At 42.5% G+C, this 60,683-nt stretch overlaps 1 protein-coding gene and 1 non-coding gene across 2 annotated transcripts in view; both read left to right on the top strand.

Annotated features, from left to right (window-relative positions):
- Positions 1-13,946: 13,946 nt before the first annotated feature.
- esyt3 (extended synaptotagmin-like protein 3) lies at positions 13,947-52,290 on the top strand. The gene is made up of 23 exons (XM_029667572.2): positions 13,947-14,665; positions 19,118-19,159; positions 19,478-19,612; positions 20,921-20,997; positions 21,241-21,310; positions 25,601-25,690; positions 26,011-26,066; positions 26,237-26,357; positions 26,786-26,962; positions 27,147-27,229; positions 27,519-27,567; positions 28,113-28,202; positions 28,416-28,478; positions 33,470-33,529; positions 35,737-35,808; positions 37,692-37,778; positions 43,262-43,411; positions 44,118-44,455; positions 45,064-45,162; positions 46,068-46,199; positions 46,436-46,541; positions 48,204-48,253; positions 51,705-52,290. Exons 1-23 carry the CDS (start codon positions 14,270-14,272, stop codon positions 51,742-51,744), a joined length of 2,583 nt encoding a protein of 860 aa, XP_029523432.1. The 5' UTR covers positions 13,947-14,269; the 3' UTR covers positions 51,745-52,290.
- An 8,345-nt stretch (positions 52,291-60,635) lies between these two features.
- LOC115131380 (5.8S ribosomal RNA) overlaps positions 60,636-60,683 on the top strand; it is a 154-nt gene continuing 106 nt past the window's right edge. The window contains exon 1 of the ribosomal RNA XR_003863951.2: positions 60,636-60,683. This exon is cut by the window's right edge and continues 106 nt beyond it. This is a non-coding gene — a ribosomal RNA (5.8S ribosomal RNA).

Genomic DNA, 60,683 nt, shown 5'->3' with positions numbered 1-60,683 from the left:
AATGCGCAAGGAATGAGCCTACACATTCTGTCGTTTCCCCAAGGTGTCTGCAGCATTGTGACGTATTTGTAGGCATATTATTGGAAGATTGACCATAAGAGACTACATTTACCAGGTGCTCGCTTGGTGTGCTCGCTTGGTGTCCTCCGTTGCAATTATTGCGTAATCTCCAGCTGCGTAATTTGGAAAAAAGTTTGGCGTTGTAATGACTGAATTTTCGGGGGGTTTTCTTAGCCAAACGTGATGAACAAAACGGAGCGATTTCTCCTACACAAATATACATTTACATTTACATTTACATTTAAGTCATTTAGCAGACGCTCTTATCCAGAGCGACTTACAAATTGGTGCATTCACCTTATGACATCCAGTGGAACAGTAGTGCATCTAAATCTTTTAAGGGGGGGGGTGAGAGGGATTACTTTATCCTATCCTAGGTATTCCTTAAAGAGGTGGGGTTTCAGGTGTCTCCGGAAGGTGGTGATTGACTCCGCTGTCCTGGCGTCGTGAGGGAGTTTGTTCCACCATTGGGGGGCCAGAGCAGCGAACAGTTTTGACTGGGCTGAGCGGGAACTGTACTTCCTCAGTGGTAGGGAGGCGAGCAGGCCAGAGGTGGATGAACGCAGTGCCCTTGTTTGGGTGTAGGGCCTGATCAGAGCCTGGAGGTACTGAGGTGCCGTTCCCCTCACAGCTCCGTAGGCAAGCACCATGGTCTTGTAGCGGATGCGAGCTTCAACTGGAAGCCAGTGGAGAGAGCGGAGGAGCGGGGTGACGTGAGAGAACATGGGAAGGTTGAACACCAGATGGGCTGCGGCGTTCTGGATGAGTTGTAGGGGTTTAATGGCACAGGCAGGGAGCCCAGCCAACAGCGAGTTGCAGTAATCCAGACGGGAGATGACGAGTGCCTGGATTAGGACCTGCGCTGCTTCCTGTGTGAGGCAGGGTCGTACTCTGCGGATGTTGTAGAGCATGAACCTACAGGAACGGGCCACCGCCTTGATGTTAGTTGAGAACGACAGGGTGTTGTCCAGGATCACGCCAAGGTTCTTAGCGCTCTGGGAGGAGGACACAATGGAGTTGTCAACCGTGATGGCGAGATCATGGAACGGGCAGTCCTTCCAAGGGAGGAAGAGCAGCTCCGTCTTGCCGAGGTTCAGCTTGAGGTGGTGATCCGTCATCCACACTGATATGTCTGCCAGACATGCAGAGATGCGATTCGCCACCTGGTCATCAGAAGGGGGAAAGGAGAAGATTAATTGTGTGTCGTCTGCATAGCAATGATAGGAGAGACCATGTGAGGTTATGACAGAGCCAAGTGACTTGGTGTATAGCGAGAATAGGAGAGGGCCTAGAACAGAGCCCTGGGGGACACCAGTGGTGAGAGCACGATTCTCGCCACGCCACCTGGTAGGAGCGACCTGTCAGGTAGGACGCAATCCAAGCGTGGGCCGCGCCGGAGATGCCCAACTCGGAGAGGGTGGAGAGGAGGATCTGATGGTTCCCAGTGTCGAAGGCAGCCGATAGGTCTAGAAGGATGAGAGCAGAGGAGAGAGAGTTAGCTTTAGCAGTGCGGAGCGCCTCCGTGATACAGAGAAGAGCAGTCTCAGTTGAATGACTAGTCTTGAAACCTGACTGATTTGGATCAAGAAGGTCATTCTGAGAGAGATAGCGGGAGAGCTGGCCAAGGACGGCACGTTCAAGAGTTTTGGAGAGAAAAGAAAGAAGGGATACTGGTCTGTAGTTGTTGACATCGGAAGGATCGAGTGTAGGTTTTTTCAGAAGGGGTGCAACTCTCGCTCTCTTGAAGACGGAAGGGACGTAGCCAGCGGTCAGGGATGAGTTGATGAGCGAGGTGAGGTAAGGGAGAAGGTCTCCGGAAATGGTCTGGAGAAGAGAGGAGGGGATAGGGTCAAGCGGGCAGGTTGTTGGGCGGCCGGCCGTCACAAGACGCGAGATTTCATCTGGAGAGAGAGGGGAGAAAGAGGTCAGAGCACAGGGTAGGGCAGTGAGCAGAACAGTGTCGTTTGACTTAGCAAACGAGGATCGGATGTCGTCGACCTTCTTTTCAAAATGGTTGACGAAGTCATCTGCAGAGAGGGAGGAGGATTCAGGAGGGAGGAGAAGGTTGCAAAGAGCTTCCTAGGGTTAGAGGCAGATGCTTGGAATTTAGAGTGGTAGAAAGTGGCTTTAGCAGCAGAGAGAGAAGAGGAAAATGTAGAGAGGAGGGAGTGAAAGGATGTCAGGTCCGCAGGGAGCGAAGTTTTCCTCCATTTCCGCTCGGCTGCCCGGAGCCCTGTTCTGTGAGCTCGCAATGAGTCGTCGAGCCACGGAGCGGGAGGGGAGGACCGAGCCGGCCTGGAGGATAGGGGACATAGAGAGTCAAAGGATGCAGAAAGGGAGGAGAGGAGGGTTGAGGAGGCAGAATCAGGAGATAGGTTGGAGAAGGTTTGAGCAGAGGGAAGAGATGATAGGATGGAAGAGGAGAGAGTAGCGGGGAGAGAGAGAGCGAAGGTTGGGACGGCGCGATACCATCCGAGTAGGGGCAGTGTGGGAAGTGTTGGATGAGAGCGAGAGGGAAAAGGATACAAGGTAGTGGTCGGAGACTTGGAGGGGAGTTGCAATGAGGTTAGTGGAAGAACAGCATCTAGTAAAGATGAGGTCGGCGTATTTCCTGCCTTGTGAGTAGGGGGAAGGTGAGAGGGTGAGGTCAAAAGAGGAGAGGAGTGGAAAGAAGGAGGCAGAGAGGAATGAGTCAAAGGTAGACGTGGGGAGGTTAAAGTCGCCCAGAACTGTGAGAGGTGAGCCGTCCTCAGGAAAGGATCTTATCAAGGAATCAAGCTCATTGATGAACTCTCTGAGGGAACCTGGAGGGCGATAAATGATAAGGATGTTAAGCTTGAAAGGGCTGGTAACTGTGACAGCATGGAATTCAAATGAGGCGATAGACAGATGGGTAAGGAGAAAGAGAGAATGACCACTTGGGAGAGATGAGGATCCCGGTGCCACCACCCCGCTGACCAGAAGCTCTCGGGGTGTGCGAGAACACGTGGGCAGACGAAGAGAGAGCAGTAGGAGTAGCAGTGTTGTCTGTGGTGATCCATGTTTCCGTCAGTGCCAAGAAGTCGAGGGACTGGAGGGAGGCATAGGCTGAGATGAACTCTGCCTTGTTGGCCGCAGATCGGCAGTTCCAGAGGCTACCGGAGACCTGGAACTCCACGTGGGTCGTGCGCGCTGGGACCACCAGATTAGGGTGGCCGCGGCCACGCGGTGTGGAAGCGTTTGTATGGTCTGTGCAGAGAGGTGAGAACAGGGATAGACAGACACATAGTTGACAGGCTACACAAGAGGCTACGCTAATGCAAAGGAGATTGGAATGACAAGTGGACTACACGTCTCGAGTGTTCAGAAAGTTAAGCTTACGTAGCAAGAATCTTATTGACTAAAATGATTAAAATGATACAGTACTGCTGAAGTAGGCTAGCTGGCAGAGGCTGCGTTGTTGACTATGTAGGCTAGCTGGCAGTGTCTGCGTTGTTGACACTACACTAATCAAGTCGTTCCGTTGAGTGTAATAGTTTCTACTGTGCTACTGTGCTGCTATTCGGGGCTAGCTGGCTAGCTAGCAGTGTTGATTACGTTACGTTGCGTTAAAAGAACGACAATAGCTGGCTAGCTAACCTAGGAAATCGCTCAAGACTACACAATTATCTTTGATACAAAGACGGTTATGTAGCTAGCTACGATCAAACAAATCAAGCCGTTGTACTGTAATGAAATGAAATGAAAAATGTGATACTACCTGTGGAGCGAAGCGAAATGCGACTGGATTGTTGAGTGCGGAAGTTCTGTTCGGAAGACGTTGGCTAGCTGTTGGCTAGCTAGCAGTGTCTCCTACGTTAAGGACGACAAATAGCTGGCTAGCTAACCTCGGTAAATTAAGATAATCACTCTAAAACTACACACTCTAAACTACACAATTATCTTGGATACGAAGACAGCAAAGACAACTATGTAGCTAGCTAACACTACACTAATCAAGTCGTTCAGTTGAGTGTAATAGTTGTGCTGCTAATTGGTAGACGGTGGACTAGCTAACGGTGGACGTTAGCTAGCTGGCTAGCTGCAGGGCAGTGTAGACTGCGTTAGGACGACGAAATACGATAATTACGCAATTATCTATGATACAAAGACGGCTATGTAGCTAGCTAAGAAGAAATTGCTAAGATTAGACAAATCAAACCGTTGTACTATAATGAAATGTAATGAAATGTAATACTACCTGCGGACCGAGTGCAGATGCGACCGCTCGCTCCAACCCGGAAGAGTACCATTTGCTAAAATAATATTTTTGGAAAAACTGAACATTTGCTATCTAACTGAGTCTCCTCATTGAAAACATCCGAAGTTCTTCAAAGGTAAATGATTTTATTTGAATGCTTTTCTTGTTTTTGTGAAAATATTGCCTGCTGAATGCTAGGCTTAATGCTATGCTAGCTATCAATACTCTTACACAAATGCTTGTGTAGCTATGGTTGAAAAGCATATTTTGAAAATCTGAGATGACAGTGTTGTTAACAAAAGGCTAAGCTTGTGAGCCAATATATTTATTTCATTTCATTTGCGATTTTCATGAATAGTTAACATTGCGTTATGCTAATGAGCTTGAGGCTATGATTACGCTCCCGGATACGGGATTGCTCGACGCAAGAAGTTAACCAGCATGGCTGCCACATCATTCTGCAGTGATACGCCATCCCATCTGGTTTGCGCTTAGTGGGACTATCATTTGTTTTTCAACAGGACAATGACCCAACACACGTCCAGGCTGTGTAAGGGCTATTTGACCAAGAAGGAGAGTGATGCATCAGATGACCTGGTCTCCACAATCACCCGACTTCAACCCAATTGAGATGGTTTGGGATGAGTTGGACCGCAGAGTAAAGGAAAAGCAGCCAACAAGTGTTCAGCATATGCGGGAACTCCTTCAGGACTGTTGGAAAAACATTCCAAGTAAAGCTGCCAAGTCAGGAATTCGGGCAAAGCTGTCATCAAGGCAAAGTGTGGCGACTTTGAAGAATCTAAAATCTAAAATATATTTTATTGTATTATTTATTTTATTATAACACTTTTTTGGTTACTACATGATTCCATATGTGTTATTTTGTTAATAGTTTTGATGTCTTTACTATTATTCTATAATATAGAAAACAGTAAAAATAAAGAAAACCCCTTGAATGAGTAGGTATGTCCTTTGACTGGTACTGCACAGTGGTGAATGCATCATACGTAGTGCATTAATGGATATGCTTTTTGTGCTCCTCTGCTCTCCGCAGACTGTCATTACACTAATGTAACAATGTCCCTAATCGGTTTTGCACATTCAATTTGTATATTTTCAGATCAGCACCATGGGCATTTCTGCAGGGAAAACGCTAGCCGACTCCATCCTTGGAAAAAGAGCATGCAGACAGCGTTCTCTCTCATCAGCAAACAGGGAAACGCTCATCCAGAGGTGGTGCTCCTAGTGGCCGGGGACTTTAACACAGGGAAACTTAAATCCGTTTTACCAAATTTCCACCAGCATCTTAAATGTGCAACCAGCGGGAAAAAAAACTCTAGACCACCTTTACTCCACACATAGAGATGCGTACAAAGGTTTCCCTCGCCCTCCATTTTGCAAATCTGACCATAATTCTATCCTCCTGATTCCTGCATACAAGCAAAAATGATAGCAGGAAGCACCAGTCAATAAAAAAGTGGTCAGGTGAAGCAGATGCTAAGCTACAGGACTGTTTTGCTAGTACAAACTGGAATATGTTCCGGGATTCTTCCGATGGCATTGAAAAGTACACGACTTCAGTCACTGGCTTCTTCAATAAGTGCATCGATGACGTCATCCCCACAGTGACTGTACGTACATACCCCAACCAGAGGCCATGGATTACAGGCAACATCCGCACTGAGCTAATAGGTAGAGCTGCAGCTTTCAAGGAACCATCAAAAATGCAAAGCGTCTTTACAGGATTAAGATCGAATCGTACTAAACTGGTTCCGATGCTCGTCGGATGTGGCAGGGCTTGCAAACTATTACAGACTACAAAAGGAAACACGGCCAAGAGCTGCCCAGTGACACGGGCCTACCAGACGAGCAAAATTACTTCTATGCTCGCTTCAAGGCAAGTAACACTGAAACATGCATAAGAGCATCAGCTGTTCTGGACGACTGTGTAATCACACCCTCCGCAGCCGTTTTGAGTAAGACCATTAAACAGTTCAACATTCACAAGGCCCGAATGGCCAGACGGATTACCATGACGTGTACTCCGAGCATGCGCTGACCAACTGGCAAGTATTTTCAATGACATGTTCAACCTCTCCCTGTCTGAGTCTATAATACCAACGTAGGCATGAAGTGCTTTGAAAGGCTGGTCATGGCTCATATCAACATCATTATCCCAGAAACCCTAAACCTACTCCAATATGCATTGGAGTGGGTCCCCAAGAGATCCACAGATGATGCCATCTCTATTGCACTCCACACTGCCCTTTCACACATGGACAAAAGGAACACCTATGTGAGAATGCTATTCATTGACTACAGCTCAGAGTTCCACACCATAGTGCACTCAAAACTCATCACTAAGCTAAGGAGCCTGGGCCTAAACACCTCCCTCTGCAACTGGATCCTGGACATCCTGATGGGTTGCCCCTAGGTGGTAAGGGTAGATAACAACACATTCTCCACGCTGATCCTCAACATCACCAGCAAACTAACATGGTCCAAGTACACCAAGACAGTCGTCAAGAGGGCACGACAAAACCTATTCCCCCTCAGGAGACTGGAAAGATTTGGCATGGGTCCTCAGACCCTCAAAAGGTTCTACAGCTGGTTGCATCACTGCCTGGTATGGCAACTACTCGTCCTCCGACCGCAAAGCATTACAGAGGGTAATGCGTACGGCCCAGTACATCACTGGGGCCAGGCTTCCTGCCATCCAGGACCTCTATACCAGGCGGTGTCAGAGGAAGGCCCTAAAAAGACTCCAGCCTTCCCTGGTCTTAGACTGTTCTCTCTGCTACCACATGGCAAGCGGAACCGGAGCACCAAGTCTGGGTCCAAGAGGCTTATAAAATAGCTTCTACCCCCAAGCCATAAGACTCCTGAACATCTAATCAAATGGCTACCCAGACTATTTGCATTGCCTCCCCCCTCTTTTACACTGCTGCTACTCTCTGTTATTATCTATACATAGTAACTTTAATAACTCTACCTTCATGTACATATTACCTCAATTACCTCGACTAACCGCTGCCCCAGCACATTGACTCTGTACCGGTACCCCCTATAGCCTCATTATTGTTTTTATTATATTATATTTTCTTTCTTTTTTTTATTGTGAAGCCCGCTCAACAACTACATCATACCAGTCATCCATCAGATTCCCATTCAGAGCGACACACAGAAGCATCCAAGGTCAATGCCCTGCTCAAGGGCATGTTGACTGATCTACCACCAGGCCAAAAAACTTGAACCCGAACCCTCCAAGATCCCCCCACAGTTCCCCAATAGCTGTCGCTCAACCATTCGAGACCCCTCCCACAGTCCCCCCAGGAAGAAAAAAAAAATACAATTAATTCCATTCCCCACCCCCAAGAACCTTCCAATACACCAACAACCAAGAGTAAATAATGGCTACTTCTAACAATGGAGCTTTTAGTATATCAAAAAATACTTGAAATACCTCTACCGGTATATCATCACGCCCTGTGGTTTTTCCAGACTGAAAGGATTTAATAGCCTCAAAAAGTTCTTCGAATTTGGCCTTCACACTGATCTTTCTGTACATTTGTTAATTTTTTAATTTTTTATATTATTTGGAAAGAATTCTTTACCATAATCTTCATTCTGTGAGAAATGATGTGACGGAAAAGAGAACATCTGCCTAAAATAATTAGCTCTTTTAAAATATAATTCAGAGAATCATAGATGACTACACCTTCAGTAACGAGTTTCTGCAAATTATTTTTGTTAGCGTTCCTGTATTGGAGATTCAGGAAGAATCTTATGTATTTTCTCCATATTCCATCCAGTTTGCTTTATTTTTGTAATAGATTACATTAGATCATTCTTCAATAAGTTCAAGTTCTTTTTGTTTTTTCTCTCATTTATTTTGTATCTCTGTAGTATCATTTTTTTATTGCTATCTACCTGTACTATTAGTTCATGGATTTTGTTTGTTAGTCTTATATCTTTAGCCAGAAACTGCTTTTTTATTATTGATGAATATTGAATTGAATGGTATCCCTAACAATAAGGGGATTTTCTGAACCTTTTTATTATACTGGAAAAATTCAGTTACAAATAATTTTGTCTTCGTTAAAAATAAGTTGTCCTCCAGTAAACTTTGATTAAATTTCCAATATCCCCGTCCAAGTGGAAAATCTCTAGGAGTTATGTGAATGCCAATTAGATGATGATCCGATCGCATTCTGTCTCCTATTAAAAGTTTTTTAACCTTTGATGCAAGAGAGAAAGAGACAAGAAAATAGTCAGGACGACTAGCTTTTGAAGTCTCCATGTATATCTCACTAAGTCGGGTTTTTTTAGTCTCCAAATATCCACTATTTCTAATGTGTCCATAATATTTGTGATTTCCTTAAGGGCATGGTGATGATAGTTTGTAGAGTGATTACCTTTACGGTCCATTGAGGTACTTAACACTGTGTTAGTCTCCTACCATAATGATTAGATCATTTGTTGCCTGTAAGTTCAATAAATTAGTTTAAATGTTTTCGAAGAAGTGTGGATCATCCTGATTTGGACCATATAGATTATTGATCCAAATCTCTTTTTTGTCCAGGTGTATATTCAAAAGGATCCACATTCCTTGCGAATCATTCCTGACTATTTGCACATTCAGATTGACATTTTTGTTAATTAATATCATCACACCTTCTGAGTTCCTTTGTCCACAACAGAAAATTATTTCACCACCCCATTCCTTTTACCACGCAACTTCATCTAAGGGTGTAGAGTGAGTTTCCTGTAAACAATATGTGTTATATTCCTTTTCTTTTAGCCATGTAAATACTGATCTTTTTTTATAATCTGCTAAACCATTACAAATATAACTGGCTATACTTATTTCACCCCTTACCATAACTAGATATCATTCTCAGTCTAAATTGACCATAATTAGTGCTTGTAAAGTTACTGCCAGAGGTATTATGAAGGTCAAAACTAGAGTTTTCAAATGCCTGATATTTAGAATTCAAGAAATAGGTTATAGCAATATTTGTTTTATTCCCTTGCCTGTTTGCATGTGAGCCAATGCCACAGATGTTAGAAAATTGAGACAAGATATTATGTGTGTAGCAAATCTGAGTAGGTTGATGTGTATGATATTGGATGTGATGTAGTGAGAGTGTGTACGATGTCTGTATAAAGGTAAGATGATGATGTTCAAATAAATAATAACTCTGCCAATTTGCATGGTTGAGTGTCTGTGTGTAACATGTAGTGATATTGTAGCCTTAATATTCATTATGATAATTGTAATCCATATCGTATCACCATCAGAGTGGCATCCTAATTACCTTTAACATAATTGAAAAACACATCCCAGCATTTCCATAGCAATTGACATTTCACATGATCATGAAAGAGACCTTGCATTACTCTAGAGATGGCTTCACTACAATACAAATGTATTCCGTACAATATGTTACTATTCACCAATGCCCCTATTCTGATATCTTCCCCTTGCTTGTTGTAAACATATATAAACTTGTAGACCAATACATAAAAAAAGATAGACAAACAATAAACACATTCAATTATAACAGTTCTCGACAATAGAGTGTCACAGGCCAGCTCATAGCCTGTGGCAAAAATGAGGGGACACGAACAACAGGTATAGGCCAATTAAAAAATGTTCTTTATTGTAAACAAAACTATTAACTTTAAACTAAGAAAAATGAATGAGGTGTGGAAGTATCATGATGTAAGGTGTATGTAAAGTGCATGGATGCGTGAATCTGTGTGTGTGAATGACTGAGTGAAAACTATGCAAAACTACAAAAGAACAAACAAAACAGGTTCATACCTGGAGGAGCGGAGAGAGAAGTGATTAGTGACACAGTTTAAATACTTAGAGCCCAGGTGACTCCAATCACTAACGACCCTCCTCTGCCTGCAGGAGGAACCGCCCCTGCACTGCAGAGGAGGAGCCGTGACAAGAGAGAGAGGGAGAGAAGAGAAAATAGAGAAAGAGCGAGTGAGAGAAGAGAGCAAGATCAGATGTGTGTGTATGTACGTATAAGTCCGTATGTGTAAGCAAGCATGTAATTGAGGATGTGTGTGTTCATATCCACTTCCTAATGTTCAGATGTTTTTACAGTTCCCATACCTTCTTTATTTTCATAACCTAAAGACCCTGTAGAATTTACTACAGCCACAGTGTTATGGAGATGTCTGGGAATAGCTGTCCATCTATAAAGAGGTTGTCCATAAGGATAAAGGGCATGCTTACCATTCTCCCTTTGTTGTCTTTGTACCGGATACAGTCTCTTACGACTTTTATCTCCCTTGGAAATGGGTCATTGAGACCGAATTTGGTCCCTTTAAGCTCCCTTCCCCTGCTTTTGATCAGCTCCTTTTGTAGGTAGTGTTCAAATTTTGCAATGATCGGTCGGGGCCCCTTGGTCTTGTCGCTCCGAGCTCCAAGTCTGTGTACTCGGTAGAAAGCCACCTTGTTTACAGTCTCTATATGAAGTTTCAAGGCATGAATCCTCTGGTTTATTGGATGCGTCCTCAGTAATCCCAGTAATCAAAGATTTTCAAACATGCTACAGCTTTGTATGTCTAGTAGAAACTCCTTCATCACCCTGTTTTCCCTGAGTAGACAATCCATGTTGGAATCGTGGATTTTTACCTTGGCTGTGAGTGTCTTGTTTTCTCTTTGGAGTATGATAATTTAATTCTGGCTGAACTCCAAACTCCCCTCTCAGCCCTGCTACCTCCTCACATAACTTTTCCAGTGTTGCATGGATTCCAGCCAGAGCCCTAGCATCTACCTCAATGGTAAGTAAATTGTCCGTGTCTGTAGATTCATCTGTTTTTCTTTTTTTTGTCTGGTTAAAGTTATTTTGTGAGGTGGTCGGATCTTTCCATGATGGAGTATGTTGTTCCTCCATAGCGTAAAGCTGTTGGTACTCATCGATTTCCCTCAGGATCTCCTTAGCTCTTTACTGCAACCAGTTGTCTCACGAAAAGATAACAATGAGTCTTTCCCACGATGATGACAGGTGTCTGTAGTACAGCCAGCTAGCACTTGAGGAATCCACGCAAAAAAAGGAACACAAACTTGCAGTCCCAGCCGTAAAGGCTAACCGCGTTGTGAAATCCTTAGCAACAAAACTTTAGTTCAGATTAAAATGTATTTAATGAAAAGGTTTTTATATAAACAACAAACCGTGTGTAGACAGTACAATGTTCTGTTGCGCGCTCTGGTGGCATATCTGATGACTATTGTTATTTTACAGCTGCTCTTTAATTATTTCTTACTTTTATTTCTTATTCTTATTTTTGGTTAGGGCTTGTAAATAAGCATTTCACTGTAAGGTATTTGGTGCTTGTGACAAATAACATTTGATTTGATTCGAAATGCCACTACAGGGCTACCAGTTAAGGGCAACAGACCATGCATACTGTATGCGTTAACCAATCAAGAGCAGTTACACCTGAAATATATGTCTGTGTCTATGTCACAGTCACATGCGATTGAAGGAGCCACAAGAAGTCCAAGTGAAATGCCTGAGTGGCACTCCTTGAGGAGTGACTGCTTCTACTTTTAGGGAAGTCAGCCATGTGAGAGTGCAAAGCACAGCTGAAAACATAGCTGAGAGGAACTAGTCAAATGGCACAGATAAAGAGAATACTGTAAATGGAGACAGGGGTGTTGAGGGACTATTCAACTATGAACAACCTGAACTACAGGAAGTGTGGACTGTTTATCCACCCAAATGCACCATGGCTAGGTGCATCTGTTATATTACCCACTTGAGAGACCTTCATTCGGGCTTATAGAAGAAAAAGGCCCAAATGCAACAAGCTACATTGACTGTAGATACCTCAAAGTTGAGCATGGCACACACAAGTTGAAGGAGCGCCATTAATATTATTGAGTTCAGGAGCAGTTGATTGTCACAGGTATTGAATGGTTGGATTGTGTTGTCCTGTGCCCATGATGACATGTTTGTGGAGCGCATTTACAAAGATACAACTCTCTTCAATAAACTAAAGCAAAAATGTGATACCTTCTTTTACACATATTAAATCTGATTAACATATTACATTTGATTAAATAGCAGTGCACTCTTTCACTACACAGCATGTATGATTATTTTGAAATAAGAATACAAACGGTTAGAAGGCTGGCTAGAGTGACATTAAAATGGCAGAAGCATGGTATATACTCAATGGCGCTGCCCATGCTAAAATTGCCTTTTGGTCACTAGAGAACTCTATCATTCTCTATGGCTAGTACACACTAGCTATCTAGCTTGTAAACACATGCTACCTAGCTACTACACCCTATCTATCTAGTACAACTCTGGCTAACTAGCTAGTACACACCAACAAGGGGTTACGCCTAGATCACACCAACAGCTTGATTGCGCAAAATTGAACACAGCATTGTCTGGATATATGTGCAACAAAGGTTCAACATTCCCCTTCTGCTGCCATTTCTGTCAAGCCATCTACACATACAGTTTGATGCATACTATCGATAAATCCAATATATGTGTAACCGATGTGAAATGGCTGGCTAGTTAAGCTAATAGCTTTTCAATTGGTGACATCACTTGCTCGGAGACCTTGAAGTAGTTGTTTCCCTTGCTCTACAAGGGCAGTGGCTTCTGTGGAGTGATGGGTAATGATGCTTCGAGGGGGGCTGTTGTTGATGTGTGCAGAGGGTCCCTGGTACAAGCCCAGGTAGGGTAGAGGGATGGAAGCTAAACTGTTACATTGATGCTGTTGACCTTGATCACTGGTTGCTGTGGAAAAGGGGGGTGAGTGTAACTGGTGTGAAATGGTTAGTGGGGTGTGTGCTAATAGTGTTTCAATCAGTGATGTCACTCGCTCTGAGACCTTGAAGTAGTTGTTTCCCTTGCTCACCAAGGGCTGTGGCTTTTGTGGAGCGATGGGTACCAATGCTTCGAGAGTCACTGTTGTTGATGTGTGCAGAGGGTCCCTGGTTACGGAAGCTAAACTGTTACATATAGAACACACTGCAACTGCCTCTGCAACGCTGCAAGGCGAACACAGTGTTGCATTGAAATGAATGTACTTCTGGTATACCAAAATGGAATAAGTCTGTTGGTGTGATCGAGGCATTAGGCTGTAATGACAGACTACATTTGTGTAGAAATTGCGGGTATTGCAAGTGTGTGCTTGCATGCTTGTAGCAGGTTTTGTACCACTCTTTTTTGGGGTAGTGGGTCAAAAGGTTTGAACCCCACTGGAATACATGATAGTGGAAACAAATGTTAGGTTGGATATATTAATGGTAGGCCACAATATTTTTTATACATGTTTTAGCACATGGGTCTATGCACAGCCCTAGTGTGACATGTTGCCAAGGCATAGTTACCTAGATTAGATATGGCAGAAAAGAGAGGTCTCTTGAAATGGAAAACCAGTTTTACTACATTCTTTGTTAAGTGAAATCTAAGCGCTATGTTTTTAGACAGGGGCTAGTTTTAATGACTGGCTGCAGGGGCATCAGCTGGATTGCATTCAGTACGTTGGTACGTTTTGAAACGTTCAATTTAACGGAAATGATGGCGTACTGATCGACCAGTTGAAATTTGGGGAGGGGTTGGGGAACGCTGTCAGCATGGCCACCGCCCTTTAAATACGTCACTTGTTGCTTCAAGACACACCCACCAAACACGCAAAGTATTTTCAATAACTTTTGGTGAAAACGTGTCATTCAGTACAAACTGTTCAGCAACGTAGCAAACTTTCAAGCGAACTGAACGCACCATAGGATGCCTCGAGGTGTCAGGTTAGGAGAGGTTTTTGGGCGTAGCCACCTGTGCAGGTACACATACGGAAGTTCCCAACTACTAGATTTGACTCAGATATCAGTCAACAGCCAATGCTACCAAATCAATAGATTTGATTTGACTTCAACAGTCAGGACATTGCAATGCAGCGTAACACATTTTTTTAGGAGCGCGAAAGTACTTCAGTAGGGCCCATATGGCCAAACAGCTACCCGTACCGACTACTACACCCAGAGCTTCACCTACTGACAAAATGTATTCAGGCGATTCAAAAGGAACCGTCCAGGGAGGAGGATTCGGCGAGCGCACTGTCCCGGGAAGCACGGGGACGTTGAGCCCGAGCGTGGTCAACCAACTCTTGATGGAATTTCTGATGTACTTCGGGAGAGCGCTATTGGTCTTTTATCCTGTGTATTTGACAGGGTACCTCGGCCTCAGCGTCATCTGGATCCTCTTGTGTATGATGCTGATCATTTGGTGGAAGAAAAACCGCAAGTGGAAAGATATCCGAATTGGAACGGCTATGAACTTTCTGGATAACGAAACACAAGTGATCCACAACGAGTTGAAAACATTGAATATGACAACTTGGGTATGTATTGGTGTTGATGTAGGCAGAGGTTGTTCCCCATATGTGGAAAGAAAGTTATGTTATGTGGTACTCTGGCTGACATAAGATGAAAAATATGCATATACACACACGCACTCAGTCACACACAAAATTAAATTTGTCCTGCTGGATCAGTAGGCGTTTCTACACCTTTTACATAATGAATGAACTCATCTAGGCTACAGCTGTTCATGTCCTTGGGGGAGTTCATGTCTGGAAGGTTTTGTTTGACTTAAAGCAAACACAGTTAAAGCAAAGCACTCTTAAGAATAGAGCCTACATAGGCCTATTTTAAATGTGTATATGAGCATACTAATTACCCACTAAGACCAGATGCTCAGCACTAGCCTACTTGTATGATTGTTATAGCAATATAGTGTTATGGTCAAACCTGTAGAAGAGTCATTTGTCATCATCTTCCAGCCACTTTCTGCCTCAATAATAGTAATACCTAACATTGCATTCCATTGTTGGGAAATAACAAAGTAGTGGCTGTATTGTTTGGGAGTGTAATATGCAGTGCAGAAACTTTCACCCCTGTATCCTTTCTTGCGTTTGAATCAAGCTGTGGTTTATTGCCAAATTGCAGTGAATGTTGGGCCTCTGTGTTTTGCCAAAGGCAGTCGTCAGTGCCACATTGACTACTGTGTCCCCAAATAACTGTAGGCTATAGAGCAGTGTTCTTAATCCATTCCTGTGGACACATTAATATTTAGAGACATCATGGGAATATGTTTGGTGATTTGAAGTGTTGACGTCATAGTTGTGTGATTATGTTGCAGGAGGTTTCATTCATCCATGCCTTACCACACCCATGCCTAATAGGAAACATTGACAAAGATAATAAAGTGCCACTGCTGAGGCTGTTGTACATTTAGAATAGTATTTTGTGAACATGTTGAGTGAAGTTGAAGCAGTAGTTGTCATTGTTAAAACGATATAGTGGATATTTTGTATTTCGCAATGTTCCTGTTTTGTTTTTGGGGTTGTGACCTTTATCTCCTGCTCTCCCACAAGGTTTGGGATTACAATCCCTTGATTAGTCATCAGGTCCTGCCTAACCAGTATTTTTCCTTTCAATATCAAACCCCACACCGTGGTAGATTAAGATGACGCAGTTCTATATTCAACCACTCTGACTGGTCCCAGATCTGTTTGTGTGGTCTTGCCAACTCATATTCTTTGTTTATCATTACAATAGCCATAAGAGTTGGCAATACGGCACAAACAGATCGGGTACTAGGCTACTCTGACACAAAAAAAGGCAATGGAAAGTAAAACACATATTAAAAAGGGAAGTTTACAGTGCCTTCAGAAAGTATTCACACAGTGTTTAACATGATTAAAAAAAAATTACTAACTCATCTCTTCACCCCAAACATACACTTATTTGTAAGGTGGATCACAGATTCTACCTCAAAGACCAATGAGGTTTTCCAATGCCTCGCAAGGGCCCCTATTAGTAGATGGATAAAAATAAAGCAGAGATTGAATATCCCTTTGAGCATGGTGACATTATTACACTTTGGATGATGTATTGATACACCTAGTCACTACAAAGATACAGGCGCCCTTCTTAGGAAGGCTCCCTTCTCAATTGCCAGAGTGGAAGGAAACTGCTCAGGGATTTGACCATGAGGCCAATGGTGACTAAATCAGTTACAGAGTTTATGAGAGGAGAAGACTGAGGATGGAGCAAAATAACCTAATTGAAAGGGTGAAAAGAAGGGACCCTGTACAGAATTTTTCTTTTCCAAAACATGCATCATGTTTGTAACAAGGCACTAAAGTAATACTGAAAAAAAGTGGCAAATCAATGAACACTTTTGCATTCAGGACAAAAAGTTATGTTTGGGGCAAATCTAATACAACACCTTAGTACCACTCTCCATATTTTCAAGCATAGTGGTGGCTGCATAATGTTTTTGGGTATGCCTGTAATCGTTAATGTCTGGGGAGTTTTTCAGGATAAAAAATAAATGGAATGGAATGGAGCTAAGCACAAGCAAAATTCTAGAGGAAAACCTGGTTCAGCCTGCTTTCCACCAGACACTGGGAGATGAATTTTCCACCAGACACTGGGAGATGAATTTTCCACCAGACACTGGGAGATGAATTTTCCACCAGACACTGGGAGATGAATTTTCCACCAGACACTGGGAGATGAATTTTCCACCAGACACTGGGAGATGAATTTTCCACCAGACACTGGGAAATGAATTTTCCACCAGACACTGGGAGATGAATTTTCCACCAGACACTGGGAGAGGAATTTACCTTTTCAGCAGGACAAGAACCAAAAACACAAGGTCAAATCTACCCTGGATTTCCTAACCAAGAAGACAGCGAATGTGGCTGAGTCTAAACACATTCGCTGAGTTATAATCTGCTTGAAAATGGTTGTCTAGCAATGATCAACAACCAATTTTGACTGAGCTTGAAGAATTTTGAAAATATGGAAATATTGCTCAATCTATCGTGTGCAAACATTTCTAAAAACATGTTTTCACTTTGTTTTTATAGGGTATTGTGTTTGGTAAGATGGGTAAGACAAAATATAATTAATGACTTTTGAATTCATGCTTTAGCACAACAACATTTAGAATAAGTCAAGGGGTATTAATACTTTCTGAAGGCACTATACAGTGGGGCAAAAAAGTATTTAGTCAGCCACCGATTGAGCAAGTTCTCCCACTTAAAAAGATGAGAGGCCTGTAATTTTCGTCATAGGTACACTTCAACTATGACCGACAAAATTTGAAAAAAATCCAGAAAATCACGTAGGATTTTTAATGAATTTATTTGCAAATTATGGTGGAAAATAAGTATTTGGTCAATAACAAAAGTTTATCTCAATACTTAGTTATATACCCTTTGTTGGCAATGACAGAGGCCAAACATTTTCTGTAAGTCTTCACAAGGTTTTCACACACTGTTGCTGGTATTTTGGCCCATTCCTCCATGCAGATCTCCTCTAGAGCAGTGATGTTTTGGGGCTGTTGCTGGGCAACACGGACTTTCAACTCCCTCCAAAGATTTTCTATGGGGTTGAGATCTGGAGACTGGCTAGGCCACTCCAGGACCTTGAAATGCTTCTTACGAAGCTACTCCTTCGTTGCCCGGGCGGTGTGTTTGGGATCATTGTCATGCTGAAAGACCCAGCCACGTTTCATCTTCAATGCCCTTGCTGATGGAAGGAGGTTTTCACTCAAAATCTCATGATACATGGGCCCCATTCATTCTTTCCTTTACACGGATCAGTCGTCCTGGTCCCTTTGCAGAAAAACAGCCCCAAAGCATGATGTTTCCACTCCAATGCTTCAAGTTAGGTATGGTGTTCTTTGGATGCAACTCAGCATTCTTTGTCCTCCAAACACGACGAGTTGAGTTTTTACCAAAAAGTTATATTTTGGTTTCATGTGACCATATGACATTCTCCCAATCTTCTTCTGGATCATCCAAATGCTCTCTAGCAAACTTCAGACGGGCTTGAACATGTACTGGCTTAAGCAGGGGGACAAGTCTGGCACTGCAAGATTTGAGTCCTTGGCGGCGTAGTGTGTTACTGATTGTAGGCTTTGTTACTTTGGTCCCAGCTCTCTGCAGGTCATTCACTAGGTCCCCCCGTGTGGTTCTGGGATTTTTGCTCACCGTTCTTGTGATCATTTTAACCCCCTCGATCTGGTGCGTGGAGCACCAGACCGAGGGAGATTATCAGTGGTCTTGTATGTCTTCCATTTCCTAATAATTGCTCCCACAGTTGATTTCTTCAAACCAAGCTGCTTACCTATTGCAGATTCAGTCTTCCCAGCCTGGTGCAGGTCTACAATTTTGTTTCTGGTGTCCTTTGACAGCTCTTTGGTCTTGGCCATAGTGGAGTTTGGAGTGTGACTGTTTGAGGTTGTGGACAGGTGTCTTTTATACTAATAACAAGTTCAAACAGGTGCCATTAATACAGGTAACGAGTGGAGGACATAGGAGCCTCTTAATGAAGTTTACACGTCTGTGAGAGCCAGAAATCTTGCTTGTTTGTAGGTGTCCAAATACTTATTTTCCACCATAATTTGCAAATAAATTCATTAAATATCCTGCAATGTGATTTTCTGTTTTTTTTCTTCTCATTTTCTCTGTCATAGTTGAAGTGTACCTATGAAAATTACAGGCCTCATCTTTTTAAGTGGGAGAACTTGCACAATTGGTGGCTGACTAAATACTTTTTTGCCCCACTGTATATGTCAAATCAAATGTGCCTCTGATTGGTTTCTTTGTCTAATATGTCCATCTCCCTGCATACAATGTAGACCTATTCAAAGTTCAAATGTAAGTCTTAAATGAGGATGGATCTTCATTATCTGGACTCCTGCCCACTCACAGAATCACAAGGGTTTGTGTCAACCAAACTCTCTTGTAAAGTTGTGTCTTCTCTTCCCAAAGGTACACTTTCCCGAAGTTGAGAAGGTTGACTGGCTCAACAAGGTAAAATAATGTTTTTTCCATTCATGCTGGTCACTCTTTGTCTGTTGTGCTGTTGTCACCTCAGCAATGGAGTTGGCCCGACGGCACAAACAGATCTGTTTAGTGTAGTCTTGGGGACGGTCTGGTCATGAACTGCTTTAAACAGTGACATGTTGCCCACAAAGCTTTCAAAACAACATTGTTTTCAATGACATATCACATACACAACCTCTCAATGTTATGTACTACATTTGTTTATCCACACAATGATTTGGTTATGCTGATCGCAACTAGTTCTCCTGTCATTCTTTGGTCATATGTCTGTCTGTATGTCTTTAGATTTTGCTGCAGGCATGGCCTTTCTTTGGCATGTTCATGGAGAAGCTCCTCAAAGAGAAGATCCAGCCATCCATCAGATTGTCCAGCCCATACCTCAAAACATTCACCTTCACAAAAGTCCACTTTGGTCATACAGTGAGAGAGCTTTTGTTGTGTTTGCATATCAGGTTTCACCTCGTGGTTCTAGGTTTGTATAAGTTCTAGTACCTGGGGCCTCATTTATCAACCGTGCATAATTCCTCACAAAATGTTGGCGTACGTGGAGATCATAGGATTTGTATTCTCAACACATTTTTCTGATCAAAGCCACATGTAGCAAATAAGCTGTTACATTTTTTTGTTAACCAAACTTGAAACTTTCTCATTGACCTCCATACAAAAACTCCTTGCTTGGTGAATACAAAACACTACCTGCTGGAGAAGACTGATTATGTGGCCTTTTGTCCCTCTCGTTTTGCCTCTTCCTCTCTGCTAAACTTCAAAACCATTCGATTTTGGGATTGGGGTAAAATCCATAATTGTGCTCTATATTCATTGGTATTGTCATGGCTAATTTGTAAGCGATAATTATTAATGCATTACAAGCTCAAACACTTAATCTGCAGAAATGACAAGTTAATTACTGGGCGATAGGGATTTTTTAGAACCTAAGTGCGGGGCCCACCCTAATCTGATAGTGGAAGTGGGGTGGTAGATGCCTAGTCTCCCTTATGGCTCAAATCAGGTGCCTACATAGTATACACCATAGGCATACATAATTTACACACACACAGTACATACCCCATATACATACATTATTCTCTCTCTCATACACACACACACCCAGAGAGATAAGTCTGCTCAGACAGATCCAGCTCAGAAAGGCCCAGCTCATGACCCTCCATCAGCAGCAGATTTTAATTTAGAATGGAAAATGAATGTGTTTATGCAACATGTTAGTGCATCGCATCGATTTGTTTCAAACTAAAACGTATTTTGTTCCTGTATCGTATCAGAGGCCATGCATGTATCTTGATATGTATCGAATCATCTTGAAAGGGAATGATGCACATCCCTAATGAATGGTAAGATTTGTTGTGTAGTAGCGGGAATAAACCAATCAGGAGATAATTAGAATATGAAATAAACATATTAGGCCTACGTGCCGCGCCCAGTTATGCAATCTCCTTGCTAACAGCAAATGCATATTTTTATCATATTTTTTTATTACCATTTATGTATTAAATGAATGTCAACAAACACCTCCATTTCCCCCAAAAAACTATATTTGCATGCAAAGCAATTCTTCAAATTCCCATACTATAAAACATATTTTTGCTACTATTTAGCACACAAGTATGATTATTCAGACACAGCCAGCATATATTTTTTGGTGCCTCATTAGATAAATGCTGCACCTGGTGATATATATATATATATATATATATATTCTCCTAATTTCAGCCCCTCCGAATCACTGGACTTAAAGTGTACACCCATGAAGTGGACAAGAGGCAGGTGGTTATGGACCTGCACATAAGGTAATAGTAGTAGTCAAAATCGAATCAATAACACACAGTACAGCACAATAAAGACACAATAGGCCTACAATGGCTAGTAGTACTGTAGTTAGTAGTACAGCAGAAGTAGTAGTTTTATTGTCCCAGAAAATCCATAACAAGGTACTGTAGTCCGTTCTATGACTCCCTGTAAACGATTAGGGCTTTGGATTTAGCTTGGTCCCAGATATGTTTGTGCTGTTGACAGTGCTTTTTGCTTCACAGTTACGACGGGGATGTGGACATCGACACAGAGGTGAAGCCGCCCATCACTGCTGGGGTCAAAAGTATTCGGGTAGGCATCCATTTCATTTCATTTCATTTAAGTCATTTAGCAGACGCTCTTATCCAGAGCGACTTACAAATTGGTGCTTTCACCTTATGACATCCAGTGGAACAGCCACTTTACAATAGTGCATCTAGGTCTTTTAAGGGGGTGAGGCGGGGGGGTGAGAAGGATTACTTTATCCTATCCTAGGTATTCCTTAAAGAGGTGGGGTTTCAGGTGTCTCCGGAAGGTGGTGATTGACTCCGCTGTCCTGGCGTCGTGAGGGAGTTTGTTCCACCATTGGGGGCCAGAGCAGCGAACAGTTTTGACTGGGCTGAGCGGGAACTGTACTTCCTCAGTGGTAGGGAGGCGAGCAGGCCAGAGGTGGATGAACGCAGTGCCCTTGTTTGGGTGTAGGGCCTGATCAGAGCCTGGAGGTACTGAGGTGCCGTTCCCCTCACAGCTCCGTAGGCAAGCACCATGGTCTTGTAGCGGATGCGAGCTTCAACTGGAAGCCAGTGGAGAGAGCGGAGGAGCGGGGTGACGTGAGAGAACTTGGGAAGGTTGAACACCAGACGGGCTGCGGCGTTCTGGATGAGTTGTAGGGTTTAATGGCACAGGCAGGGAGCCCAGCCAACAGCGAGTTGCAGTAATCCAGACGGGAGATGACAAGTGCCTGGATTAGGACCTGCGCCGCTTCCTGTGTGAGGCAGGGTCGTACTCTGCGGATGTTGTAGAGCATGAACCTACAGGAACGGGCCACCGCCTTGATGTTAGTTGAGAACGACAGGGTGTTGTCCAGGATCACGCCAAGGTTCTTAGCGCTCTGGGAGGAGGACACGATGGAGTTGTCAACCGTGATGGCGAGATCATGGAACGGGCAGTCCTTCCCGGGAGGAAGAGCAGCTCCGTCTTGCCGAGGTTCAGCTTGAGGTGGTGATCCGTCATCCACACTGATATGTCTGCCAGACATGCAGAGATGCGATTCGCCACCTGGTCATCAGAGGGGGGAAAGGAGAAGATTAATTGTGTGTCGTCTGCATAGCAATGATAGGAGAGACCATGTGAGGTTATGACAGAGCCAAGTGACTTGGTGTATAGCGAGAATAGGAGAGGGCCTAGAACAGAGCCCTGGGGGACACCAGTGGTGAGAGCGCGTGGTGAGGAGACAGATTCTCGCCACGCCACCTGGTAGGAGCGACCTGTCAGGTAGGACGCAATCCAAGCATGGGCCGCGCCGGAGATGCCCAACTCGGAGAGGGTGGAGAGGAGGATCTGATGGTTCACAGTATCGAAGGCAGCCGATAGGTCTAGAAGGATGAGAGCAGAGGAGAGAGAGTTAGCTTTAGCAGTGCGGAGTGCCTCCGTGATACAGAGAAGAGCAGTCTCAGTTGAATGACTAGTCTTGAAACCTGACTGATTTGGATCAAGAAGGTCATTCTGAGAGAGATAGCGGGAGAGCTGGCCAAGGACGGCACGTTCAAGAGTTTTGGAGAGAAAAGAAAGAAGGGATACTGGTCTGTAGTTGTTGACATCGGAGGGATCGAGTGTAGGTTTTTTCAGAAGGGTGCAACTCTCTCTCTTGAAGACGGGAGGGACGTAGCCAGCGGTCAGGGATGAGTTGATGAGCGAGGTGAGGTAAGGGAGAAGGTCACCGGAGATGGTCTGGAGAAGAGAGGAGGGGATAGGGTCAAGCGGGCAGGTTGTTGGGCGGCCGGCCGTCACAAGACGCGAGATGTCATCTGGAGAGAGAGGGGAGAAAGAGGTCAGAGCACAGGGTAGGGCAGTGTGAGCAGAACCAGCGGTGTCGTTTGACTTAGCAACGAGGATCGGATGTCGTCGACCTTCATTTCAAAATGGTTGACGAAGTCATCTGCAGAGAGGGAGGAGGGGGGAGGAGGATTCAAGAGGGAGGAGAAGGTGGCAAAGAGCTTCCTAGGGTTAGAGGCAGATGCTTGGAATTTAGAGTGGTAGAAAGTGGCTTTAGCAGCAGAGACAGAGGAGGTAAATGTAGAGAGGAGGGAGTGAAAGGATGCCAGGTCCGCAGGGAGGCGAGTTTTCCTCCATTTCCGCTCGGCTGCCCGGAGCCCTGTTCTGTGAGCTCGCAATGAGTCGTCGAGCCACGGAGCGGGAGGGGAGGACCGAGCCGGCCTGGAGGATAGGGGACATAGAGAGTCAAAGGATGCAGAAAGGGAGGAGAGGAGGGTTGAGGAGGCAGAATCAGGAGATAGGTTGGAGAAGGTTTGAGCAGAGGGAAGAGATGATAGGATGGAAGAGGAGAGAGTAGCGGGGGAGAGAGAGCGAAGGTTGGGACGGCGCGATACCATCCGAGTAGGGGCAGTGTGGGAAGTGTTGGATGAGAGCGAGAGGGAAAAGGATACAAGGTAGTGGTCGGAGACTTGGAGGGGAGTTGCAATGAGGTTAGTGGAAGAACAGCATCTAGTAAAGATGAGGTCGAGCGTATTGTCTGCCTTGTGAGTAGGGGGAAGGTGAGAGGGTGAGGTCAAAAGAGGAGAGGAGTGGAAAGAAGGAGGCAGAGAGGAATGAGTCAAAGGTAGACGTGGGGAGGTTAAAGTCGCCCAGAACTGTGAGAGGTGAGCCGTCCTCAGGAAAGGAGCTTATCAAGGCATCAAGCTCATTGATGAACTCTCCGAGGGAACCTGGAGGGCGATAAATGATAAGGATGTTAAGCTTGAAAGGGCTGGTAACTGTGACAGCATGGAATTCAAAGGAGGCGATAGACAGATGGGTAAGGGGAGAAAGAGAGAATGACCACTTGGGAGAGATGAGGATCCCGGTGCCACCACCCCGCTGACCAGAAGCTCTCGGGGTGTGCGAGAGCACGTGGGCGGACGAAGAGAGCGGTGTTGTCTGTGGTGATCCATGTTTCCGTCAGTGCCAAGAAGTCGAGGGACTGGAGGGAGGCATAGGCTGAGATGAACTCTGCCTTGTTGGCCGCAGATCGGCAGTTCCAGAGGCTACCGGAGACCTGGAACTCCACGTGGGTCGTGCGCGCTGGGACCACCAGATTAGGGTGGCCATGCGGTGTGGAGCGTTTGTATGGTCTGTGCAGAGAGGAGAGAACAGGGATAGACAGACACATAGTTGACAGGCTAGAGAAGAGGCTACGCTAATGCAGAGGAGATTGGAATGACAAGTGGACTACACGTCTCGAATGTTCAGAAAGTTAAGCTTACGTAGCAAGAATCTAATTGACTAAAATGATTAAAATGATACAGTACTGCTGAGGTAGGCTAGCTGCGTTGTTGACACTACCCTAATCAAGTCGTTCCGTTGAGTGTGAAGTTTCTACAATGCTGCTATTCGGGGGCTAGCTGGCTAGCTAGCAGTGTTGGTTACGTTACGTTGCGTTAGGAGAACGACAATAGCTGGCTAGCTAACCTAGAAAATCGCTCTAGACTACACAATTATCTTTGAAACAAAGACGGCTATGTAGCTAGCTATGTAGCTAGCTACGATCAAACAAATCACACCGTTGGGACTGTAATGAAATGAAATGAAAATGTGATACTACCTGTGGAGCGAAGCGGAATGCGACCGAATGCGAAAGTTCTATTCAGTAGACGTTGGCTGGCTGTTGGCTAGCTAGGAGTGTCTCCTACGTTAAGGACGACAAAATAGCTGGCTAGCTAACCTCGGTAAATTAAGATAATCACTCTAAGACTACACACTCTAAACTACACAATTATCTTGGATACGAAGACAGCAAAGACAACTATGTAGCTAGCTAATACTACACTAATCAAGTCGTTCAGTTGAGTGTGATAGTTACTACAGTGCTACGGTAGACGGTGAACGTGTTGGGCAGATAGGAGGACGACGAAATACGATAATTACGCAATTATCTTTGATACAACGACGGCTATGTAGCTAGCTAAGAAGAAATTGCTAAGATTAGACAAATCAGACCGTTGTACTATAATGAAATGTAATGAAAAAGTTATACAACCTGCAGACCGAAGCGCGGATGCGACCGGCTCGCTCCAACCCGGAGCGTCCGATGTTCTTGTGTGGGATCTAGCTTGGCTCCATGTCCTACTGGCACATGCAACCACCCTATGCTAGCCTAGGATGACTGTGGTTCAAAATTGAACATTGTTTATCATGACAAACAGGTTACGTCACATTATTCCTCTCACATCAAGCCGTGTGTTCAATTTGCATTGTGTGTAATTAGCTTTTTTGGTTTGAAGAGAAATTTCCCTCTTGAGGAACTGTTTTAAAACTGGTTTTGATCTTTAAATTGATCTATATCAGCCCTTTTCTAATCATGTCAGAATGTTTTTTATTTTTCAGCTTCAAGGCATGTTGCGTGTCATTCTGGAACCTCTGATTGGAAATGCCCCGTTGGTGGGAGGAGTCACTATGTTCTTCATTCGTCGGCCGGTGGGTTCTGAAAGATGGCTCTGTTTGTTATTTATACCTATGACACCCAGAGATAAAAATTTAAAAAAAAAAAAAAAAAAATTTAGCTACCTTCGTTCACCCTCTTTATTATTGTAATTTAACTAAATGTTATATATTTTTGTTTTCGGGAGGACCAAGGCTAGTAGTATAGGCTATAACTTTTTAAACCCTACCATGTCACTAATGAGTATGGGACCTGTTGTGCCCCCGTCAGGACATCGGCATCCTTGTGGTAGGATGCTAAGAGTGATGAAATGTTTCATTTAAAGTTATCAAATTCAAAATGGTTTAATTTTCAGACCCTACAAATCAACTGGACAGGGTTGACCAACCTCCTAGACACTCCAGGTCTAAGGTAATATTTTTTTTTTAATGTTTACATACAAGTACAAAATATATTTAGCGTTTTTTTTTCCTTGAAAAAGAGTTCTACAAATTCAGATTTTTTTAGGTCAGAATGTATCCGTTTCAAAATCACTATTTTAGATTGAAGTGACTTCTGCCCTTCAACCTTCACCTCCACAGTCACCTGTCTGAGCCAGCCATCATGGACATCATCGCTTCCCTTATGGTCCTGCCCAACCGCATGTGTATCCCCCTCATAGACCAGGTCAAAGTGGACCAGATGAGGTTCCCCCTGCCTCGTGTGAGTACAGTAAACTGATGCTCCACTGTGTTGAGACCTGTGTAAGTGCCAAAGGCCCAGTACAGTAGGTGTTCTGATCGGACAACACAGGAGGATGGATAGACACAATTTGAGTGTATGGCACATCTATGGCACAGTTCCAATGATTAGAAGTGGCTCCATTAAATTGTAATTTTCTATGAAATGTCAGAACAAGATTTGACACATCAAAAAATACTGTAGTTTAATGGGATCTTCAAATATTTCTATATCTCTAAAAATCTGTTAATCAAATCTGGGTCCTGTGTTGCTGGCTAACTTGTGTTCATATTTTGGGGGTCTAAAAATATTCTAGTTCTGTTAAATTTGTATTTCAGTGGGTGTGTTCAGTAAGATCTTGCTGTGTTTTATACTTTTTTTTGTAACTACAGTATTTTTTGATGTTTTAGGGAGTTGTGAGGGTACACTTGCTGGAGGCCCGGGATCTGATAGCGAAGGACACTTATATGATGGGAATGGTGAAGGGCAAGTCTGACCCCTACGCGGTGCTTAGGGTCGGCAATATCCACTTCCAAAGCAAGACCATCCAGGAGAACCTGCACCCACGCTGGAATGAAGTTTATGAGGTAGGGACTCCTGAAAATCCTCCTACTGTAAATGTAGTCCCACACACTCACGATCGTGCTGTCAACCCATTCTCTCTCCCCTTTGTCTATACAAACTTTGTTTTTATTTATTACCATATAATATATATTTGAATATATGATTTCTTACTCTGTTGTTTTTTATCCACTTTTTTGTCAACTGCAGTTTGTGGTACACGAGGCCCCTGGGCAGGAGTTAGAGGTGGAAGTGTTTGACGAGGACACTGACAAGGATGACATCCTGGGAAAGTGAGGAAACTACTTACTATGTGCACGAGAATAGACACAACCTCCCCATTCTGATTTCTTACACCCACTTGTCACTGACTGCTGACCCATGTCAAACATTCAGTAGTGCACAAGTAGGTTGTGGAATGTTCATATAGAAATATGTAATGTAGAACATATGCCTCTGACAATGTAGAGTAAGGAATCATTCCGGCTCTATTCATTTTCCACAACATTTGTGTGACAAAGCCTATTGAACATGGCCCTGGTTAGATATTTAACTATTTGAGGGCTTATTTATCCATCGCAGGTTTCGCTTGGACTTTGGAGAAGTGAAGAAGGAAAAAGAGATGGATAAGGTGAGAAGGTCATATTGAATGTTTAAGTTGTGGGATAGGCAACTCAGGTCCTGCAAGGCCAAAATACTTCTGGTTTTCTTTCTCTACCTCTAATTAACTGAGGTGAATGAACCTACAGCAGCTAAGGTGATAATGGCTGGGGTCATTTTTGCTGTTCTCCAAATAGAGTTTTAACATTTTTAATTGTGTAGAAATGCAGTAAATGAAATTCAACTTTCAAAAAATGTCCAGGGAGGACCTCACTAACTCAAACCCTGGTTATGGCCCTGCACACAACGGAACACATTTTTAAAATGTGGATACAAATAGAAATTGTTGTTATTAGCTAAGGTAGTCTCCCGGTTTCCGTGTGTTTTCTACCTTTTGGTATCTAAAGAATGGAATGAGAAGACTCTCTTGCCAATCAGTGATATAAATCAATACATCAACTATCAGGTAGAAAAGAGAACTAGCAGAACTTTTGGCCCTCCATGTCTGGAGTTGACTAGCCTTGTTTTGAGAGGTTCTGAGGGTGATAATAAACTCTTCCCATTTCGTTGTCATAGTGGTTCCCCCTGGATGATGTGACGAGTGGAGAGGTTCATCTCAAACTGCAGTGGCTCTCTCTACAAACTGACCCGGGACTCCTAGTGGAGGTAAGCGCTCTTAAGCAGTTTATAACCACTCTTAAGCAGTTTATAAGCATTCTTAAGCGGTTGAGCTGACTCACCCAAACCGTGTTGTGGAAGCTCTGATATGTCTTTTCATATTGTACAGCCCGGGGCGCTAAAGGAAAACAACAAATGTGCTTATTAACCGTATACAACCTTTGACGAATATTGTGTATTTCTTTTATTTTTCCGTTACAGAAATCTGATGGCTGTGCTTGTGCTATGCTTGCTGTGTACCTAGACAATGCCTCAAATCTACCAGTAAGTACCTCTGTCAAGCCTGTACAGCCACGGAGACTCACATGTTAACTAGCACAAACAGTCTGCGATGTGAATATAAGATGCGATAACCAAGTTTATTCGGTTATGAAAACATTAGTACACATTCGCTGAGCACTAACAAGACACTCTCCACTCAATCGGAATGCCCCAGGGTGCCTTAGCACATGCATATAACAAAGAGTTAGCAATTTTGCATAAACATCATGTGATAGGCCGATGACAATCAAATATAAATGTTACAATGTAATCCCCTTATTGAAGATTATCATCACCAGTACCATCATTCGTAACTCATCACAATTGACCCTTCGCAAAGATCTGCCTCAGAATTTTGGGCAACCATTCACATTGCTCCAATGGATAACAACTGTCGTCGAGTCCTCGGACAAGCTCACATTTAAATCGCATGAAAGCCAGTGAAGGCTATGGCAAATACTGAGAATTTTCTTCAAAAAATACATGTTCAATTATTTAGCCATTTAAACAGTGCACCAGGTGTATTTGCTACTGTGATTCCTGAAATGCAGAGCTTGTTGGAGTATTTTTCTAATCTGAAATTAAACCTTTGTTACATTGTTTGCTAGCTCAGCTGGTTATTAACTAGCTCTCAGTTTCTCAAAATGAATGTTAGCTACCTAAGTTAGCAATGTTATGAATACAACTCCCATCTGCTGTCGGCATTGGGATACGATTTGAGTGCACTAGTTATCTCTAAAAGTTGTTATAGCTTTGACTGCATGCTGACAGTGAATTCAGAGCCGTTCAGTGGCTAGCTACACTACAAACAGAGCTACACTACAAACAGAACATTACCAGATTCCTATGAAGCAATTGTAATGACAGTCAACAACATACCCCCTTGCTAATCAGGAAACTATTGGGTGTCTGTTTTAATTTCATTGTATATGAGAAACACAGTTTGAAATCATTTTGAGGGGATTTCGCCAGCGATGGAATGGGTAATTAGGCTTCCCTGGAAAATGTGACCCATTTCAGGAAGCTAGGTGTATATCACGCTCTTTTTTTTTATTTTTTATTTTTTATATATACAGTGGGGCAAAAAAGTATTTAGTCGGCCACCAATTGTGCAAGTTCTCCCACTTAAAAAGATGAGAGAGGCCTGTAATTTTCATCATAGGTACACTTCAACTGTGACAGAAAAAATCGTAGGATTTTTTATGAATTTATTTAGCAAAGTATGGTGTATAAGTATTTGGTCAATAACAAAAGTTTCTCAATACTTAGTTATATACCCTTTGTTGGCAATGACAGAGGCCAAACATTTTCTGTAAGTCTTCACAAGGTTTTCACACACTGTTGCTGGTATTTTGGCCCATTCCTCCATGCAGATCTCCTCTAGAGCAGTGATGTTTTGGGGCTGTTGCTGGGCAACACGGACTTTCAACTCCCTCCAAAGATTTTCTATGGGGTTGAGATCTGGAGACTGGCTAGGCCACTCCAGGACCTTGAAATGCTTCTTACGAAGCCACTCCTTCGTTGCCCGGGCGGTGTGTTTGGGATCATTGTCATGCTGAAAGACCCAGCCACGTTTCATCTTCAATGCCCTTGCTGATCGAAAGAGGTTTTCACTCAAAATCTCACGATACATGGCCCCATTCATTCTTTCCTTTACACGGATCAGTCGTCCTGGTCCCTTTGCAGAAAAACAGCCCCAAAGCATGATGTTTCCACCCCCATGATTCACAGTAGGTATGGTGTTCTTTGGATGCAACTTAGCATTTTTTGTCCTCCAAACACGACGAGTTGAGTTTTTACCAAAAAGTTATATTTTGGTTTCATCTGACCATATGACATTCTCCCAATCTTCTTCTGGATCATCCAAATGCTCTCTAGCATCAGACGGGCCTGGACATGTACTGGCTTAAGCAGGGGGACACGTCTGGCACTGCAGGATTTGAGTCCCTGGCGGCGTAGTGTGTTACTGATGGTAGGCTTTGTTAATTAATTTGGTCCCAGCTCTCTGCAGGTCATTCACTAGGTCCCCCCCGTGTGGTTCTGGGATTTTTGCTCACTGTTCTTGTGATCATTTTGACTCCACGGGGTGAGATCTTGCGTGGAGCCCCAGATCGAGATCCTAATAATTGCTCCCACAGTTGATTTCCTCAAACCAAGCTGCTTACCTATTGCAGATTCAGTCTTCCCAGCCTGGTGCAGGTCTACAATTTTGTTTCTGGTGTCCTTTGACAGCCCTTTGGTCTTGGCCATAGTGGAGTTTGGAGTGTGACTGTTTTGAGGTAGGAGCCTCTTAAAGAAGAAGTTACAGGTCTGTAAGAGCCAGAAATCTTGCTTGTTTGTAGGTGACCAAATACTTATTTTCCACCGTAATTTGAAAATCAATTTAATAAATAAATAATACATTTCTTCTCATTTTGTCTGTCATACTTAGTGTACCTATTATGAAAATTACAGGCTTCTCATCTTTTTAAGTGGGAGAATTTGCACAATTGGTGGCTGACTAAATGCTTTTTTGCTCCACTGTAACTACACAAGATGTCTTACTTAGTTAAAGTGGTTCCAGTCTGCCGTGAAACATTCATCCATGTAAGAGTCTAGCTACATTTTCAGAAATTATACATTTCTAATTTTGTCGGAAAGTCATTTTCATTTCAAGTCAAGCTAACAAACATTAGCTTGCTGGCTTGCTAGCTAACGTGTATGATCTGTGTAGTCATATTATTTCTATCTCAGAAACCCATTTGCATTGCCTAATGTTAGCTAGCTAGCAAACGTTGAACCTAGTTGGTTAGCTTTAGCTACCTGCAGATTCATACTACAGCATTTCATGCATGGTGGCTAACTATGACAATCAGTTTGTACTGTTTGGGGGTGATTTTACAGCCATCTATTGTATTTCATGAACATGTGTACATGTCTAGACAATAGTGACCCATCTACTTAGTTTGATGTGTCTGGGGGTTCTAGCATTTCTTTCAAATTTTACATGACCCATCAATTTAGACAAGTGTCTCGGGAAGCATCATCTAATAATTATAAAAACAGTTATCTGTACCCTTTCTATTTGTGATATTGCTACTATGCAAATTTTCAAGTTACCATTCCACTGTACTGTTTATAGCTGTATCATGTGCTTGTGACAAATACATTTTGATTGTATTTGATATAGTGTGTGTTTACCAGAGACTGTAATGTGAAGAACAACATGACCTGCACCGAAGTCAGATTAGGATATAGGCCAAGAAATAGATAAAGTGTATTTTTACCTGGCGGTTTCCTTATTGTAGGTTACTTATTTCACTATTTTTAGTTTTGAAATCTTTGGTTGTTCACTACTCTACACTACTCTGTTTAGCACATGGCCTCACATGTGAATCCTTAAAGAGATGGGTGGGACTAAGGCTTAAGAGGGTGTGAACGATGCCGAATTGGTGTAGACAAAGAAGAGCTTTCCAGTAGGTGTACCAAAACATTCACGAGCCATTTTCTAAAAAGTGGAGTTTATCAACTTTCAAAGCAGAATTTACTTACACTGCAGTTGACAAACAATGGGAATGATATCCCATTTTGTAGCTCTGTATCTTTACCTTTATCATCAACAAAAAACCATACACCATTTCAAATGTTGCCACATAAGACCAAATCAGGGTGGTCGGTCAAATTTTGCAGATGTTGTCCGAGGTTGCAACAGTACCAAGAGGGGCGGGGCTTAGCGAAAGGTCAATTGTGCTCAAGTTTTCTGTCATAAAACGTGGCCTTCTGCATTGAACATTTTAGAGATCTATTTTATCAAACCTAACGCAATGGTAAATATTAGCGCTGGCTGGGTCTGGGGGTGTGTCAGAAATATTGTTGCTATTTTCACTGCAGTAATTGAGTTTATTAAATGGCATAGGCTACAGTAACATGTAATAGCAACATAACAAAAACAATGTTTTCTCAAGATGTTTGGAGTGTTGACAGTCAACATTGTTGTAATTGGCTTCAACGACTATAGGCCTTTACGCATCGCACTTCTCCTCAAATAAAAAATACTAGGCTCCCGTAATATGTTCTCAATAAGCATGATGTAGCCTAGGCCTACCGTTGATATGGTGTTATAGTACTGAATAATTTGAATACAAGAGGGGCTCTTTGGAAATCAGGATGGATATAAACCGACTGGAGTAGCCTATGCGCTGCAGGTAGACCTATGCACTGCAAGTAGACCTATGTGAATTGTGAATAATGCAAAAGCATGATGGCAAAAGCCTCACGAGTAGACCATTTAGAAACCTTTTATGGATAGCCGACTTGGCTAATGCATGGCTAGGATAAGAAAGACACCAGATTAATTGCTGTTTAACCTTCTTTCATTATAGTAGGGTAGTGGTAGCCTGTAAGGGCTTTTTTCTTTATCAAATGAAAAGGGAAACAAGCAATTATTACAGGAAAATAACTTAAATGTTTCTAAGTACCAGTGTCACCAGATCATGTCATCTCTCGTTCCATGATGGGCATATAACTTACATCGAGGGTTTTTTACGCACATCCAAAATAATAACAGGAACTGGCTCAAATAATGTACAGTAGCCTACATAGATAAGGGGATACTCATAAACTTGATCTTTTAATAAAGCTTTGGTGATTTAAGATGTATTTCAAAGCGGTCTCACGAGCCAAAGGACACACCTCAGATATTACCACTTCTCCCACCTCTGCACAGGCGTGCTCATGTACAAAGTAAATTACTAATCCTGGCTCGAGGATTTGAAAACGGAACCTTGCCGGCTTTAACAGGTCAAAATTGCAAAGAATGTGCATTTGACAACTGCTTAATGCCAGCTGAAAATAGAGCCCTTAAATGTGTTATTTTGATACATGCACTACATTTATTTGTTCTGCTCTATTACATGCTCTTCATTCTACTTCATTGCAGGCATATGCCAGTATTTGTTTTTCTATCTGAAATATATATTGTATGCTATTAATATCCATTTATTTGCCTACCACAGAAAGACCACAGTGAGTTCAGCCACTTTAAAAAGGATGGGAAGCACGCCAAAGATGCCAAGGTAAGATTGACCACATGCATGGGTCGTATTTAGTAGGGCACATAAAGGACAACATTTTGTATAATTTTGCAATGGAAACGAAAATGTTTAGTTTCTTATTGGACATGTCCAGGTAGTTCCTCCCTGTTTCAGTCTGTTTTCCATTTGGTGCCTAATGAATTGAATGAGTTGAATGGCCTGCTACTGGTACTCCAGGGTTGTGTTCACTAGAAACCAAATGGAAGCCAACAGCAGCAAACAGAACAAAACAGGGAGGGACCTACATGAATTTGTCCAACAAACTCTTTTCTGTTTGGAGTAAATGGTTTCCGTTGTGCACAGTGCCTGGTACAGCACTAGTGTTTCCTGTTTTTCTGGAGAAGGCAGGTCATGAGGGTGTGACCTGTTGTATTCATTCCCATACCTGCTTTGTCTGCCCTGTCTTGATCTTTTTTTCGATTCTGCTTCCCCTCCTCTGCTCCCCCTCCTGGTCACTCTGTGACGCTGCTGTGAGAATCTTCAGTTTCGCTGATGTCACTCTTCGGGGAAAGTGTTAAACACTGTCATGTAAAATGCCTTTTGCATAAGTAAGGTCCCTTTCTGGACCTTAAGGCAGCGAGTTCTGTCTTTGACCTGTGGTAATGCAGAACTTTTTCTGAAGGTTGATTAGTCGGAGGACAATCTCCACTGTCTGTATGTTGTGGTGATTAGTCTAGAGCTGCTCTCTCTCTAAAGCATGAAAACATTAACAAGCTGCCAGGTGTAGCACAGTTTCTATTATTGAATCTATGTTTGTGCATTTGTGTCCTTTTATACAGTATAGTGTAGATCCCCGTGTTAAAGAAGTATTGACATTTCCCTCTCTGAAGTCTGCTAACACTATAGGCTCCCCTCTCTAGTTCATATAGTGTGCTAGCAGCTAGTGTGTGTGTATATACACAGAGAGCACCTTTTCTCTTATGAGCTGATGCATTCCTCTGTTTGCTCATGTGAGCCTAGCTCATATTATTCTCATGTGAGTGGAATGCAGACTCAAGGCAACCTATATGGGAGCTGCCTGCAGGTAAACTAGAACATTCCAGAGTGCTCCGCCACTCATAAACCAGACATGTCAGACCTGGCTGAAGCTTGTTTACCTAACTTTTGTGAAATCTCTTGTTTTTCCGCTGAGTGTTCCTGACATTGAAATCTCTGATTTGGAGTTGGACAAGTACAGGTTCTACGTAATGAAGTGAATATTATGCAGGTTAATTTAAAAATACAGTGAGCTCAAAGTATTGGGACAGTGTTTTGGCTCTGTACTCCAGAACTTTGGATTTGAAATGATACAATGACTGAGGTTAAAGTGCAGACTGTCAGGTTTAAAAAAAAATTACAGCACTTTTTATACATAGTCCTCTCCATTTTAGGGGAACAAAAGTATTGGGACAAATTCACTTATACTGTACAGTATAGAAGTAGTCAAAAGTTTTTATTTTGTGTCCAATAGAATGATAAATAATATATTGTGTTATTTTGGAGTCACTTTTATTGTAAATAAGAATAGAATATGTTTCTAAACACTTCTACATTCATGTGGATGCTAGCATGATTACGGATAATCCTGAATGAGTCGTGAATAATGATTCATAACCCCCCAGAAATGCTAACAGCCCCTGTTAATATAATGGTGAGAGGTTAGCATGTCTTGGGGGTATGATATTTGTGCGTCTAACTTTCTCACTCATAATTTATTCATGATTCATTTAGGATTATCTGTAATCATGGTAGCATCCACATTAATTTACAAGTGTTTAGAACACAGGAGGTTGGTGGCACCTTAATTGGGGAGGACGGGCCCGTTGTAATGGCTGGAGGGGAATCAGTGGAACGGTATCAGATACGTCAAACACATGGTTTCCATGTGTTTGATGCCATTCCATTTGCTCTGTTCCAGCCATTATTATGAGCTGTCCTCCACTGGTTTAGAAATATATTATAATTTACAATTAAACTGATACAATTTCATTATTTACCATTCAATTCTATTGGGCACAAAATAATCTGAAACACAACCAAAATTTACAGCAAATGCACTTTAACCTCCATTGTATCATTTCGATTCCAAAGTGCTAGAGTACAGAGCCATACCAATAAATACTTTTGGAGCTCACTGTACACACACACACACTGACACACTCCTATCTGAGCCTCTTCTATATCAATGTTAATGTTCTTTTAATCTATAGTTCACAAGGAGACCCAACAATCCAAACTCTTATGTGGAGTTCTCCATTGATGAACAGAATCTGAAAAGCAAGGTATGTTAATACTGAATGCTGCTGCATTGTAGGGATAGTCATGCCAGGTGGATGTGATTTCTATGAATTAAATATAGTATTTCCCCCACTGATACGTTTTTGTCCATTGCATCATTCAACTGACTGTATCTGCCGTTAACCATTCTATATACAGGTAATTGCCAAAATAATGCAAATACTTTAGTAAATGAGGGATGCAAAGTATATATCGAAAAAAGGTGCTTCCACACAGGTGTGGTTCCTGAGTTAATTAAGCAGTTGACATCCCATCATGCTTAGGATCATGTATAAAAATGCTTGGCTACCATGACAATCCACATGCCATGAGTGGTCTCTGAATGGTTTGAAGAGCATGAAAACTATGTAAACCATATGTCATTGGCTGTCTCAGACACCAGATCTCAACCTAATTGAGCACTTATGGGAGATTCTGGAGCGGTGCCTGAGACAGCGTTTACTACCACCATCAACACAATTATGGAATTTCTCGAGGAAGAATGGTGTTGCATCCCTCCAATAGAGTTCCAGACACTTGTAGATTATATGCCAAGGTGCATTGAAGCAGTTCTTGCTCATGGTGGTCCAACACCCTATTAAGACAATTTATGTTAGTGTTTTATTTATTTTGGCAGTTACTTGTATCTTACAGGTAGGGCCCCTAAAATCCCTGAAATCCTGATTTGAAGGATTTTCTGCTTCTCTTAGAATTTCCTGCTTCTCCTATCCTGATTCCAGGAATCTTCAGACCTGGGTTTTCTGGGAAAACATGGATTTTTTTTTTTAAACTTCCTGGAATTTTGCAATTTTGTAACAGGTGTTTTTCTTAGATTTTTTTCCTCAATTGGGTAAAAAATCTGTTCTCTCCTCAATTCCTCCTCTCCTCCGTGACCCGGAAACCAATAAGTGGTCACCATATGTAGGAGTTTCAATTCTTTAATAGGTGAAATGAGGAGTTTCCTCTTATCTTTGTTTGCCCCCTCCGGCAAAGGATGTTAAAGGTGTGTCCTACCACGGAAGAGTTTTGAAATCAGCCACCCCCCCTTTGAAACGGCTGTTTTCTCAGAGGAGAGAACTTTGCACATCTTAAAAAAGTAATACATTACTTATCCTTTTATCTGTAAAATGTATAGTGCAGTTACATTTATTTTTACCACTTCACACATGTATACTGAGTGTACAAAACATTAGGAACACCATCCTAATATTGAGTTGCACTCCCTTTTGCCCTCAGAACAGGTTTTGAAATCGTTCCACTGGGTTGCTGGCCCATGTTTACTCCAATGCTTCAGTTGTATCAAGTTGACTGGATGTCTTTTGGGTGGTGGAACATTCTTGATACACACAGGGAATTGTTGAGCGTGAAAAACCCAGCATCGTTGCAGTACTTGACACTCAAACCGGTGTGCCTGGAACCTACTACCATACCCCGTTCAAAAAAATGTAAATAGAGTCTTGCCATTCACCCTCTGAATGGCACAATCCTTCTTTAACCTGTCTCCTCCCCTTCATCTACACTTATTTAGGTGGATTTAACAGGTGACATCAATAAGGGATCATAGACGGACCAGATGAATCCAGCTGAAAGCTGTGTCATGGAAATAACAGGTGTCAACAGGTGTCACGGAAAGAACAGGTTTTGTGCACTGTGTATTTTGGGATTCCACTCCTGTAAACGTAATTTGCCTGATGATACACTAGAGAAGAGACAGAAAGTAATTTCTTACAAGCGCATTTGTTTCCACATTTCCTCGCTTCCCTCTGATGTTTTCAAAAAGAGGCACGGAGAGGACGAGGAGGAGGACATGAGGAGTCGATGAAATCCAATTGAGAAAAGGGCTCCATTGTGCCCCCTCTTTATTGTCATTCCCCTCTCCTTCCTATAGGTGGTGTTTGCATCCAAAGACCCTGTGTGGGAGGAGTGCTTTACCTTCTTTGTGCACAGCATAACAAACCAGCGACTGAATATTCAGGTATACAACCCTCATGATAAAGTAAGGAAGAAACCTTCACACTGGTAGTAGTCGGTGCACACAGACCTGATCATGTCATATAATGGGCAAATAGTCTGTAGTCTTTTTTAAATTTAATTTTCTGTTTTTATGATTTCAGGTCTACTCTATTTTTCTACTACTACTATTTTTTTTTTTTTTTACTACATTTCTCTCTTGTACTACTGTAGACATCAGACCTGGGATAACTATAGTATCAAATATGCTTTGTGAATAGTAACATCTTTTTTTTAAAGAAGTTTACTACCATTGAGAGGTGACTACAAATCGCACAAAGTGACTACTTTTCGGAAACATTTGGATTTTCCACCTTCAACTAAGATTAGTTAAACTAGTAGATTATCAAACCAACCAAGGAGATGTACTCCTCGAACTACACATACGTACAGATAAGGTGTCTTGTTTCAAACAAATGTACCAATTTTAAAGGGATAGTTTACACTCAATAAAAATTTACATTATTTTCCACCTGTACCTTGGCTGTTGTCGATGTTCAACAAGGCAAGTTTGGATATTTCCTTACTTGGATACTTAAAATTCATATATTGTTTGCAAGTGACTTATGCCTCTTTGATTAACAATGTAATAACTTGAGTAACATTTTAATAACATTGTTATATAAGTTGTGTATTTTAATTCCATAGCAATGGAGATGAGCTTTTAAAAAATGTTATTAAAAGAGGAATAGTAACTCAAATCAAATTTATTTATATAGCCCTTCGTACATCAGCTGATATCTCAAAGTGCTGTACAGAAACCCAGCCTAAAACCCCAAACAGCAAGCAATGCAGGTGTTGAAGCACGTTGGCTAGGAAAAACTCCCTAGAAAGGCCAAAACCAAGGAAGAAACCTAGAGGAACCAGGCTATGAGGGTTGGCCAGTCCTCTTCTGGCTGTGCCAGGTGGAGATTATAACAGAACATGGCCAAGATGTTCAAATGTTCATAAATGACCAGCATGGTCAAATAATAGGTCTGGGACAGGTAGCACGTCCAGTGAACAGGTCAGGATTCCAAAGCCGCAGGCAGAACAGTTTAAACTGAAGCAGCAGCATGGCCAGGTGGACTGGGGACAGCAAGGAGTCATCATGCCAGGTAGTCCTGAGGCATGGTCCTAGGGCTCAGGTCCTCCGAGAGAGAGAAAGAAAGAAAGAGAAAGAGAGAATTAGAGAGGGCTTACTTCAATTCACACAGGACACCGGATAAGACAGGAGAAGTACTCCAGGTATAACAAACTGACCCTAGTCCCCCGACACATAAACTACTGCAGCATAAATACTGGAGGCTGAGGCAGGAGGGGTCAGGAGACACTGTGGCCCCATCCAATGATACCCCCGGACAGGGCCAAACAGGAAGGATATAACCCCACCCACTTTGCCAAAGCACAGCCCCCACACCACTAGAGGGATATCTTCAACCACCAACTTACCATCCTGAGACAAGGCCGAGTATAGCCCACAAAGATCTCCGCCACGGCACAACCCAAGGGGGGGGCGCCAACCCAGACAGGCCGACCACAACAGTGAATCAACCCACCCAGGTGACGCACCCCCCCCCAGGGACGGCATGAGAGAGCCCCAGTAAGCCAGTGACTTAGCCCCCGTAACAGGGTAGAGGCAGAGAATCCCAGTGGAAAGAGGGGAATCGGCCAGGCAGAGACAGCAAGGGCGGTTCGTTGCTCCAGAGCCTTTCCGTTCACCTTCCCACTCCTGGGCCAGACTACACTCAATCATATGACCCACTGAAGAGATGAGTCTTCAGTAAAGACTTAAAGGTTGAGACCGAGTTTGCGTCTCTGACATGGGTAGGCAGACTGTTCCATAAAAATGGAGCTCTATAGGAGAAAGCCCTGCCTCCAGCTGTTTGCTTAGAAATTCTAGGGACAATTAGGAGGCCTGCGTCTTGTGACCGTAGCGTACGTGTAGGTATGTACGGCAGGACCAAATCAGAGAGATAGGTAGGAGCAAGCCCATGTAATGCTTTGTAGGTTAGCAGTAAAACCTTGAAATCAGCCCTTGCTTTGACAGGAAGCCAGTGTAGAGAGGCTAGCACTGGAGTAATATGATCAAATTTTTTGGTTCTAGTCAGGATTCTAGCAGCCGTATTCAGCACTAACTGAAGTTTATTTAGTGCTTTATCCGGGTAGCCGGAAAATAGAGCATTGCAGTAGTCTAACCTAGAAGTGACAAAAGCATGGATTAATTTTTCTGCATCATTTTTGGACAGAAAGTTTCTGATTTTTGCAATGTTACGTAGATGGAAAAAAGCTGTCCTCGAAATGGTCTTGATATGTTCTTCAAAAGAGAGATCAGGGTCCAGAGTAACGCCGAGGTCCTTCACAGTTTTATTTGAGACGACTGTACAACCATTAAGATTAATTGTCAGATTCAACAGAAGATCTCTTTGTTTCTTGGGACCTAGAACAAGCATCTCTGTTTTGTCTGAGTTTAATAGTAGAAAGTTTGCAGCCATCCACTTCCTTATGTCTGAAACACATGCTTCTAGCGAGGGCAATTTTGGGGCTTCACCATGTTTCATTGAAATGTACAGCTGTGTGTCATCCGCATAGCAGTGAAAGTTTACATTATGTTTTCGAATAACATCCCCAAGAGGTAAAATATATAGTGAAAACAATAGTGGTCCTAAAACAGAACCTTGAGGAACACCGAAATTTACAGTTGATTTGTCAGAGGACAAACCATTCACAGAGACAAACTGATATCTTTCCGACAGATAAGATCTAAACCAGGCCAGAACATGTCCGTGTAGACCAATTTGGGTTTCCAATCTCTCCAAAAGAATGTGGTGATCGATGGTATCAAAAGCAGCACTAAGGTCTAGGAGCACGAGGACAGATGCAGAGCCTCGGTCCGTTGCCATTAAAATGTCATTTACCACCTTCACAAGTGCCGTCTCAGTGCTATGATGGGGTCTAAAACCAGACTGAAGCATTTCGTATACATTGTTTGTCTTCAGGAAGGCAGTGAGTTGCTGCGCAACAGCCTTCTCTAAAATTTTTGAGAGGAATGGAAGATTCGATATAGGCCGATAGTTTTTTATATTTTCTGGGTCAAGGTTTGGCTTTTTCAAGAGAGGCTTTATTACTGCCACTTTTAGTGAGTTTGGTACACATCCAGTGGATAGAGAGCCGTTTATTATGTTCAACATAGGAGGGCCAAGCACAGGAAGCAGCTCTTTCAGTAGTTTAGTTGGAATAGGGTCCAGTATGCAGCTTGAAGGTTTAGAGGCCATGATTATTTTCATCATTGTGTCAAGAGATATAGTACTAAAAGACTTGAGCATCTCTCTTGATCCTAGGTCCTGGCAGAGTTGTGCAGACTCAGGACAACTGAGGTTTGGAGGAATACGCAGGTTTAAAGAGGAGTCCGTAATTTGCTTTCTAATAATCATAATCTTTTCCTCAAAGAAGTTCATGAATTTATCACTGCTAAAGTGAAAGTCATCCTCTCTTGGGGAATGCTGCTTTTTAGTTAGCTTTGCGACAGTATCAAAAAGGAATTTCGGATTGTTCTTATTTTCCTCAATTAAGTTAGAAAAATAGGATGATCGAGCAGCAGTAAGGGCTCTTCGGTACTGCACGGTACCGTCCTTCCAAGCTAGTCGGAAGACTTCCAGTTTGGTGTGGCGCCATTTCCGTTCCAATTTTCTGGAAGCTTGCTTCAGAGCTCGGGTATTTTCTGTGTACCAGGGAGCTAGTTTCTTATGAGACATTTTTTTAGTTTTTAGGGGTGCGACTGCATCTAGGGTATTGCGCAAGGTTAAATTGAGATACTCAGTTAGGTGGTTAACGGATTTTTGTCCTCTGGCGTCCTTGGGTCATTCAAAAATAATTTCAAGCACGATTATTGCACACAGAGTAAGTCCATATAGCTTATTACGTGACTTGTTAACCTTTTTGGCGCAGGCTAGCGACCCACCTCGACAACATCCGGTGAAATTGCAGAGCATCAAATTCAAAATACTGAAATAGTCATAATAAACATTCATAAAAAATACAAGTGTTATACATCGGCTTAAAGATTTAACTTCTTGTTAATCCAGCCGCTTTGTCAGATTTCAAAAAGGCTTTACGGCGAAAACATACCATGTGATTATCTGAGGACAGCGCCCGTTTCAAAAGCATACAAACATTTTACAACCAAGTACAGGAATTACGAAAGTCAGAAATAGTGATAAAATTAATCACATACCTTTTGAAGATCTTCATATGGTTGCAGTCACAAGAGTCCCAGCTACACAATACATGTTTGTTTTGTTCGATAAAGTCCCTCTTTATGTCCCAAAAACTCAGTTTTGTTGGCACGTTTTGTTCAGTAATCCACTGGCTCAAAGGCGGTCAAAACATGTAGACAAATACATCCTAATATTAGTGGTAAAGTTTGTCGAAACGATGTTTATAATTCATCCTCCGGTTGTCAATTGTCTAAATAATCGATAATATTTCAACCGGACAATAGCTTATTCAATAGAAAGGAAAAACAACGAAGGGCGCGCACTCGGTCACGCTCGCAAACCAGCACTGCATGATTCTACAGTCCACTGACAGAAAGGTCTCATTCTTCTTCATTTTTCAGAAAACAAGCCTGAAACAATATCTGAAGACTGTTGGCATCTAGTGGAAGCCATAGGAACTGCAATCTGGGGCCTCACCCATTAGATACTCTATATGCTTTCAATTGAAAACTACCCACGTAAAAAAATCCCACTCCCTGGATGGATTTTCCTCAGGTTTTTGCCTGCCTTATCAGTTCTGTTATACTCACAGACATTATTTTTACAGTTTTGGAAACGTTAGCGTGTTGTCTATCCAAATCTACAAATATATGCATATCCCAGCTTCTGGGCCTGAGTAACTGACAGTTTACTTTGGGCACGCTTCTCATCCAGACGTCGAATTACTGCCCCCAAGCCATAAGAAGTTTAAAGCAAATTTTTACTCCTAAACTTATTTAGGCTTTCCATAACAAAGGGATTGAATACCCTTTTGACTCCAGACATTTCAGCTTTTTATTTGTAATTAATTTGACATTATGGGCTATTGTGTGTAGACCAGTGATGACATCTGAATTTAATCCATTTTAAATTCAGACACACCAAAAATGTGGGAAAAGTCAAGGGGTGTGAATACTTTCTGAAGGCACTGTAGAAACAGAAATAAAGTACACAATTACCATTGTAATCAGTGATGGGATTGTTTTTAAAACAAAAATAATTCTGGATGAGGCAAATATTTAGATCGATACTGAATGTTTGATATTTTTCCACACCGCTCTAACACATGTAGGCTACTCAGGTAATTATATGCTCGTATCACAATGTAAATAGCACATGGAATGGGATTTGATCCTTTGTTTCTGTGTGTGAGAGTGCCACTGTGTCTTATGGCCATAAAAATACAATGACAAAAGTATATATTTCTATACAGGTCAAAGAGCACGATAAGAAGACGTTACTAGGCACACTCAATGTGCCCCTCAGCCGGCTCCTCAACACGTCAGATATGACCTTGGACCAGCGCTTTCTGCTGGAGCGCTCTGGGGCCAACAGCCAGATCAAGATGAAGGCCACTCTCAGGGTGAGGGAAAACTGCTCACATATCAGTGTTCTGCTTCAGGGGTTGGGTAATGGGGCGAAATGTGAGGTGAGACTGGATCCGTGTTGCAGGCTTAGACTGGATTGGTGCCCTATAGTCTCACATGGAATGGTTAGGTGTGATCTGTTCTCAGACCAGTGTCTTTGATTTGTGTCAAGTTGGGTTGGGCGTCAGGTGGATATTGTGGTCTGCAATTATTATTTGGACTTGTTTGAGCTAGAATAGTGACTTGCAGGTCACTTCTGTTGCAGATTAACTTTTTTTATTTGGTTCAAATTATAGGGATTGGGCTAGATTTGACTGCCACGTCCGTTTGCGATATTACAACAAAGAAGTTACTTGAAACAACGAGCAATTCTTTTTTTTTTTTTGCCTCGGACATCATTGCATGCGTGCTAGAAAAGCAGAGTATGTACTGCATTTATTTATTTTTTACCACGATGCTGGATGATCCTCCTCTTTTTCATCAACAAACAAAAACAATAATAAATGTGCTGCGGTGAACAGTGGTGCTGTTTCACCTTATGTGGATTTCAGCTTTAACAGTAGTTGACGAGAGATGTGCTAATGTGACAGGGCTATTGCAAGCTGTACACTATCTAGCTGTAAGTGGCGAATAGCCATATTTTTTACTGTGTCTGCCTTTTAGTGTCCTTGACATTGTCCCTACCCCTCTATTCAAACGCAGATCCTGACCCTGGAAAAACCAGAACCAAAGATCATTCTCAATCCTCCACCTCATCCTCAGCCCCAGCCCTTACAAAACCCACCCACCACATCTCCTTCTCCCTCCCCGTCCCCCTCACTTTACACCACCCCTACTGCTGCAGCTCTGGACAGTTCCACCAATGGGATCCATGGAGATTACGTGCCCGACCGCCACGGGGCTTTCCTGGCCGCCGACGGCCGGAGGACAGTCCCTTCCACCCCAGCACACATTCGGCGCTTCGACTCCCAAAGCCTCCTGTCGGAGAACTCCATCGCCTCATCCCGTTTTGACTTGACTGAAGGGGCCCCTTATCCTGAGTGAGTCACTAATTTACTATCAACAGTTCATTAGGATCCAAATGGGCCGAAATGGAAAGAGATTAACATAAAAAAATATTGGTTATCGTTGCAAAATGTTTTTCTACACTTTGCTATGGTGCACACTAATGAATGCACCACAGTTGGGGTCATTGGTTGGTAGTTACGTATAATATTGAAATAAATGGCTTAAGATTCAAACAGTCTTATTTGTGTATATTGTTTGTTTTTATATATATATATACTCAGTGATGTGTGGTGATGAGTCCTGACTTTGTACACTAAAAATAAAGTATTTGCCATTTTAGAGTCACACCTCATCTGTGCTTGTTTGATTCTGGAAAGTTTCTCATCTGGTGTAGACTAACTCAAACATATTGTTGAGTCTTAGGTCCTAACTTTGTACAGAAAGCAGTCCAAATGAATGAAAAGATGAGCACTGGATATTACATGGTGCTTATCTTTTCCATTCATTTGTAGAATGTGGGATATTGCTGGATCTACAAAACAGATGGCCTGGGATCTTGACAGAAGACTACATTTGAGGTCTGAAAACATCTGGCAAAATGTGATTTTGATGTGTAATGTCCCTTTAACAATGACTCCAGCTACATCATGAACCACCAGGGGACCTTTGGGGAGATACAGCTGACAGTGCGCTATGTCACCCTGAGGAGCCGTCTCATCATCCTGGTCAACTCCTGCAGGTACTGTGCCTGGGAAACCTACTATCATGCCACACATCCCCACTCTTATCTGTGTACTGTCTTTATCACACACACACTCACTCACACTCACACTCACACACAGGCACGTGCACAGATATGGTTCTAGGGGTGTCTGAGCATCTGACCTTTTGCCCTCCTATGAGGAAAGTGCCTTTTCAGATTGGTAGTGTTTAAAAATAAATTTAAAATAAACATTATTTTTCTTTTAGTCTCTTTTCTCTCCTGTTCTGCAATTAATTGCCCATGAAACTAGCTAATAATACATTTAAAAAATGTATCTTGAAAAACTCTGGCTCCTCTGAGCGCGCACACTGCACTTGTCCTCCTGCTGCTGCTGCACAAGCAGAAGCTACCGGCGCCTAGCGCTATAGTATGAGTAGTGGCACACAGGGTACTTTTAAAATTTTATGTCGTCTTTCACGGTCACGGACAGAGAAGGATTAAATTTGACTGTTTTTAAGTAGGCATACAATGCAGACGTCAGCAGCAGAACAAACTTTTTTTTTCACTTTGACCACCTGCCCCTCCAAAGATCTGTACATGGCCCTACACACACACACACACACACACACACTTATTCACTCATCTCATATCTTGATGGATACAAACATACTGATATGCTGTACACTCATATGGACATGTATTTCCAAATCACCGTTAGCACCCAGTCCATTGTGTAAACGTGTTATGATCTTTACTCTGTAATACAATTGAAAACTCTTAACGTTGTTTAGAATGGTGCTCCTGAGGACGAGCAGACATTCAGAATAGAACATGTTCTCTGCCCTACGTCCTTCTCTTCTCACTTGGTTCCTTTATATAGAGCCATACCCTGCTAGGTCCTTCTCACCCAAGCTTGACTATTTTTGCTCTTTACTCCACAGGAACTTGTTTGCCTGCAGCAAGGACGGCTCAGATGCTTACGTCCGCCTTTACCTCCTCCCCGACCAGTCCTGGAAGCATCGCATGAGAACACAGGTGAAGAAGAAGACGGTGACTCCTGTCTTCAATGAGAAGTAAGGGCCTTACCTCCTCTGGCCACCAGAGGGCATTCATTTTTGTGTCCATAGGTAGCCTGGAATCCAAGCTGCTTCTCCGAGCATAGTGAAACTGCATATGAGTTTCGATTCCAGGCTTATGAACATAAGGCCAATTCCATCTAAACTCTGTCAATTTAAGAAATACATTCAGGGCTCAGGGAACCCTTCTGAATGCGTGTCTCTGACAAACATGTTGTTTTTACATCTCTCAGGTTTGAGTTTGACATGTCCCTGGAGGAAGCGGGGACTAGGAAGCTGGACGTGGCGGTCAAAAACAACCGGATGTTCCACACGCGGGAGAGGAAAGAAATTGGAATGGTAGGTAGCAATTAGGGAGGTTTAGGAGGTTTAGTAGGGAGGTTTAGGCTGCTTTCACTATGGAAGCTCTAGTCTAGAGTTTAGTCTAATCTGTGTTTAGAAGCTTTTTTAAAACTTTTTCCATTATTAAATTAGTAATACATATATGTAATTGTTGTAAATAATCTGTGTGTGCTTCATTCACTATCATCCTAAATCAAAATATATAATTATCTTGACATTGAATTATTTCATATTACGCTAATTCCCCTATGCCGGAAATAATGTTTTACTACATTACACCGACTAACGTTTTCACCACACACTATTTACAGGAAATACACATTCCTTTTACCTCAGATGAGGATAGTATAAAAGTTTATAGTCATCAAGATTACACAAAATTGATTGCTTAAGGATGCCTGTAGCTCAGGACCTGAAACAAAGGATATGTATATTCTTGTTACCATTTGGAAGGAAACACTTTGAAGTTTGTGGAATTGTGAAATGAATGTAGCAGAATATAACACATTACATTACAAAAAGTTTTTTTCATCTTTGAAATGCAAGAGAGAGGCCATAATGTATTATTCCAGCCCAGGTGCAATTTAGATATTTGCCACTAGATGGCAGCAGTTTGTGTGCAAAGTTTTAGACTGATCCAGTGAACCATTGCATTTATGTTCAAAATGTTGTATCAAGACTGCCCAAATGTGCCTAATCGGTTTATTAATAACTTTTCTAATTCCTAACTATGCTCACTCCTAAAACACTCCTAAAACAATAGCATGGTATGCTTTCACTGTAATACCTACTGTAAATTGGACAGTGCAGTTAGATTAACGAGATTTTAAGCTTTCTACCAATATCAGATATCTATGTCCTGGGAAATTTTCTTGTTACTTACAACCTCATGCTAATTGCATTAACCACCAATCCTGTAGAGGTTAACCTTTTTAAACTGACTATCATATTTGTTGATTAAATTTGACTAAATTAGTATAATGAGCAATCCAGCAATGTCACAAGTTAATTAACATGAGAAAACACAAGAAAATAGCAGCTCTACAGAGCGCCAATGGCTAAATTAGTTCTGGACAAAAAGGGTCCACGGAGCTCCTCCTCACCACTCTCTATTTAGAAATCCATGTGAGAATATGATTCGCCAAAAATACGAAAAAGAAAAACTTTTTTTTTTTTTACACTTTGTTCCATTGAAATCAACCCATATCAATGTGAGTGATTTAATTTATGTGCGTTATCAGTAGAACAGTAGGACAAGCTAATCAATTCCAGTCTAGAGTGACCACTTGGTAAATATTGGTGTGTGAGCAGTTTTAAAATAATTTTACTAAATACTGTATTTTACTACACTAGTACATCTGAACACGTGTTACGTGTGCATGGGGGGAGGTGCAATTTGTATGTCTTGGCCTTCAGCATATTGATTATGCTGAACCAGTGTTTGCCACTTGGCTATAAATTTTAAAAAATCATAACAGGAAGCAGCAACCGTATCATATTCAATTTGTTTTAGGAATATACATTGTACTGTTAACATTTTCCGACAGGATTCTTCAAAAGGTTTTTAAATTGTTTTAAAATTGCGATATCTTGTGTTTTATAAATCTAGGCAAATCTTGTTGAGTGTATTAACAGATCTGCTGTTCATTTTGTCCACAGGTACTAATAGATCTTTCTCAGATGGACCTGGTAAAAGGTTTCACAGAATGGTAAGCAGGAACCTCAATTGCTCAACTGCTCCAATTATAGAAAAGAAGAAGTTATTTTCTATAATTGGAGCAGTCTCCATTTCCTCCTTCTCTATTCATCTAATGGTGTGGTCAGCATTTTCTGTACTATAAAGGGACTGATCCCTTAGCTCTGCATTTGAGTGCTTCTTCTCTTCTAAAGGAGGCAGCGTAGCACCTGGAGTCTTGAGGTATATCCAGTAACCTGATAGGTCAGCATTGGAGAGGAAGGGGTGGACCCACATTCATGACAATGTCATACTTTTTCTAAAATTGTGATTGAATGAATGTGTGTGGGCTGTTGATATTGCCTTCTGGGAACGCTATAATGTCCAAAAGTTATGGGCAGAGTTAGAAAGTTGGCTGGCAGAAGGATTACAATGTAAATGTACTTTTAATCCATCTGTCTGCATATTTCAAGACATGGCATATGAGGGTGCAGTAAGATACCCTCATGGTTTGGACAATACTTTTCTCGTCAATCTTCTTGGAAAAATGTATAATTAACTGTAAATCAACCAATCCTCCATTGTTAACACAATAGAAAGGTCAACTGCGACAGAGAGAAACAAAATTGTGCAGTTGTAGGCCATGTGGCGGTGAGTGATGGTAGGTGGGTCTGGGCAGGGTTGATGTTGTGGATGTGTGTGTGCGTCTGTATGCTGTTCAATCAATGAAATGTAATAAGGGCTTTATAAATACATCAGCTGATGTCACAAAGTGCTGTACAGAAACCCAGCCTAAAACCCCAAACAGCATGCAATGCTGTTGTTTGTATATGTATGTTTTGCATTAAGAAGAAAAAAAAGTAAAATATGCTGGCTAAAGAATTCAGAACATAGTTGGTAAAGGTAAATATGCACCATTTTTACCACCCTGTCTCTCTTGCTTGTGGTTCTGGGAATAACAGCCCATAAAAATTCAGTTCATCATAAAAGATGACTCATAACCACAGGACCTATACACAGTCTTTGCTGATATTTATTGTCAACATTTCTGTTGACTGTCTTGATGGCTACTAACCGAAACATTGACAATCAATGTGCAGAGATAAATTGTGTGTATGGGAGTCATCTCATTGTCAAAGGCTTTTATTGACAATTACATGAAGTTGATGCAAAGAGTCAATATTTGCAGTGTTGACCCTCAATATTCAATATTTTTTTATTCAATATTGCAGTGTTTGACCCTTCAAGACCTCTGCAATCCGCCCTGGCATGCTGTCAATTAACTGATAGCAGCCCATTCTTGCATAATCAATGCTTGGAGTTTGTCAGAATTTGTGGGGTTTTGTTTGTCCAGCCGCCTCTTGAGGATTGACCACAAGTTCTCAATGGGATTAAGGTCTGGGGAGTTTCCTGGCCAAGGACCCAAAATATTGATGTTTTGTTCCGAGGCACTTAGTTATCACTTTTGCCTTATGGCAAGGTGCTCCATCATGCTGGAAAATGCATTGTTTGTCACCAAACTGTTCCTGGATGGTTGGGAGAAATTGCTCTCGGAGGATGTGCTGGTATCATTCTTTATTCATGGCTATTCAAATTGTGAGTGAGCTCACTCCCTTGGCTGAGAAACAACCCAACCCATGAATGGTCTCAGAATGCTTTTACTGTTGACATGACACAGGACTGATGGTAGCGCTCACGTTCTTTTCTCCGGACAAGCTTTTTTCCGGATGCCCCAAACAATCGGAAAGGGGATACATCCGAGAATATGACTTTACCCCAGTCCTCAGCAGTCCAATCCCTGTACCTTTTGCAGAATATCAGTCTCCCTGACGTTTTTCCCGGAGAGAAGTTCTTGGCTGCCCTTCTTGACAACAGGCCATCCTCCAAAAGTCTTTGCCTCACTATGCGTGCAGATGCACTCACACCTGCCTGCTGCCATTCCTGAGCAAGCTCTGTACTGGTGGTGCCCCTATCCCGCAGTTGAATCAACTTCAGGAGACGGTCCTGGCGCTTGCTGGACTTTTTTGGGCGCCCTGAAGCCTTCTTCACAACAATTGAACCACTCTCCTTGAAGTTCTTGATGATCCGGTAAATGGTTGATTTAGGTGCAATCTTACTGGCAGCAATATCCTTGCCTGTGAAGCCCTTTTTGTGTTTCCTTGCAGGTAACCACGGTTGACAGAGGAATAACAATGATTCCAAGTACCACCCTCCTTTTGAATCTTCCATTCTGTTATTCGAACTCAATCAGCATGACAGAGTGATCTCCAGCCTGGTCCTCGTCAACACTCACACCTGTGTTAACGAGAGAATCACTGACATGATGTCAGCTGGTCCTTTTGTGACAGGGCTGAAATGCAGTGGAAATGTTTTTTTGGAAATCAGTTCATTTGCATGGCAAAGAGGGACTTTGCAATTAATTGCAATTCATCTGATCACTCTTTATAATATTCTGGAGTATATGCAAATTGCTATCATACAAACTGAGGCAGCAGACTTTGTGAAAATGAATATTTGTGTCATTCTCAAAACTTTTGGCCATGACTGTATACATACTCCTACTAGTTGTACTAAGCTACCTGTCTCATTCTCTGAGAGATCTCCCTCTTTATCATTAGTGTGTCCTCTGTCCCTGCAATTGAACCTTCAGTAACTAGTTCTGGTGTCAATCACTATCAACAGATCTAAAAACAAATGTTAATCATTTTCAGAAACTGTTGTCACTGTCTGATGAAAACCTCGTTGCCAAAACAGAAACTTTCCAGGAAATGATTTATTTTCCCATTTCGAACATACAATTATGGAACTTCAGAATATATTTTCAATAAATGTTCTTGGTCCTAGAGTACATTTGAGGGGAGTTGGTGCATTCAGTAAATTAATTTTAAAAAGCATGCTAGATATACACTGAGTATACCAAATATTTGTAACACCTTCCTAATATTTAGTTTGCACCCCGCCCCGTTTGCCAATTCGTTGGGGCATGGACTCTACAATGTGTTGAAAGCTTTCCACAGGGATAATTGCCCATGTTGACTTCAATGCTTTCCACAGTTGGCTGGATGTCGGGCCATTCTTGATACACATAGGAAACTGTTGAGCGTGGGAAAAACCCAGCATCGTTGTTGCAGTTCTTGACATGAACCGGTGTACCTAGCAACTACTAAGATACCCCATTCAAAGGCACTTAAATCTTTTGTCTTGCCCATTCACCCTCTGAATGGCACACATACACAATCCATGTCTCATGGCTTAAATATCATTCTTTAAACTGTCTCCTCCCCTTCATCTACTCTGATTGAAGTGGATTTAACAAATGACATCCATAAAGAATCATCGACTGACCAGGTGAATCCAGGTGAAAGCTATGTCATGGAAAGAGCAGGCATTCTTAATGTTTTGTATACTCAGTATATGTCAATCACACTAAATCTAAATATATGGGCCTTTGTGATCTGAAATTTTCCCATTACATTCTCCAACAGGTATGAACTCACTCTGCCCAGACTGAAGAAAGTCGCCTAGAGGGAAGACATTTACTCATCAGCCACATCAATGGGGTGCTGCATGTGTGTAGTTCTCAATAAAAAGATAACTGCAGTGGATATAGCCAATTTGAATATATATATATATATATATATATATATATATATATATATACTGTAAGGAAACAAAACCAGTGTTTACAGTAGCAACTTCTATGCTCATTCCTCTCAGGGTCTGAATTGTGCTGTGATTCACACCAAAGTTCAAAGGCACAATTAATTTGCTATTAAAATAGTTATTTTACTTATTAGAAGTCAAAATGTCCAACCTGCACATACTATGTTTTATTTTAAATACGATACGGGTGCTCTTTATATAAATGTAGATGTTAATGTTACTTTTTTAAGACTGGCATGGGGTTTAAATCTTCTTTGTTTAAACATAGAAAAAAATCCCGAACCAAAGCAATATAATCAACTCTTCTAGTGCCTTGTGAAATTATTCACTTATACCTTTTCCCAGTTTCACGTTTGCTTTAAATTAATATAATTTCCAAATAAAAAAAACAAAGCTGTCTTGATTGCATTTGGTATTGAGTTTGAGTTCATTTTTACAGGGACGTTTTTTACAGGGACATTAATCAACGTTTCAGTAAAAGTGACAGTTTTGTAGCCAGCCGGCTAATTTTCAACCGCAGTTCCTGGGCAGGTTATTTAAAAAAATTACAATGACAATGCAGACAAATAATGAGCAGTGAGCACCTGCAGAGCAACATAGTGCCTTGCGAAAGTATTCGGCCCCCTTGAACTTTGCGACCTTTTGCCACATTTCAGGCTTCAAACATAAAGATATAAAAGATATAAAAACATTTATTGGATATTTCAAACTTTTTTTAACAAATCAAAAACTGAAAAATTGGGCGTGCAAAATTATTCAGCCCCCTTAAGTTAATACTTTGTAGCGCCACCTTTTGCTGCGATTACAGCTGTAAGTCGCTTGGGGTATGTCTCTATCAGTTTTGCACATCGAGAGACTGAAATTTTTTCCCATTCCTCCTTGAAAAACAGCTCGAACTCAGTGAGGTTGGATGGAGAGCATTTGTGAACAGCAGTTTTCAGTTCTTTCCACAGATTCTCGATTGGATTCAGGTCTGGACTTTGACTTGGCCATTCTAACACCTGGATATGTTTATTTTTGAACCATTCCATTGTAGATTTTGCTTTATGTTTTGGATCATTGTCTTGTTGGAAGACAAATCTCTGTCCCAGCCTCAGGTCTTTTGCAGACTCCATCAGGTTTTCTTCCAGAATGGTCCTGTATTTGGCTCCATCCATCTTCCCATCAATTTGAACCATCTTCCCTGTCCCTGCTGAAGAAAAGCAGGCCCAAACCATGATGCTGCCACAACCATGTTTGACAGTGGGTATGGTGTGTTCAGGGTGATGAGCTGTGTTGCTTTTACGCCAAACATAACGTTTTGCATTGTTGCCAAAAAGTTCAATTTTGGTTTCATCTGACCAGAGCACCTTCTTCCACATGTTTGGTGTGTCTCCCAGGTGGCTTGTGGCTTTAAACGACACTTTTTATGGATATCTTTAAGAAATGGCTTTCTTCTTGCCACTCTTCCATAAAGGCCAGATTTGTGCAATATACGACTGATTGTTGTCCTATGGACAGAGTGTCCCACCTCAGCTGTAGATCTCTGCAGTTCATCCAGAGTGATCATGGGCCTCTTGGCTGCATCTCTGATCAGTCTTCTCCTTGTATGAGCTGAAAGTTTAGAGGGACGGCCAGGACTTGGTAGATTTGCAGTGGTCTGATACTCCTTCCATTCCAATATTATCGCTTGCACAGTGCTCCTTGGGATGTTTAAAGCTTGGGAAATATTTTTGCATCCAAATCCGGCTTTAAACATCTTCACAACAGTATCTCGGACCTGCCTGGTGTGTTCCTTGTTCTTCATGATGCTCTCTGCGCTTTTAACGGACCTCTGAGACTATCACAGTGCAGGTGCATTTATACGGAGACTTGATTACACACAGGTGGATTGTATTTATCATCATTAGTCATTTAGGTCAACATTGGATCATTCAGAGATCCTCACTGAACTTCTGGAGAGAGTTTGCTGCACTGAAAGTAAAGGGGCTGAATAATTTTGCACGCCCAATTTTTCAGTTTTTGATTTGTTAAAAAAGTTTGAAATATCCAATAAATGTTGTCCCACTTGTTGTTGATTCTTCACAAAAAAATACAGTTTTATATCTTTATGTTTGAAGCCTGAAATGTGGCAAAAGGTCGCAAAGTTCAAGGGGGCCGAATACTTTCGCAAGGCACTGTATGAATGGATGAAGCCCATCTGTGTGCAATAACAGTGAGTATATGTTAACATGCACACTAATAATTGTATTATGATTATGGCTATAATCTGACTCAACACAGGCAAGGAAGGCTCCAAGATCCTGCTGCTTCCTCAGTGCGCTGACATCCTTTTTCCTCCCTGGGCACATGTTCTCCTTCCTCCCTGTGATCTGAGTGATGCCCAATGCAGCCGCTAAGGGTACAAGTAGCTCACCACGCATCAACACAGGCAAGGAAGGATCCAAGATGCTGCTGCTCCCTCCCTGAGCACGTACCTTCTTTCTCCCTGTGAAGCTTAATGCATCTACTCGGGTTGCAAGTACAGTAGCTCATCAAACATCAACGCAGGGAAAGTCCTCCTTCCTCCCAGGGTGAGCGTCCTCCTCTTCCTCCAATGTTTGGTATTTTATTAGGATCCCAATTAGCTGTTACAAAAGCAAACAATGACATAATATAGAACATTAATAGACAAGAACAGCTCAAGGACTCCATCAATAAAAAAACAACACGTCTACATTTCAGTACACACACAAAATATCTAGGCCAAATAGGGGAGAGGCGTTGTGCCGTGATGTGTTGCTTTATCTGTTTCTTGAAACCAGGTTTGCTGTTCATTTGAACAATATGATATGGAAGGGAGTTCCATACAGTAATGTCTCTATATAATACTGAACACTTTTCTTGAATTTGTTCTGGATTTGGGGACTGTGAAAAGACTCATGGTGGCATGTCTGGTGGGGTAAGTGTGCAGGGGTCTGAATACTTTCCGAATGAACTGTAGAGTGAAGTCTGTAGGTAAAGGATATTAGTCTTTATTTTTTCAAGTATTCTTATTTTGCTTGTTTCTAGTGGGGTCTTGTTGCTATCTTGTAGCTACGTTGCCAGCTAAAAACCAGTCCCTTTAACAGCACAGACCCTCATGATTTTTGCAATTATTTATTATTTTGTTAATTACTGACAATGGATTGTAATTCATGTAGCACTTTCCATTAGGTCTCAAATCACTTTTAGCGTATTTTGGAGTTGCCGACTCGCATGACCCAACGCTAATCCTTTACAGCTAGCACTCAACAGTTTTTAACAATAACATAATACATTTCCCAGTACTATAATGAGGATTTTAATTGTACACAGTACTTTATGTATTGTCACTTTGAACCCTGGGTCATATTCATTAGGCTCCCAATGGAAGAAAATTGATTGAAACAAGGAGGGACTACATCTAATATGAACTGCTTGTTTTTGTTTTCTGTTCAAAAAACGCTTGTTAATGTTTCGATACGTTGTGTGCTAATATGATCCTGATTTGCACACAAATTGGCCATTTTACTTCATAGGATTTATATAATATTCAATATAGTGTATTTTGTCTCTTACATCAGTTTTTTCAAACAATGAGTAAGACATGGAATCCAAAGGAATGGTCAAAAGCCACCTTACCACCCCACGCCAATCCCAACCCAGCAAGTATACAGTATCCGGTCTCTATTTCTGAAAAGTAGTATGGAGCTGCGGCTCGGAGTATTGTTTCTTGATTGTATGTTATGTACTGTATTTTCAGTGAATATAGTGATGTTTTTTTCCCCTGTTCAGAGAAATTAGTAATTGAAGTTAGTTAGTTTATGTTCCGTCTGACATCCTGATATTACCATGTTCTGACCACCTAGATGGTGCTGTTCCTGAAAAAACGATTTCAGAACAATGTGAGATGGTGGGTGTAAAAATCATTTATTTTGCTTTTTGAGGTGGAAGACCCTATAGCTATGTAAAGGATGAGAGGCTAGTCTGGTTATGGCGGCCCCACATGTTTAAATTAAGCACCGGCCCTGTTGTTGCCCTTGACACACACACACAACAATAGTTCTACCCTAGAGATTCTCCAAAGGGTAATTGGCGTCCTCAGCAGAACCGAAATGAAACGCATCAATGTCAGCCCAGCGTCCTCCAGAAACCCGGCTGACTGCACCATCAAATAGAAATGATGGATTTTGTCTCTGCCGGGTGAAGTTACAAAGGGAGAGCCTACAGTCTCAATGTCTTTTTGTGTCGTTTGGGACTGTGTGGTGTGATGTTACTGTATGTGTACAGAGAGAAGGGAGGTTTTCAGAGAAACGACCATTGATGAAATGAGGCCTATTTGCTTACACTCAGGAGAGTGGAGGGGCAATTTGTCAAAGTAGCAATCATACCAGCATCAATGAAAGTGCTACCTCAATACAAGCTCAATCAAAACAACTTTATGGGGGAGGTGTGTTTCTAAAATAAATAGCTGACAGCATTACACATCAACAACAATAATATGTTCTTGTTTGTGGCAGTTTACGATTTCAGAACATGTTTTTGCTTCACACTCTTTTAGTGTCTCCCTTGCTGGCCTCTGGTTTAAAAAAGTATAGACATTTTTTTTAATCATGATTAAGTGCATAGGTCTCAATCAAGATATGACTAATACCTAATGAACACAGTTAACCCACTGTGCATGAAAGGTGTTTGTCATTCTACCATTCCTGTATCAATACCAGAAGATTGTGTCACTGTACAAGGTAATACACCACAGTAAACAATTCTGTAGACAGAGGTAAATCAATGTTTTGAGAGACGTGAAATCAAAATCAACCACAGGAGTGCGCTCAAGATTCACGAACCTCACAACAGCCTCCCCAGCACATCTCAGGTATCCCAGTCATTATTTACTAACCCCTTTACTAACCCCTAACCCCCTTAACCCCTCTGTGGACCTGCTTCTTTTGTAATTACACTTGCACTCCTCACCCTCAAACGCCCAGTTTGCCCTCCAATGCAGATGGGAGTGGAGCTCTTTCATTTTCTTTCAGTGTTTCTTCCAGTTTGGCCCCCTGCCCTTTCTTTCCTTCCTTTTCAAGGTAAAATGCTTTCACCCTACACATTTTATTTGAGCAGAAAAATGGAGAAGTACATGGAGGAATGGATGGGGGATGGTGAGGTGTGTTTGTGTGTGTGTGTGTGCCTGCTTGCATGTGAGGGGTTGTATGTGTTGGGTTGGGTGGTGACAAGTATATACAATACAATGTTTTTAGTGTTTCAGGTCAGCAGTACCACATACTACAACTCTCGGTAGTGTAGAGACCTTGTCAATTCAACTCCCATGCAGAAGGATTTCATCTGTTTGGCAATTAAATACCACAATGACATTAAACATACCTTATGGCATTGTCAACCATTCAGTGTATCCAGTCTTCAGTCTTTCTGTTCACAGACTGAATGGAGAAGTCCCCTATTATAGTCTTGTGAGTAGAGCCGTTCGTGACAGGGTCGGGGTACGGCCGAATGAGTTGCCGCCCCTCTCCTGATGCGCACCGCATGTTTGTGGAGAACCTGGTGCTAAATCACTCGTAGACGACCTGATTCTGGGTCAGGGTTTCGTGCGTAGCAGAGCAGCTCACTCGCTGCGATCTATTGAAAGTCAGCCCTCGATCCAAGCTTTTGTCGGGACGGAAGGCGTCTTCCTCCACCTCCCCTCTTCAATACAAATGGGTTACCAGGTGCACATAGAAGCGCCAGGACACAGAGTCCAGAGGCCCAGAGAGAGAGTGGGCAATCGGACTAAAGACGGTGGGTACCAGGCAGAAAAGTACTACCGGCACTTGGTAAGCCAAAGGCCCAAGAGAGAGTGGACAACCCAGAGTCTGATAGCCCAAAAAGAGAGAGGGCAATCGGACTAAGGAAGGTGGGTACCAGGCAGAAAAGTACCACCGGCCCAGTGTGGACTTATGGTCTGGGTGGAAAGCGGCCGGGTGACCAGGTGCACATTGACCTTTTTTGGTCACCAGGTGCACGACGTCCGTTTTGGGTCACCAGGTGCACGCGGTTCGTAACGGCGCGTCTATCTGCTTTATAGTCCGAGGAAGGGTGCTTAAGTGTGGGTGCCCTGGTTCACCTGGTGTGCGAGGTTGTGGAGGTGGGGGGGGGGGGTCCCCTGCTGGAATCATCCCCGGAAATAGAGGGGTGTTACCCGGGTGGTGAGTGAGGGCCTAACTGCCTGTATGTGTACTCTCATGCCCAGAGAGAGAGGCCTGTTCCTGGATAGGGAGTGAGGCCCTTTAGGGATTTATGTGTACTCTCATGCCCAAAGAGAGAGGCCTGTTCCTTGATAGGGAGTTAGGCCTTTAGGTCTGAAGGTCCATAGTTCCACTGTCCTTAAGGGGGGCAGAGCAGTCAGCCTCTGTGGAGGTTAGCTGCTCTGTCCCCCTTTTTTTTGGCCCATTTCCCCAATCACCAGGCCCAGAGTTGGACATAGTGCAATTTCTGTGATTTCAAATCACCAGTTGCACGGATGGATATCCTCATCCGCATCCAGCATTTGGCTACCTTAAGAGAGTCATAGTTACTCACACCATTTACCCACACTTCATATTTTTATTTTTAGGTTACCAGCATTTGGCTACCTTAAGAGCGTCATAGTTACTCCCACCGTTTACCCGCACTTCATATATTTTTATTTTTAGGTTACCAGGTGCCTATTTTCAATCACCAGTTGCACAGAGGTATATCCTAATCCGCATCCACAAAAATATGTGAAAGTGTCCATAAATCACTCAGGGTGGGCCCCCATGGATAGAGGGACGTAGTATGGTACTCCCATAGTGGGCATGCATATGAGGAGTACCGGTAAGTGCATTTAGGACTGTATTTTTATTTTTAGGTTACCAGGTGCCTATTTTCAATCACCAGGTGCACGGATGTATAAGGGCGCCCATGGATAGAGGGCCGTAGTAGGGTGCTCCTATAGCGGGCATGAATATCTGGCACACCGGTAAGTGCATTTAGGACCATGTTTTAATTTTTAGGTTCCCAGGTGCCTATTTTCAATCACCAGTTGCACAGGAAAAAAAAAAAAAAAAACTTCCATAAATCCCTCAGGCCGGCCCCCATTGATAAAGGTCCGTAGTAGGGTGCTCCCATAGCGGGCATGGATTTCTGGAACACCGCTAAGTGTATTTAGGTTACCAGGTGCCGATTTTCAATCACCAGGTGCACGGCTGAGAAAAGTGGGGACTCTTGTCATTTTTTCGACCAAATTCTGTAATTTAAAAAAAATGATTAAAAATACTTCCCGAAGGGCTAGAGGTCCCAAATTTCGTCTCATACCCTCTCTCGTGATGGACAACAAGTAGAGCATGTAAAAAACAATTTGCATCCACAGGCACCTATGCTCCCGGTAACATGCACTTTTTTTCTAAAACTTAAAACACGATTTCCTATTAAAATGTTTTATACAAAAACGGTTTTAATTAAATGCTCGTCTATGTGTGCCCTTTCGTGCAAAAAAAACCCCATCCAGATTGGATGTGTACTTTTTGATTTATTCACGTTTTGGTGTCCCGGAATTTGACCCACAATGGCGGAGCACACAGTAGCCCTTTCAGGTTCGGGGCTTCCATCGATAAATTGGCCTGCCCGGTTAAGACACACTCAGTGCCGGGGTAAGCAGACAGGTACCGGCGCGATTTCAGAAACCTGGTTTTTGACAACAAGACTTCCATGTCCTAGAGAGACGGGGGTGGTGTCAAACTGTTCAGCCCGAATAGAAAATGAGTAATGGGCACTTTTGAGGGATGTGAGCCCCTCGGAACCATGGTACTTTGGACATTTTCCGCCAGAGACCGATTTAGTGGGTTGACCAGCCCCTTCGGCGCCCGATTTGTCCTAACTTTTGATCCACGTTTCCCAGCTTGGTGGTGGGAGGATATTGAGCCTTGTCCTGGGCAGGTGCTCTATCCCAGCTATTGCCTTGTGGGTTTGGTTCATCAATGACCATGGTTCTGGTCCAATGAAGGTGCCCGTCCCTTCGGCGACCGATTGATGGTTGTTTAGCCCCGGTGAGGGCTAGCTCTCCAGTCCAGTCCCACTCTTGGTTCACGGTGCGTCTCCATGGTTCTCCTCTGTTGTCCAGCCAGTTTAATTTCCTCTGACCGATTTGCATTCGTTTTCCACCTGGGAGGGCCTCTATCGGCCGGCCTTTGGCTGGTGTTCTGAGATGTTCCCTCCGCCCCATGTGGATTTGCCTCTATCGGGGAGCCCCTTTCGGAAACGGTTGACCCCTATTTCGATACGCTCCAGCCGCGCAACGTTCGTGCGAGATCAAGCCGAACTGTCTGACCAAGTGGCCCTACATTGGTGTTCCGGTGCGGGGAGTGGCACACTCAGGCTGCAAAGCATTTGGTGATGGTCATCCCGTAACGCATCGGCGCCAGAAACACGTATTCTCAAACCCTGTCTTTAACGTGGACCTACCCGGTTGACCCAAGCGGTCTGGCCGAGGTTGTTGTTCCTTTTTGCCCGGTTGATGGCGTTCCGAACGGACGCTCCAACTAGACAAGAGACCTCTCGAGCGGCGCCCCGGCACCTGTGGCTTCGGCCATGGGCAGTTCAGGGCCTCCCGCAGCGCAGCTCCCGGAAGCCTCCCTATTCTTAAACCTTTGTCTTTGAACTATGGCCTTGCGCTCTGGCGAAGTGCGGGTGGGGGAAAGGAGGGTAACCTCCCAATCTCTGCCCAGCCACTGGCCTCTGCGTGCAATGAAAAACAAGAGTACAACTCTTAGCGGTGGATCACACGGCTCGTGCGTCGATGAAGAACGCAG

Source organism: Oncorhynchus nerka, linkage group LG1 (genome assembly GCF_034236695.1).
Source record: "Oncorhynchus nerka isolate Pitt River linkage group LG1, Oner_Uvic_2.0, whole genome shotgun sequence".
Classification (NCBI taxonomy): domain Eukaryota; kingdom Metazoa; phylum Chordata; class Actinopteri; order Salmoniformes; family Salmonidae; genus Oncorhynchus; species Oncorhynchus nerka.
The sequence above is the reverse complement of the archived record's forward strand: the minus strand, read 5'-3'. Positions and strand labels throughout refer to the sequence as shown.

Bases quoted from the DNA above. Each gene is read 5' to 3' on its own strand.
- esyt3 (XM_029667572.2), top strand. From the start codon at position 14,270: ATGGCCAAACAGCTACCCGTACCGACTACTACACCCAGAGCTTCACCT. The intron at 21,311-25,600 runs GTAGGCATCCAT...TTTATTTTTCAG, and splicing joins CTGGGGTCAAAAGTATTCGG to CTTCAAGGCATGTTGCGTGT. The intron at 25,691-26,010 runs GTGGGTTCTGAA...TTTAATTTTCAG, and splicing joins TGTTCTTCATTCGTCGGCCG to ACCCTACAAATCAACTGGAC.